Genomic DNA, 72,089 nt, shown 5'->3' on the forward strand with positions numbered 1-72,089 from the left:
AATACAACCCAAGTCAAAATGAACCTACTTTCAATCAAGATAAAGTTACATTCAAGATTTCGTTTTCTATTTTTGTATGGAAATTTTCGTTTCGCTTCAGTTGCGTACTAGACTTTACGTGCAAAAATGTATAGACTTATTTTATTTGTAATTCCCATGGCATAGATTTTATATGTAATTAAGTTTCAACTGCGACTTCCTTAAATTCCTAATAAAAAACAAAACCTTTTAGCCTTGTAGGTACGCAGATCGCACTAATTTTTCGCAAACATTTTTTTCCGTTTGAAACGAAAATATAATTTTTTAACTGGAGCTGTGCACAATTCGGCTAAGATACTAGATTCAATTTTAGATCGGTACAAATTTTGAGAGAACTTTGTATGGGATCTAAAAATTAAGCGCAATCTGCGTACTAGGCTTTCATTTTTATACTAATAACACTCCTGGCCAACAATTTTCAACTTTTTAAAATTTTCCAGAAAGATTTATAATATCTAATTTTTACCGACTTCCAAAATTCGTCTGTATTTTTTTTTTTTTTTTGGACTGAGTAAACCAATTTTGTATTGGAAAGCTGGTTGCAGTGTGGTCCCATTTCAACTTCGTTCAGTTCTGGTCATAGAAACTATTAGAAATAGCATAAAACTCAGTTTTGATCTATGAAAGTCGGTTTTGTTTTTTGATAAAAGTGATTATATATAGATTTGGGTTCAGTAAGCTCAAAAATCATATCGTCGGTGAAACCAGAAAAGTGTGTAACTCCATTTTAGCAAATTTTATAGGAGAGCAAAAAAACAAAATCGTTTTGAAGGCATTTCTATGAGTTTTCATTTTCTAATTTGCTAATAAAATAAAAACTATGAATTTTAAGGGGATTCTGAGTTTAAGGAACGGTAGATATTTGGTTTGTCTAACAGATGGCATTCAAATCTAATTTTCAGAAAATTTGGAGTTACACACTTTTCTGGTTTCACCGACGATATTGGTTTCTTTCTAGCAGCTCTAATTTTTCAAATATTTAATTTTTCATATTTGGAGAATTTTCTATTCATACTATTTTTTTCAGTTTTCCTTATTTTGAGCGTTTATTAGAATTTTCACATTCATTTATGTACTTCTAGGAGCTTTATTTTTAAATATTTAAGTTTTCCACATTTTTGGGGTAATTTCAAACTAATTTTAAAGTTATGCTTTTTTTAACTGTTTTAACATTTTCCAGAAAATTTTTTGTAGAACCTAATGCATTTGGGTTCTCTTAGCCAAAAAATCACACTTATTGCATTTTAGGAGCTCTAGTTTTCTAGATATTTTCATTTTTCACATTTTTGGGGTGATTTCATAAAATTTTTTTTTAGATTTTATTATTACAAGCGTTTTTAAAGTTTTGCTGGAAAAATTTATTTCGAACGTATTGAAATTCGGTTCAGTTAGTTACGAAAAAATACAAACAAACAAAATTTAATAAAAAAACATTTAACGAAAAAAAATTGTATGAATTTCTATGCCTTTTTTTTATGAATAATTTAATAACTAGAGCTGCTAGAAAAAAAACTAATGTTGTTTTTGGAATCAGCACCCTAAATTTAGTTAGAAATGATAAACAACTTTCTGGAAAATTTTTGTGTGTTGGGCAGTGTAATCAAATTTAAAGCTCACTTTAATGGCTGTGTTCCTTTGGACTCAAAGACATTTATCTATGGAATAAATGGAGTTGAACACAGCCAAAAGTACTTAGCAGTAGATACCAAACTAACAATTTTGCTTCTATAAAGCTTTATAGAAGCAAAATTGTTAGTCAGGTACTTAAGTCCAAAGGAACACACTGAATATTTATCTGAATTCTATGGGTAGTATTCATAGTTGTCTACTAAGCTCCTTCTAAGATATCTTACTATATATTAATTTGAAAATCCAGAGTTTAACCTATTCATAAAAAAATTGGGACAGTTCAAATTAAATTTGTTTTTCTATACCATTTTGATACTCTCGTGAAAACAGGGGTCGAATCATGGCACACGATTACGATCATATGTTAACGTTTTGACTATATTGCTTTCTCTATTTAATCAGTAGAAAAAGATAGGGACACATAGCAACCATACGTAGACGAACGTATGCCGTGATTCGGCCCAAGGCTATAAAACCTATAAACATACATTTCTTAAATTTAAACTAGTGAAAATGCAATACAAATGGATCCAATTGTGTTTGTTTTCATGTTCTTCTTAAATTTGACAGATATAAAATAAAAAGATAGCAAACAAACCCAATAAAAACAAATATTAGAGGAAGCTTTTATAGGGGGCTCTAGTTTCTTTAAGTTTTTCGATGAGTGCATATGTCTCCATTTTATTTTCATTTGATGGCTGTCATCAACAAGCGTGTCTATTTACAGCTGCGGAACCGGACTCGCACTGAAAAACGAAGGCAGTGACCCCTATCCATGCATATGGCGTTACAATGTATTAGGTATTGGAACAAGCACTCCATATATTATATCCTCTAAGAATATTATATAGCCCTGTTCCATTGGAGGTGGTAGTTTACAACTAGTAGATGTTTTTTTTTTGTAAAAAAAAATCATACCTTGTCTTCTTATACCATGAACTACTAGTAGTACTTTAGCACCTCCCAAAGGAACATTGCTACCCTTCAAGCAAGAAAACGGAGTTCAGAAAAGACACTCCGACTTCCGACCGAGAAAAGCGTGGTTGCACTCACACACTTGCAAGTTTTTGTGTATGAACACAAAGTCGAAGGAGAAATCGTGGTGAAAAAACCATACATATAAAATCGGCTCCGCGGTGATTAAAATGTCCATACATTCGGACCGAGGTCGGACTTGTTTGCTTGAAGGGTATTATGTAATTTCCGATCGAAAAATTTGGGATCAAAAACAAAAAAAAAACGTGCAAATCAAAACTCCACCTTACGAACACATCCCCAAAATTCTAATCCAATGCCCAAACCTATTACCAATCATTGTAACCCGTACCTACTTTTTCAACTGTGAATGAATCTTATTTTTGACAACTGCCAACACACACATAAATGAAGTGGAATTAATTTACAACAAAAAAAAATAAAAAAAACAGAAGATTGTCAAAATCAATTGAAATCGAAAACAAAAAATTTCTTTTTTTAATAATTTCTCAATAGATTAACAATCATAAATATCTTACACTTGCAATGAGTTTAATTCCAAAATTCTAACTCACTACAACTCTTGACAAATCAATTCCAATTAAACCCAACAATCGAATCAAAACATAAACATACGATAACAAATTAACAGGTACGTGTCATAAACAAGAAAACATTTCGAAATCAAAAAAGATTTTCATAATTTCCTCCAGTTCAAAGGCCACATTCCATCAAACTGGCTTCACACAAAACTACCAATATGCGTCGAACGAATTACTCCTACCAACCGCTTCCTCAAAATCCCGGTCCAAGTCGTCTAAATCAAGATTCCCTCGAAGAAGAAAACGAAAGAGCTGCCGCTGAATTACAACAAAAAATCGGCGCTCTCAAATCACTCACAATTGACATTGGCAATGAAGTTCGTTACCAAGACAAATTGGTGCGTGGAATTGACGATGACATGGACAGAACTGGTGGCTTTTTGGGCACAACAATGACACGAGTCATTCGCCTGGGGAAACACGGCGGAACCAAACATATGTGTTATATGTTTCTATTTGTTTTATTTGTCTTCTTTCTGCTTTACGTTGTGATAAAACTAAAGTGATGATCAAGTTGCTCTCAGAGCGACGAGAAGGGGTTAAATCAATTTATTTACAAGGTTTTCTGTTTTTATAAAATAAAAATAAAACTCAAAGTTTCCGAAAAAAGAATGTTACTTTATTAAATCCTTAGCGGGCTTTAGGTCTTTATTAAATCTCAAATCTTCGTCGACGTCTGGAACGTGTCTATTAGAGTGACCGCAACTCTCATAGAAATGTTGTTTCGTCAAATTCTTTTTGGGGGAACACCATAAAATGTTCAGCTTTGCATATTTTTAGATAGCCTAAATTTCAGCTCGATTGCATAAATGCTGACGACACTCGCTAAAAGTTCCAAAGTTTTTTCACTGTTTTACATTTTTTTTTTATTTTTACTTTTTATTATTAAATTAAAGGTAGTGTTATTACACATAATTCAGATGCTAAATTTGTTTAGTCTTACTTAAAAAAAAACTATATTATGTTCAATTTAAATTTTTAGTACTGACCTAAAAAAGGAGCTGAGGTGCAAACTCTGTTAACAATGAAACTTTGTATGTTATAGATTAATGTAAGGTATCTGATCAAAATGCTTCTCGTATAATTTTAACTAAAATAGAAGCATTAGGGCAGAGTAAAATTGGCTTTTAAATTTCAAAATCAGCCTTACATTCAAGAAAAAATAAATTAAAAAATACTTACGAATTGAGAACCTCCTTCTTTTTGAAAGTTACTAAAAGGCGTTTCAAACTTAACGGTCAAAAATATAAAACGAAGATATCAAAAAAAATAAAATGCACGACTGGGGTCGCACGTACTTGCTCTTGCAGTTTAAAACACTTTTATGTTAGTTTAGTTGTATATTGGCTCTATATAAATTTTAAAGAAATTTTGTTGATGTTGGGAAAGAACCAACATTTACATAGGGCAAAATTTTCTTCAATGAAAATTTTTTTTTGTTATTTGATTCTTTTTTGGAAAACCTTAAAATGCAGTTTAATTGCAATTGCTTTAAATATTACGTCTGCAAAGATTAATCAAAATCGTTAGAGTCGTTTTCGCGTTCTTTGGTATGATTTGAAAAATTTGTATGGGAGGTACACTTTTTTGAGAAAAACGAAAAATGCAGTTTTATTGCAATTGCTTTAAATATTTCGTCTGAAAAGTTTAATCAAAATCGTTAGAGGCGTTTTCGAGATATTTGGTATAAATTGAAAAAATTGTAAGGGAGGTACCCTTTCTAAGCGAGTACAAATTTGAAGGAAAACCATCCACCCGTTTAGGCTGTGGAAACGTGTACAGATGGACGGAATTGCGAGGCCCGCTTATTCGGAGTTCTCCATCATCGTCAAGTTGGTTTTGATTAAAACCTCAATTTTTTTTTTCGACACGAAACCAATACTTGCCCTATAGAGCAAAACGTTCCCATTTGGACTCCAACAAAAAACAAAGCCAACTGAAGCAGTTCTAAACAGTCATCACTAGGCTGACATTCATTGAGTTTTGCCTTTAATTCACCTGTAAGGTGTTAAATAAACATTGTTTATTAATATTATTTTCACGGATATCCTCGTGTCTTTTATAAAATCTGTTTTTGGCCATTCATTTTAAAACGTTAAAAAATATCTACTTTAGGTAAAGTGGTTAAATCCAAGTTACAGTCAACATTATATGTACCTGTCAACAAAAAAAGGGCAAGGCAAATCTTTATAGAACATTTGCTGCACAATTTTGAAAGCTCCTTTCAGCCTTCCAGTCTAAAGTTATAACATAGGTTAGAACTTAGAAGCAGCTTCTTTCTATAGAAAATTGGTTTTAGTTGGTTTTAGCTAATTAGATGACAAGAATTTCAATGACTGTAGACACAATTTTCAAATTTTTAATCGCGGGAAGCATGTGTGTGTTCACAGGCATTGAAATCCATGTGATCCATTTTTGCGACTGAATAATCGCATGTGTGCGCCTAGCCTTAAACTTCGTTAATTTAAATAAACTCAACTTTTTTTCAACATGGGATCACAGAATTTAGATATTTAGTGTATTTTGGCTTTAAATTTTTTAAGTTCCATCCTATAATTTAATTTATAAATACAGATATGTAAAAGTATTTACTATATTTTTTATTATAATTGTAAACAAAAAGGTTTTTAATTAGTAACTAAGCATTAAGATGCTTTACTTTATGCTTTCATAACATTAAATATAATTTCTTTTAAAATTGGCTGCCAAAAATGATATTCGTTTTAGAGCTTCTTTTTTTAAAATTTGAATCGTAGACCTTAAAAATAGTTTTTAAAAACGGTTTTTTGCATTTTCTAACGGTAGATAGCCTAAATTTCAGCTCGATTGCATAAGGCTAAATGGTGACGACACTCGCTAAAAGTTCCAAAGTTTTTTCACTGTTTTACATTTTTTTTTTATTTTTACTTTTTATTATTAAATTAAAGGTAGTGTTATTACACATAATTCAGATGCTAAATTTGTTTAGTCTTACTTAAAAAAAACACTATATTATGTTCAATTTAAATTTTCAGTACTGACCTAAAAAAGGAGCTGAGGTGCAAACTCTGTTAACAATGAAACTTTGTATGTTATAGATTGATGTAAGGTATCTGATCGAAATGCTTCTCGTATAATTTTAACTAAAATAGAAGCATTAGGGCAGAGTAAAATTGGCTTTGAAATTTCAAAATCAGCCTTACATTCAAGAAAAAATAAATTAAAAAATACTTACGAATTGAGAACCTCCTTCTTTTTGAAAGTTACTAAAAGGCGTTTCAAACTTAACGGTCAAAAATATAAAACAAAGATATCAAAAAAAATAAAATGCACGACTGGGGTCGCACGTATTTGCTCTTGCAGTTTAAAACACTTTTATGTTAGTTTAGTTGTATATTGGCTCTATATAAATTTTAAAGAAATTTTGTTGATGTTGGGAAAGAACCAACATTTACATAGGGCAAAATTTTCTTCAATGAAAAATTTTTTTTGTTATTTGATTCTTTTTTGGAAAACCTTAAAATGCAGTTTAATTGCAATTGCTTTAAATATTACGTCTGCAAAGATTAATCAAAATCGTTAGAGTCGTTTTCGCGTTCTTTGGTATGATTTGAAAAATTTGTATGGGAGGTACACTTTTTTGAGAAAAACGAAAAATGCAGTTTTATTGCAATTGCTTTAAATATTTCGTCTGAAAAGTTTAATCAAAATCGTTAGAGGCGTTTTCGAGATATTTGGTATAAATTGAAAAAATTGTAAGGGAGGTACCCTTTCTAAGCGAGTACAAATTTGAAGGAAAACCATCCACCCGTTTAGGCTGTGGAAACGTGTACAGATGGACGGAATTGCGAGGCCCGCTTATTCGGAGTTCTCCGTCATCGTCAAGTTGGTTTTGATTAAAACCTCAATTTTTTTTTTTCGACACGAAACCAATACTTGCCCTATAGAGCAAAACGTTCCCATTTGGACTCCAACAAAAAACAAAGCCAACTGAAGCAGTTCTAAACAGTCATCACTAGGCTGACATTCATTGAGTTTTGCCTTTAATTCACCTGTAATTACATAATAATAACATCAAGTGTAAGGTGTTAAATAAACATTGTTTATTAATATTATTTTCACAGATATCCTCGTGTCTTTTATAAAATCTGTTTTTGGCCATTCATTTTAAAACGTTAAAAAATATCTACTTTAGGTAAAGTGGTTAAATCCAAGTTACAGTCAACATTATACCTGTCAACAAAAAAAGGGCAAGGCTAATCTTTATAGAACATTTGCTGCACAATTTTGAAAGCCCCTTTCAGCCTTCCAGTCTAAAGTTATAACATAGGTTAGAACTTAGAAGCAGCTTCTTTCTATAGAAAATTGGTTTTAGTGGTGGGTCCCGTTGTGTTTGTTTGACATAGCTATCCGCTATATATATTGAAAATCATAACTAATTAAAACAAAGCTAGAAGTTCTTAAGATTAGAGGACAGAATAATACTCTGTAAGTATGTATAGTTATTAGATTTTTAGCATTTATTTTAATAATTTTTTTTTTTTAATAATTAGCCCTGAAGAAGACTGTAAACACAGACTGTCGAAGTAAATTGTCGCACAGTGTGGTTTTTCATACCAAAAGGTGGTCATAACTAAATTTTGTTTTAAACGGCAACATCTTATAATAAATGCGATAGCTTATATGTACATCAAGCTATTAAGTGGAGGCTCAAAAATGGGTGTTTTTTTTCAGTGACATTTAGGCTAGGCGCACACATGCGATTTTGATCGCGTGATTATTCAGTCGCTAATTAGATGACAAGAATTTCAATGACTGTAGACACAATTTTCAAATTTTCAATCGCGGGAAGCATGTGTGTTCACAGGCATTGAAATCCATGTGATCCATTTTTGCGACTGAATAATCGCGCGACTAAAATCGATGTGTGCGCCTAGTCTTAAACTTCGTTAATTTAAATAAACTCAACTTTTTTTCAACATGGGATCACAGAATTCAGATATTTAGTGTATTTTGGCTTTAAATTTTTTAAGTTCCATCCTATAATTTAATTTATAAATACAGATATGTAAAAGTATTTACTATATTTTTTATTATAATTGTAAACAAAAAGGTTTTTAATTAGTAACTAAGCATTAAGATGCTTTACTTTATGCTTTCATAACATTAAATATAATTTCTTTTAAAATTGGCTGCCAAAAATGATATTCGTTTTAGAGCTTCTTTTTTTAAAATTTGAATCGTAGACCTTAAAAATAGTTTTTAAAAACGGTTTTTTGCATTTTCTAACGGTAGATAGCCTAAATTTCAGCTCGATTGCATAAGGCTAAATGGTGACGACACTCGCTAAAAGTTCCAAAGTTTTTTCACTGTTTTACATTTTTTTTTTATTTTTACTTTTTATTATTAAATTAAAGGTAGTGTTATTACACATAATTCAGATGCTAAATTTGTTTAGTCTTACTTAAAAAAAACACTATATTATGTTCAATTTAAATTTTCAGTACTGACCTAAAAAAGGAGCTGAGGTGCAAACTCTGTTAACAATGAAACTTTGTATGTTATAGATTGATGTAAGGTATCTGATCGAAATGCTTCTCGTATAATTTTAACTAAAATAGAAGCATTAGGGCAGAGTAAAATTGGCTTTGAAATTTCAAAATCAGCCTTACATTCAAGAAAAAATAAATTAAAAAATACTTACGAATTGAGAACCTCCTTCTTTTTGAAAGTTACTAAAAGGCGTTTCAAACTTAACGGTCAAAAATATAAAACAAAGATATCAAAAAAAATAAAATGCACGACTGGGGTCGCACGTATTTGCTCTTGCAGTTTAAAACACTTTTATGTTAGTTTAGTTGTATATTGGCTCTATATAAATTTTAAAGAAATTTTGTTGATGTTGGGAAAGAACCAACATTTACATAGGGCAAAATTTTCTTCAATGAAAAATTTTTTTTGTTATTTGATTCTTTTTTGGAAAACCTTAAAATGCAGTTTAATTGCAATTGCTTTAAATATTACGTCTGCAAAGATTAATCAAAATCGTTAGAGTCGTTTTCGCGTTCTTTGGTATGATTTGAAAAATTTGTATGGGAGGTACACTTTTTTGAGAAAAACGAAAAATGCAGTTTTATTGCAATTGCTTTAAATATTTCGTCTGAAAAGTTTAATCAAAATCGTTAGAGGCGTTTTCGAGATATTTGGTATAAATTGAAAAAATTGTAAGGGAGGTACCCTTTCTAAGCGAGTACAAATTTGAAGGAAAACCATCCACCCGTTTAGGCTGTGGAAACGTGTACAGATGGACGGAATTGCGAGGCCCGCTTATTCGGAGTTCTCCATCATCGTCAAGTTGGTTTTGATTAAAACCTCAATTTTTTTTTTTCGACACGAAACCAATACTTGCCCTATAGAGCAAAACGTTCCCATTTGGACTCCAACAAAAAACAAAGCCAACTGAAGCAGTTCTAAACAGTCATCACTAGGCTGACATTCATTGAGTTTTGCCTTTAATTCACCTGTAATTACATAATAATAACATCAAGTGTAAGGTGTTAAATAAACATTGTTTATTAATATTATTTTCACAGATATCCTCGTGTCTTTTATAAAATCTGTTTTTGGCCATTCATTTTAAAACGTTAAAAAATATCTACTTTAGGTAAAGTGGTTAAATCCAAGTTACAGTCAACATTATACCTGTCAACAAAAAAAGGGCAAGGCTAATCTTTATAGAACATTTGCTGCACAATTTTGAAAGCCCCTTTCAGCCTTCCAGTCTAAAGTTATAACATAGGTTAGAACTTAGAAGCAGCTTCTTTCTATAGAAAATTGGTTTTAGTGGTGGGTCCCGTTGTGTTTGTTTGACATAGCTATCCGCTATATATATTGAAAATCATAACTAATTAAAACAAAGCTAGAAGTTCTTAAGATTAGAGGACAGAATAATACTCTGTAAGTATGTATAGTTATTAGATTTTTAGCATTTATTTTAATAATTTTTTTTTTTTAATAATTAGCCCTGAAGAAGACTGTAAACACAGACTGTCGAAGTAAATTGTCGCACAGTGTGGTTTTTCATACCAAAAGGTGGTCATAACTAAATTTTGTTTTAAACGGCAACATCTTATAATAAATGCGATAGCTTATATGTACATCAAGCTATTAAGTGGAGGCTCAAAAATGGGTGTTTTTTTTCAGTGACATTTAGGCTAGGCGCACACATGCGATTTTGATCGCGTGATTATTCAGTCGCTAATTAGATGACAAGAATTTCAATGACTGTAGACACAATTTTCAAATTTTCAATCGCGGGAAGCATGTGTGTTCACAGGCATTGAAATCCATGTGATCCATTTTTGCGACTGAATAATCGCGCGACTAAAATCGATGTGTGCGCCTAGTCTTAAACTTCGTTAATTTAAATAAACTCAACTTTTTTTCAACATGGGATCACAGAATTCAGATATTTAGTGTATTTTGGCTTTAAATTTTTTAAGTTCCATCCTATAATTTAATTTATAAATACAGATATGTAAAAGTATTTACTATATTTTTTATTATAATTGTAAACAAAAAGGTTTTTAATTAGTAACTAAGCATTAAGATGCTTTACTTTATGTTTTCATAACATTAAATATAATTTCTTTTAAAATTGGCTGCCAAAAATGATATTCGTTTTAGAGCTTCTTTTTTTAAATTTGAATCGTAGACCTTAAAAATAGTTTTTAAAAACGGTTTTTTGCATTTTCTAACGGTAGTATTTCGAAAACAAAGGCTGAAAGAACATTTCTGTTATCGGATTCAAGTTCAGTCTACCAAAAAACATTGGAAAAGTATAGTTTGGTTTATTCATCTACAACCTTGCTATGCAGTGCATAGATTTGTTTCGTTTTTTTTTTGTTTTTGTAATAATTGTATTAATTATTATTTGTTCCGTTGTATTGGAAACATAGCTTCATAGCTGTGTTATGAATGAAAGACAAAAATAAAGGCAGTCGCAAGAAATTTTTATCGTAGTCACAAAAACGCTTGGTCAAGTTTTAGCATCAAAAATCACAGTTCGTCGAAGTAAAAGATAAGCAAAATATATAATCAAGACTGATGTCTTATCATTGACTTTGAATAAAAAACTCAAAATTTCAGAAAAAAAAAGAATCTTATTTTATTTATTGTTTAAGAAACAGAAACTACAAACTAAGGAATCCCTCTCGAAAAAAGGGTCTCTAATAATCCCCACAATCCATCGGCTGAGCATTGCCAGTAGTCGCAACCGGCTCCGTTTTCGGCTCCTCAGCAATCTCATTAAACATATACTCATCCTGATATTCCTTTAATATCTGACTCGATCGATGTTCATCCAAAAACAATGAATAAACTTTCTTAACATCCATTGTAGTAACTTCTGTTGCCTTGCGACGTCTACAAACCAAATTAGCCGTTGTAATAAGTTGTATAGCATATCTCAAACTTGTATCAATTGCAATTCGAGTGAGTATTGTCAATGCATCCGGGTGCATTAAACAATCTTCTTCCTCACATCGAATTCGTAAAATCTCTTTGATTTCTTTTTCGGAATATTGAACAGTGCGGATAATTATCATTCTATCGAGTAAGTCGATTGGAATTCCATGGGGACTTCGGTAATTGGTTCCCCGGATGCGGGTGATTCCCCGATTAGTGGCCATTATAACCACCGGAGCCATATCACTCTCCAAAGCTCGATTCAAATAAGAAAAGCATTCAATATCCAACATGTGGACTTCGTCGATAAAAAGAACCCCCGGATTAATCTCAGCTTTACCCTCTTCACGCCATTCCATGACTTTATTATTAATCTGGTCACGAATTTCTTGCTTAATCTCTCCAGTGTCTCCTGAGAAAAGAGCAAGAAATCCATGTGTCCTCGAATTAATGACATCAATTTCATGCAAAGTCACCGTATGGACAACTTCTTTACGCTTCTGAAGCTCGCCCTCGGGACACTGAACAAATCGAGTTTGTGCGCCAGTGGCGTCATAGTCCCGAGCCCGAGTAAAGCTTCTTCCCAGTTTGGAAACCTTTCCAGAAGCTTTGTCAATGGTTATAACATCGCCAGCTTGTATTTTCTCTTTCATAAAACATTCAATGATTTTATTACCCAAATCATAATTAGTTTCCATCTCTGTTGTTTTCAGAGTGACCTTGCCTATCTTTTGACCAGTTCCCGTAGCGGGACGATCAATTTGTATCTCAACAACTTCCCCTTCAATTATTTCAGTTTCTTCTTTAATTCGTACGCCAATACTTTTTCTTAAAGCTTGTGACAATGCTTCTGTTTTACTCATTTCTAAAGAATATATCTCAGAGCCTGACATGCTAGTAAATGGAGTTTCTGTACCCAAAGCTTGTGCCATTCCAACGGCAATGGCAGTTTTGCCGGTACTTGGTTCTCCGGCAAGTAAAATACAACGGCCGGCAATTTTACCTTCACGAACCATTTGAACGACAACGCCGGCCGCTCGGCGGGCGTCTTTTTGACCAACCATACCTTGTGAGACGGCACGGGCTTCGAGGACGTCATCCAGACCGAGTCCACGGATGTGAGAGTGGGCGCCAATTCGTTCGATGCGAGTTACATCGCGAACTTCGATTTTTTCTTCGGTCATTATGGATTTTATTTTTATAATTGAAATTGTTTTGTAATTGATGGAATTGTAGGTTTTTTCTTAGAATTAATGAAAGAAAAGTTCTAGAATGTTTCCTTGGAGACGTAAATAAAATAATTACTTTGATCGGAAAATATGGGAAATAAACGTTGGGCCGGCAGAAAGCGTGATGGGTTTTTGTGTGACAGTTTGTAGTTTGACAGATGGTACAGTTGGAAATGAAATTATTTGAAGTGATGCCAATAGCCATTTATATTTCTTTTAATACAGAGTCTAGATGTGTTTAAAAATGGAGTGTTTATATTTTTTAAAGAAAATAGGTATATTATTTTTCGTCAAGCTAGTTGAACAGCCGCGGATCAGGAATTTAACTCACCGATTTCGATTGATAAGCTCGCGTACTATTACACGATGCCTCTTGAGTCAAAGACTCAAATTTGACATTTCTCTTTTGATTTAAGTATTGTTGTTGTTGTATTCCACCATGAAGCAAAAAGAAAAGAAAGGGAATGTTGAAAAAAGAAAGAGTGGAAAAAGAAACGTCAAAAAAGAGTCTCAGAATTTTGGCCCACGACTCTCCGGTCGGATAATTTTTTGTTTTATCTTCTTTCTCTTTTGCACTCATTAGTTTTGAAAAGAGGCGCGCCTCTTGTAATAGCTGACTTATCGATAATTTGTATGGGATCCATTTTAGCTCAGATAAAATTTTTCGATAATTTGTATGGGAGCTATAATTTAGCGCGAGCAGCGTACCAGGCTTTAAGGTCATTGAAATTTAAAGGCTTGGCCACACCGTAGGGTATGCGGTATAGCGGTAACGATATTTGTACTAAAAAAATTCCACACCTGAACGTTGATGTGTCAGTTTGGAATTTTTTTCATACAAGTACCCTCACCGCTACCCGTACAGCTACCGCATACCCTCCGGTGTGGCCACGCCTTAAGGTATAACTACAACAGCCACTTTTTGCAAAAAGTCAAAAAGTGAAAATTTTCAAACTTATTTTGTGTTAGTTTTTCCGACCACAAAATTAAAAATAAAGCTCAAATTATAAATTGGCTCAAAAAGTGAAAAAGTACAAAAGTGAAAATTTTCAAACGCAGTTTTTCGGCCTGAAAAATTAAAACAAATGTTAAATGTTGGTCTAATAAACAATTTGTATACTCTTTTTCACAAAACAATTGCGCTAGCCAGAAAAAAAATATTTTCACTTTTGTACTTTTTCAAAAAGTGGTGTATGTAGTTAAGCCTTAATGATGCAGAAAGCTTAGTTTTTGGTTGAATAAACAATTATTTTTGTAGTTTTTTCCAAAAACAAATAGCGCTAGAAAGAAATAAAAAATGTTTACTTTTGTAAATTTCCCACTTTTTCACTTTTTTGGTCATTGTAGTTCTGCCTTTTTAGGCTTAAGCCTTTTAACTACATTGACCACCGAAACGTACATAAGTGAAAATTTTCAAACTGGATTTTTAATGATTTCTCGAAATTGAAAAATTACAAAAATGATGCAGAAAGCTTACATTTTTGTACTTTTGCAAAAAGTGACCAATGTAGTTAAGGCTTTATCCAAAATCATACCCCTGTGAATCATTTTTTTAAGTTTTCAATTCCGTGAATATTAAAAAAATTAATTATATCAACGAAATTCAAATAAAATTGTTGGGATCCCAATGGAAAACACTAAATATTTAATTTTAAGATTAAACTAGTGCGAACATTCCCTTAAACTGAACAATTTTTTTTATTCAATCTCAAAACCGGTTTTTATTCTCTATTGTGAATTGACCTTTCTATTTTTGTTTATTTTGGTTTGTTAAATTTTGACAGCCAAAAGAAAAAATCAAATAAAAAACAAAAAAAAAAAGCAAAAACAAAAATATGAAAGAAAAAAGTGAAAATATTTCAAGAGCCACCTTCAAGAAAAGAACACAAAATTACGTGCAACCAACAAAAAAAAAAAAAGAAAGTTTATTTTGCATTTTTTTATCAGCTCAAATTTTGTATGCAGGGTCAAAAATTATCATTTCAATACGTCGAAAAAAAAAACTTGTGCAATTTATAAATAAAACTGATTTTCTTTCATTTTAAACCATGAATCCAAGGGATTTATATCCCGTGTTATTTTGTGGTCTATCAATTCCACTTTCCATGTTCATGTGGATTGGAAATGTAGCATTTTCAAGGTTGTCTCAATCAATCGATGACGATGGTATGGAAATATTTTTTGAAATCATTTCATTTTGAATATAAACAAAAAACTTAATTTTTTCCTCAGAACAAAAAGTAATTCCACCCACACGATGGTTATTCTCCACATTGGCGCCGCTCCTCTTCGCTGTCGTGGCGCTAAAGAGAAAATCTGTCAACAAATCGGGAGCAGCGTTGGGAATTGTTGTTGCTTTTGTTTTGTCCATTTCCAGTCACATGTTCTTTGCTTGTTTGGTTACTTTCTTCTTTTCCTCATCGAGAGCTACGAAATTTAGAGCTCATATCAAAAAGAAGATAGAAAAAGACTTTAAAGATGGTTTGGGAAGATCTTAGTTGGGAAGTATTATCATTTAATCTTCTTTTTCATTTAGGTGAAGGTCAGAGGAATTGGGTTCAAGTCCTTTGTAATGGAGGAATGGCAACCCAATTGGCGATTCTCTACATCATCGACTGTGGAAGCAGTGAGCGGCCGATTGATTTCCAGCAGCATTATCGTTCCAGTTGGCTTGGAATCGCAATTTTAAGTGAGTCCCAATAACTTTTACTAGAGTAACTAAAGCTCAAAAAATAGCAACGGCCGAACAGCTCCAATTTTGATGATCTTTTTCTCAAAGGTCAGTACATAATTAAAAATACTTTGATCTTCTTCGTAGGCTATAGGTCTGATTTGAATAATGTATCTATTTCTCTGTCGATTGTCGTTACAATCTTCCTCAAGATTAAAAACGTCTTTTTCAAGACATTTTGTTATTGAATTTTACAATATTTCAGCAAAAGCGAAAACCTATACCAAGAAATCAACTCAGAGTTAAAATAAAAGCCATTAGTATAAAAATAAATAAATATAATAGCAATTTTTAGATTAGAAGATTGTAATCACAATCGAAACGTCGACAAAGAAATAGAATAGAATAGAAACAGCCTACGAAGAAGATCAAATTATTTTAATAAAGAAAGGACACGAAATAAGGAAGAATTTAATTAAAAATACTTTAAAAATTGCCACTGTTGACTTTAAACTAGAGCTGGGCACTTTAGTTCATTTGAGTGATCGATCAAAATAGTTCAAATCACGCTGCTGAACTAGTTCATTTTAATTCAATTTAGTTTAAGGGGTTATATCTAGTTGTAAGTGCAAAAAAAACCTTCTTTTTTGTGGATTTTTTGTGAAGAGGCATTTAATTATATCAACCTAAAGAATACATACCCATATAGCAAATTTAATGTATTAAAAGAATTCACTGTGTATTTAAAAAAATATTGGGTTCCGTTATTTTTGTAGTAGATCTCCTAGACGACCTCCAAAAAAAAGGTGTCTGGCGGTGAGCAAGATATCTCCGAAACGGCTGGAGTAATCGGCTTGAAATTTTTACACAATTTTTTTAGATACTTTTGTCAGGTAATGAACGAAGGAAAAAGGTTTTTAACAATAATTCGCTTTAAAGTGTAAATTTTCGTGAAAAAAACCATTTTATTCTTTGACTATTCCTTCGTTCATTACCTGACAAAAGTATCTAAAAAAATTGTGTAAAAATTTCAAGCCGATTACTCCAGCCGTTTCGGAGATATCTTGCTCACCGCCAGACACCTTTTTTTTTTTTAGGTCGTCTAGGAGATCTAATACAAAAATAACGGAACCCAATATTTTTTTTAAATACACAGCGAATTCTTTTAATACAATAAATTTGCTATATGGATATGTATTCTTTAGGTTTATATAATTAAATGCCTCTTCACAAAAAATCCACAAAAAAGAAGGTTTTTTTTTTGCACTTACAACCAGATATAACCCCTTAATAAGTCCATTCTACTAAAATAAAAAAAAAAAAAAAAAAAAAAATAGCTCATTGAAACTGTACCCAAATTTAAACAAAACTGAAGCATTCTACATATAAAACAAATATTATGTTAATAATCAGTGGCGTATCCAGAAAAAAATTTGGGGGGGGGGCTGGAAAATTTTTCAAAATTTTTTGATAAGGTAAATGTACTACAAATGTGTCTCTTTTTTTATTCATCTTTGATCGAGAGAAAAGCGCTGTGCTGCGGTACTGAAAGTCGTATAGTAGCATTTTACTGCTCCCGACAACTTCGTACTACTGTCTCCTCCTTTCACATTCGAAGTAGCTTTTTTTCCAAGTTCTTGTATCCCAAACATTTTACACAAACAGCAATGTGTTCAGTAGTCTAAACATTTTTTCGTTCGAACTTTTTCATGTGCTGAATTCAAAACTGTTTACAGATTTATTTCTACCACGTCTAGTTTTTGAGCTATACTCATCACTTTTTTCGGTATAAATGCCTATATTTCCGCAATTCGACCTAAAGTAAACTGGCATCACTTTTCAATTTCACGTGAAATTGATCTTCGATCGATTTCGAAAACTTCGAAAATGCTTCGAACTGTCAAAACTAAAGGATTATCCATTTTTATTTTGTTTCTAAAGTTAAATCACTGCTACTTTGAACATGGATGGAATTTTATTGGCAACTTTATTGGAATAAAGCAGAATTTAAAAGAAAAAATAAGAAGTCACATTTTGCGAGACATATGAAATATGTAAGTGATATGCAGAACATGGGCGATATTATTGCAAATTTTCAAAGAAAAATGAATTAGATAAAGTGTAAAGCAAAAGAGGTTGCAAACACAGAGGCAGTGATGAATTATGATATTTCATGCCTCATGTGTTTTATGTATTTTGTATTAAATTAACAACAAATAAACATTACAAAACAATAAAAATATAAGTTTTGATAATATTTTGTCCAAAAATTGGAGATTCATTGAAAAAGATACCAAGTTCACGAGCAGAAACAAAGCGAATTGAATTCGATCAGAAAATCTAAATGAGCGAAAAAATTTAGAACACCTAATTTCACTATCGGCAACGCAAGTGAATGCTCAAAAAGTGAAATGCAGAACCTAAAAGTCTCAAAAACTAATTTTCAATGTCATTCTCTTAATGTTTAATCCGAAATATATATTTTTTAATAATATGTTCCTTTTTTAATACAAATCAGAAGCACAAACTGGAATTTGCTTAAATAAACCATTAGTTATGTTGACCACTAAGATATTGAGCTATAAAAAATTTGTATTTCCAATATCTTCCAGAAAAATATTATTTTTGAAAAAAAGTAATATACTCAAGACAATAAAATACGACGTGATTGCATAAGAAGCTTTGCAAAAATTAACGGTGATGTAATTCGACGTCAAAATACCAAACAAACTATTTGAAGAATTCTGAATTGGACTATAATCCTGAAAATCCCAAACCTCAACGTCAACTAAGGCACTTACTCAAACAAACACAAACAACCATTTTAGAATTTGGAGGGGGCTCATTCATTTGAGCTGCATCTAAATCTCTACGATTTACGAAGAAGTTTCAGTTAATCATGTAGATTATGATAAAATCAGCTAAATAGTAACATGATTTTGGAGGCTTGGGGGGGGGGGGGGGGGGGGCTTGAGCCCCCTGAGCCCCCCCCCCTCAATATGCCACTGTTAATAATGGGCCATATTCATAGTTCTTTCATAAGCTGTAACTTTCTTGCTTCTAAGATAGACTGGGGTTTATCTTATTCATAGACAATTTAGACCTACTTCTAAATCATTTTTCTATTCAAAAGAGCTGCTTTTAACCTGGGTAACAACTTAAGACTCCAGTATAAGTTAGAATCGCTTTTAAAATATGACTATGAATATAGCCCAATAAAAATAAATATTTTAATTTACTTTCTAATCGAGTTCCAAAAAGGGAGAGGTTATCAATTTTTTTATGTTTGTTACCTCATAACTTTGGACTGGGTGAACCAATTTTGTTAATTCTTTTTGTATTTGAAAGGCCTTCAGTACGGTCCCATTTTATAGAATCTGTGAGAAAACCATAAATCCAAGTTTCGGTCAATAGAGGTCGGTTTTGTTTTTTTGATAAAAAGGATTATTATTTGGAGTTCACAGTTCAGTTTCAGTTAGTAATATTGCTTTACATATTTTAGGAAAAGACAGATTCAGAAACTTGTTTGTGCTCAGAAACCAGAGTAGAAAAAGAAACGCTGGTACTGGATCAAGCAATATTGGCACTTTTACATCTAAATCTTCAGGTAGAGCGGAAAAACTATTTTGCTCCGTAAAATCTTAAATGAAATTTCATTTGCACTTTAGTTCTTAACCCTTTATTCTTAAAATTTGGCGTATAGGAAATTCTTCTCCAAATCTAGATGTGCATGAAAATCGAACTTTATGAGAAAGCTTTTTACCAAGTACCTAGCAATTGATGAAATTGCAATGTTTCGTTGTTTAGTGGATCTCAATGAAAACAACAATTCGTTTTTGTTGATAAAATTACATAAGAGAGAAATTCCCAATACAATAATGGATAGAAAAAAAAATTCTTTGCTCATCGTAAACTAAATTGAATTAAGTATGTGAAGACCTACAATATTAAAATATACATGTTTAAAAAGCTAGAAAATTATTCCTATTTGTATAAGTGTTTTTGAAAAACTAATCCAAAAACTCGGAATTTTCAAAAAAAAAAAAATAATATAATAATATGTATATACATTTATTTTTTAAAAGTTTTTGGCCATATAAATTGTTATTTGCATTCGTTCTTGAAATATAACCGTTATAAAAAAAAACCTTTTTTTGCATTTCATAACGGTAATATTTCAAGAATGAAGTCTAATAGAATTTTTCTGATTGCGCATTCGAGTTCAGCAACCCAAAAACCTTCAGAAAAGTATATGTTGGTTCTTGTGGGAAAAAAAGTTTAATTTGGTTGTCCAGTTCTTATAGACACTGTTACAAATTTATTCATAATGAAATACCCCACATAAAAACATAACCTCGAAAACAGCCAAAATGACGTTTTTTTTTTTTGAAAAAAAGCCATTTAAAATTTTTTTAATAACCTTTTTTTATCAAAATTCTGATTTTTTAGACTATTTAGTCAAAAACTCTTCATTAAATTTTAGTAGATTTAAACAGTTAGGAATGAGCTTCTCCCTACTAACAATTTTGCTTCTATAATGCTTTACAGAAGCAACAATTGCTTTTATTGCTTAAACGATGGAAGACTGTCCCTTACTTTTAAATATTTTTTCTTAAATTACCTAGACAATCTTTTGGTATCATTTAATTTATAAAATTTAAGCAAAAATTTAATTTTAATTTTAATTTTAAAACAGTACGGTAACATCGGACATTTTTAACCTAAAGAGGTAAAAGTATATTTAATAACCGACGTATAAAGAGAAAGATCATAAAAATCGGAGCTGTTCGGCCGGGTTCCCTAATAATTTGTTTCAGTTACTCCATTATTTATAGTAAATCATTTTCTAACTCATCTTATTTAGGTGCCTTAGCTTGTTGCAATGGAGACACATGGGCTAGTGAACTAGGCTGTGTGCTTAGTAAATGTGACCCATTTCTAATCACGAGCCGAAAGCGTGTTCCCCGCGGAACCAATGGCGGTGTTTCAATGGTCGGCCTTTTAGTCAGTTTTCTTGGAGGAATCCTCATTGGACTTACATACTATCTGACCCTAATCTACACAGTCGAAGCGAAATCCCTCCAGCACAGTCCAGCCCAATGGCCAGTCATTTTTTACGGTGGATTGGCTGGTTTCATTGGATCACTTATTGATTCTTGGTTAGGTGCCACTTTACAGTTTTCTGGCATTGACGAGGAATTAAAAATTGTACATGCACCTGGCGAAAATGTCCGACACATAAGTGGATTTAGAATTCTTGATAATCATAGTGTTAACTTAATATCGAGTATCATCACAGGAGTGACTATTCCATTGGTTGCTTTAAAATTATGGCCTGAAATATAGACTGTAGAGAGTCAGTTTTGAATAAGAAGGAAAAAAGTGATGACTAGCGTAGCTATTTTTTAAAATAAAATTTGTTTTTGTAACTAATTCACGTGTTCAGAGAAATCTCGAATTTTTTTCAGATTGTTAATTTTTAAGCAAAATCACACTACAAAAATATCACAGAGGCATTATCACAATTTTTTTTTTTTTTTCTAAAATAATCTTTTTTATGTATTTTGTAATGCGAATATATATTTATGTAATTTCATAAGTCATTTATATCTAATAATAAATTTTAATGTTGTTTAAGCAATCGAAATGTTTTTAGTAATTCTAATTATTTTGTAAGGTTATTTATATTTAAAGACATATTCTGCTGGATTCCATATAAACTAGAGCCTTTGAAACCCGTGTATCTGAAGATCCACCCTAAGACCCGTCATTTCTTAGAATGCATTAAATATTATAGATGGCATTTTTTTTAAATTGAAATTTAAAGGAAGCAATACAATATCAAAATATAAGTTCTAATGCTTTGGAATTTCGTAACAAAAATTTAAATCGAAATCCTAACTTTTGAAATTTTCAAAACGACATTCCCAATGTAATTTAAATTATTTCTATCTTCGTGACGGTTTTTCAACAAAATCGGATATGAAGAAATTATTAAATCGAATTTCAAGTATATGACTATAGTGCAAACATAAATTCTTTTGTATCTTTTACTCAGCTACAAATTTGAGAACACTAGATACCACAAAATAAGCAATCCCTTCAGAGCTGAAATTTTAGAGACATATTAAGGGTTCAGCAAGGACCCTATAATTGTTTGCTCCAAAGCCATGCAGAATCTTAACTTATCCCAGTTAGTGAGAAAAGTTTGAATTGCAATGTTTTTGCGGACGAATTTTTATATCAAATGTAACGATTTCGGCTGAGCAAGTAAAATAAAAAAAATTAACTAAAAAAAAATTTTTTATGAATTTGTATCTATTTTTAAGTATGAATACTGTAAAAATTAGAGCTGGTATAAAAAGAATTATGTTGTTTTCAAAATCAGCACCCTCAATGCCCTGATTTAGTACAAAATTATGTGGTGGGCAGTGTATTCAAAATAAGCTTGTGTTAGACCAGAGATTTTAGCACTATTTTTCAGGTAAATTACCTTTTTGCGGCATTTGTTAAAACAACATTATATTTTTTTTGCTCCCGATTATTGTATTCACACACATTCAATTATGTCGTTTTAACAACCCAGATTCAAGTTCAGTTTTAACATTTTTTGGAAATCTTACAACTTATTTTCTATATTAGTGGCTCCAGTGGTTTAGGTTGTAGCTCGAGATAGAAACAAGCGTTAAATGGTTAGACACACTTTCTACGAGGGCTACGTGAAGAACCCACAAACACTTCAAAACTGTCAATTATTGCTTTGAAAACCAGAAATGAACATTTTTAAGCAATTATTGTCAGGGAAGTACGAAAACCACAGCGATGAGCTTAAAAATTGTGTGAAGGGTAATATGATTTTTACTCTCGACTTCTCAATGAATGAAATAACTTTGAAAAAACAATTCAAACTACCAACATTAGAAACTGCGGAACTGAATCTATAGTTCAATGTACAAAAAATCGTTTGTATGCAAATGCACCTCATTTCTAGTATACGTTTAAAATAATCCTCATTAAAAATGTTAAACCAATTATGACAATTTGAATTCTTTAATTAGATAATTGATTTGTTGATGGGTCAAAAAAAAAAAATTAAATGCCATTGCCACGACATTTAGATTGAATAAATGAATGCTTATATAAAAAACACAACCTTTTTTGATACAAATAGTTAGTTCTCCAAAAATAATTGTCGTATTTAGAACAATAAGAATGAAATTAAAGAAGTCCTATTGTTTATACGAATTTCTAGAGTTTCCTAATCGAGCTCTTCGTATGGGATTTTTCAAAATTTTTGATAAGGAAAACACAAAGTTTTCGTTGATATCACGGATACTAATGACAATGGGTCCAATAGCCGCTGTTGTGTATCACATTGGAATGCTCATGTCATTCCTTGAAATCAAAATTGATACGATTCCAATAATTCTTCAAATATCAGACAGAGGAGCTGCAATTGGTCTATCAACAATATCTTTGTGCAAAATGTTTATAATGTTTATGTATCGCAACAACATGGCAATACTCATTGCCGAATTGGATGAATACTTCCCTGGAAATTTAAAACTTAATCCATGCTTTCACAATTGTGAATACAAACTTGAAGAATTATATGTGTTTTCTAGGACACTCATGAGGACATCATTCTTTTCTTTAACATCGATAGCAGTGCTTTTGAATTTTATGCCATTGTTTCAATCATCCTTTGAATATTTTGTTATGGGACAAAGTTTTATATTTCGACTTCCAACGCCTTCTTGGTTTCAATGGGACAAAGATTCTCTATGGATTTTTATTTCTAATTATATTTTGCAGTCTTACACTTCCCTTCATATGGTAGCATTTCATATGGCTGGAGATTTTATGTTATGTTTCTTTTTAACACAAATGCGCTTGCATTATGAGTTTATAGTGACAATTTTGGAAACAATCGATGCTGTTGAAGCTGAAAAGGATAAAGATTGTCTGAAGTTTTTAATCAACTATCATTTAAAACTAAACAGGTATGTATGTTATATTAGAATAGTCGATTGCACTTAAGTTAAGTGGGAAAAAAAAATTAAAATTTGTGTTTTTTTCTTCGCCAAGCTTATGTAAGTTAAATTAAATCAATTGACATTAAAAAAACCTATACGAAAAATTAGACCGTGCTTAAAATTTAGGATGCATCAAGACCTAATCATCCCACTGAGTTGGTATTATTATTTTAAGAGAAGAAAACGTTCCAACAAACACTTCAGTTTCTATATTACAGAAGCTACATTTTAACTTCGGAAATAAATCGAAAACGAATGTTAAAAAACACGTATTCAGTGCCGGTTATCCGGTTGCCAGCTGTGTGTGAAATGGGCCTAAGTTGGTGAATGGTGATGTGAATAGGATTATGTGCCTAGGTATTACCGGATTCCTCTATAAAGCTGCTAGGTGTGATAGGTATATAGCAAAAGGCTTACCGAAGTTCGCTAAGACTTTCTAAAACACTTCTAAAAAAATTGAAAGAAACTTTTAAAAAAGTTATAACTTTTATGAGAAAATTAAAAACTTTATAAAAGCTAGGTATAATCTGTATGATTAAAATTTCTATTCTAAAGAAGCTGCTGTGTAATCTTACAATTTTAGAATAAGATCAAGAAGCAAACAAAAATATCTAAATGCAAAAAACCAGTATTGAGTTGGACTCAAAACAATCAAAACTGGGAGACTTGCCGCCGCACATGGGAGTATTCTGGTCGAAAAGCTGGACAAAATTCGATTTTCTAAAAATGAAAATTTTGAATTAAATTTTTTACAAAGTGGATGGTAAATATACAGGGGCTCATATGATGCACTTCCTTTTTTTGTGGTAAATTGTGTGGAGTGACAAAACAATTTCAAAGTCAATTTTTTATTTTCTGGATTTTTTTTTTAAATTGTGGTGATTTGGTGAGCATTTGTTAGGAGATTGATTGTGAGCGAGTGTGCTTTTAAACATAAAATTTTCAAATGAAAAATACAATTGCAGGTATTGAATAATAAATTAAAGAGTAGTTATGGAAATATTAAATGTTTTTTGTTCAATTAAATGACAGTGTGAAAAGAGTCTGCCACATATAAATATTTTGATTGCTTTTTTTTAAAGTCTAAGTGCTTTGTTATAGTATACCCTACTATTCTGCTTCGATACATAGATTTATGATAACTTTGACTATTCTTTTAATTTAATATCAAAAATTTGGGTGCGTATTTTTGCGGTTCACAAAATAATTTGCGAATGAAATTTTCACTTTGAGTAAAAAACACTCATACGCCCTATGTTTTTTTTTTTGACTGGTTTTTAAAATCTTCCAGAAATTTTTGTTATTGAAATTGATGCATTTGGATTTACAAAGCCTAAAAAATCACAATGGTTCCTTTCAAGAAGCTCTAATATTTTAGATATTTTAATTTTTCAAATTTTGGTAGTATGAAATTTCATACTATTTTTTTTTTAGTTTTTCTTATCACGAGCGTTTTTAAAGTTTTTCAACTTATTTGCATAAAACCGCCTTTCATTGTATAAATAATAATTTCTAGCAAAAATAAATTGTCTTACCTACTTCAAAAAATAATTTTGTCCAGTTTTTGATCAAAATACTCCTATGTGCGCCGCTATCTTAGATCCACTTGGTGAACTCGATAAGCGAATTACTAGCGGGGAGCGGCTTCTGACATAGGAGAGTTTTAATTCCTTTATAACAGCGCTGAATAAAAAAAATAGCATTCAAAAAAATTCTAGGTTTGCCGACCAACTTTTTTTAAAATATTCTCCTGTTTTCGAGAAGTGATGTTGAAAAATCTCAAACACACAGAATTTTTTTTAAAATAAACAAATACATACATACATACTTTAATTGAATTTAATAGAATATTTTAGTATTTTTTTTGCATTTTTGTCAAGTTGCGTTTGACACTAGAGTGCGAAAACTTAGAGTATTTATTGGACTATGTGCCCCTGCCCTGAAGCGATTTTTTTTAAGCATGTATGTATGTAAATTAAAAATTTGTGGAGATTGGCTAAAATGAAAATTGAAATTGTCTTAAGACCAAGCCTAACACTAACTTTCATATATGTATTCAAAACGAGGAAGCTAATTTTTCTTCAAAACGGTTTTATGGGACTTTGAATTTTTCAGTACAAAATTTGTTTTTTTGAATATATCTTCTAGACGTAGGGTGAACAAACGAAATTTGACAGAAATTTGATTAAAAAAAAAGTAATTTTTTGGGAATTTTAGGAGACTTTGAATATTTCGCTATAACATTTTTTTTTAGAATATCTTATAAACGTAGAGTGGACAAACGACGAATTTTGGCATATGTAAAGAACTCGAAGTGGACAAACGACACAAGTTTGAATTTAAAAAAAAAAGTAGTTTTTGGGGATTGTGAAATTTTCTGTACATATGTACACTGTGGTGTATGCGTAACTTTTGTTTCAGTGCAAAATTTGTTTTTTTTTTTTTGAGTATCTTCTAAACGAAGGGTGGACAAACGACGAATTTTGGTATACGTAAAGAACTCGAGGTGGACAAACGACAGCAGTTTGAATTTTTGATTTTTGGTAATTTTGAATTTTTCAGTAGATAGTAGATTTTGTTTTTTTAATATCTCCTCAACGTAGGGTGGGCCGACGATGATTTTTGGTTAGTATCCATTTCTTGACAACAAACGATGGCTGTTTGAATTTTTGAAAAAAAAAATTATTTTTGGTGGTTTTCAGTACATACACTGTGATGTATGCGAAATTTTTGTTGGGAATTTTGAACAAGTTTTTTTTTTTTTTTTTTGAATATCTCCTAATAAACCAGTGCCGATGCCTTCAAAAACATTAAAAAGTACAAAAAAATCATAGTAGGATGAAACCCATTGGAAAAGGAGGGGAATATGATAAGAATGAAAGGAAAAATAAATTACGGGCGAGCCGAGTTCGGGAAGTGGGTGGGTTGAGTTTTTATCTAATGGTAAAAAATGGTATATCTCGATTTCCGGCAAAACTACAAATCCTATAGAAAAAAGTTGTATGGCAAAGTTGTAGGTAATAAAAAGATCTACAACTTATGCATTAACAATTTTTTCACATAACCTCAAAATTTATGTGAAAAATTAAAAAAACCGTGTTGTTGGTTTTTTATTTTTATCTTTTTCAAAAAAATGTTTTTTTTTTCTACGAAATTTGGTGAACTCACCTTATTATATCCCGAAAACACCGTAATTTATTTGATTTAAAATATTAGTTTTTTAACCTTTTTTTTTACTTTATACCAAAAAAACACCCTAATTTTCAATCGAAAATTCAAGTGTCAAAATATGAACTTTTTTCAAAAAATCGGTGGGCATTTTGTTCGTTAAAATGTCTATTTTCTGATGGTGTAAAAAAAATTTTACATTAGTATACTATAGAACATGTTCTAGTAAAATTCAAGAAATGAAAAAAGCTTGAATTCAAAAAAAAAAATTTTTATCATTGTTTACAATTTTGGCCTATTTATTCAAATTTACACTTTAATTACTCAAAAAACGTAAGATTTCATGTAACATTGATTATTCTTACGTTTTAAAGTGTAAATTTGAATAAATAGGCCAAAACTGTAAACAATGATAAAAATTTTTTTTTGAATTCAAGCTTTTTTTTTATACCATTTTTTACCATTAAAAACTCAACCCACCTACTTCCCGAACTCGGCTCGCCCGTAATTTATTTTTCCTTTCATTCTTATCATATTCTCCTCCTTTTCCAATGGGTTTCATCCTACTATGATTTTTTTTGATTTCAAAAATTATCGACCCTGGTCTATAAGCGGAGGGTGGACAAACGATAATATTTGGTATGTACACATATAAAACTCGAGTTGGACAAACAATTGCAATTTGTTGCGATTTATACGTCTTTCTAAAATTTTTAGGGTTTTAGACGATTTTTCAGACGTCCTATAAAAAAATAGTTTTGAAGAGTTTATAAAAGAAAATTTGGGTGAACAAACATGGACAAAAGGTGGACAAACGAGTTAGAGAAGTTTGGTTAAAAAATTTTGAGGTCCCAGTTCTGCTTCACGGAGCTCATCATCTTAGGTCAAGATAAGTCAACATCAATAGAGTGCATGTTTTTGCTACCTAACGCAAATTTTTTGTAGAGAATAAATTGCCTTACCTATTTTTCATAACATTAATCGTTTTTTATTTAAAAAAAATAAACATAATATTTTTTCATTTCTTACAGAGTCGAGTGTTCCTAAACTCTTAATAACTCCTTATTGGATAACTATTATATCTTATGACGACATAACGTTAAGAAAACTCAAATTAAAAATTTCAAATTAATTACGACAATTAGAGTGTCCAATTAATAAATAATAAAATGTAGATACACTGATTACTAAACTAAATGAAACACCACACCTATCAATTAAGTCTTTTATAAACACTAACCATTCTTAGAGCAATAGTTAGTTCTCCAAAAGTAATTGTTCTATTAAAACCAAAAAGAAAAATGAACCGAAAACAAAAAAAATCTTACAGTCTAAATGATTTTTTAGAGTTTCCCAATCGAGCTCTTCGGCTAGCTTCTTTCAAACCATTTAATGAGGAACATAAAAAGTTTTCAGTGCTATCCCGGTTGCTTATGATACTCGGTCCAATAGTTTCAACTGCCTACTTTATAGGAATGATAATTCCACTTTTTAAACTTGAAGACGATTCAATTCCTATAATTCTTCAAATATCCGACAAAGCAGCTCCTGCTGGTCTAGTTTCTTTATCTATCTGCAAAATAGTTATGCTGTTCCTGTATCGCAAAGACATGACAATACTTATTGCTGAATTGGATAAATTCTTCCCTGGAAATTTAAAACTTAATCAAATCTTTCAAAAATGTGAATATAAACTTGAACAATTTTATGAATTTTCCAGATCTCTTATGAGGACATTATTCATTTTATTATCATCAATTGGAGGACTTTTGAATGTTTTGAGATTTTTACAATCATCAGTTGAATATTTGGTTATGGGACACAATTTCATATATCGTCTTCCAACGGAATCATGGTTTCAATGGGACGAAAACTCTTTATTGAATTATATTTCGGTTTACATTTTCCAACTTTATTGTTCTATTCATTTGGTTGCATATCATATGGCTGGAGATTTTTTATTATGTTTCCTTTTAACACAAATGCGAATGCATTATGAGTTTATTGTTACATTTTTGGAAACAATTGATGCTGTTGAGGCCGAAAAGGATAAAAATTGTCTAAGGTTTTTAATCGACTATCATTTAAAACTAAACAGGTAATAATATGAACTTTAATCCTTCTTTAAGAAGAATGTCAGAAGCCCCGAGTAAAAATAGAAATTGAATTAAAATAATGCACCACCGCCGTTTGGCGGAACATTTCGGCGCACCACCACCGCACTACAACAGCACCACGACTGCACCACGTCCGCAGCATTTAATTTTGTATGAAAATTTCGCCGCAACATGATACATAAACCTTAAGCATTTGTATAAGTAGGGGAATAGATTTTTTTTTTCATTCAAAATGAAATGTTGCGGACGTGGTGCAGTCGTGGTGCAGTCATGGTGCAGTCGTGTTGCGGTGGTGCTGCGCCGAATTTTTCATTCAAAATGAAATAGTGCGGACGTGGTGCAGCGGTGATCATGGTGCGGAGGTGGTGCGGCGGAGTTCTATTTTCACTCGAGGCGCTATAAAATTTTGAATACCTTTTTTAAGCAATTCTTTTCCAGTTCTATATCTTATCTAAGCAAATTTAGTCTTGATATTTTTAGACTTAAAATAGCATAACCATCAATCCTATGGGTCTTGAGATGAATCCATTTAATGAACAGTGTTCTAATACATTCTAACTTTTTTAATAGGTATTAGAGCCAATTATTGATTTAATTATATAATTTCGTGATACACTTTCAAAGAAGAATTAATGGTTCAATTATTACAAAATTGCCTTTCATCAATAATTAAAAAGAATTAATAACTTCCCATATATTTTATTAATAAACATCCTGTTGAATATAGAACCTTTTGAACCTATAAATGAATCTTTAGAAAATGTAATTTTGTTCGATGTGTTTGAATTGTATGAAGAGGGCGTTGTTATTTAATTACTTTTAAACCACTTGTTTGATTGTGATGAAATTTAAAGATTTTTGAAAATACTTTGAGGAATAAAAATGTCTACTTTAAAAAATATATATTTTCAGCATGGTAAAAAAAATCAACGAAATCTTTGATGTGTCATTTTTGATAAATTTTGCAATGTCTTCAATTGCCATGTGTCTAATGGGTTATTCGATGATAATGGGATTGAGTTTTGGTGATATTGCAGCATATTCGATGGGACTTTTTACATTTTTTTTATTTACACTTTTTATCTGTTATAATGGAAGTAAATTAACTGAATCTGTAAGTTTTTAAAGATTTCTTTTATAAATAAAAATAATTATGTATTATTGTTTCCATTTATAGAGTGATAAATTACTTTTAGCTGCATTTTATCACAATTGGTATGATGCTGGACCATTTTATAGGAAAACAATTTTAATATTTATGATTGGATCGGCAAAACCTCGTATATTACAAGCATATAAATTTGCACCAGTATCAATGCAAACATTTATGAATGTGAGTAAGGTGTTTTAATTTATTTTTATTATTAATTAATACCTAATAATCGTAATAAATTGGTTAACTTTTTTTTTTTATTTTCAGATTCTAAAATTTTCTTATCAATTGTTTACATGTTTTAGAGCTATTTAAATATCTATTAAACAAATAAATTTCTTAGTAAAACTTATACTACCAATTTTTAAAAATCATTTTTAGTGAAAGCACAATTTTATACACAACTGGAGTGAACTGTAGTTATCGCTTAACACGACTGCACAATATATCTGCAAAAAGTATTTTTTTTTTTGGAAAAACTCTAAAATACGTTTTTTTTTTTAATGAAAAATCTGAAAAAAAAAAACATAATGCATTTGTGCTTCGTTTCGTTAAAATCAATTTCTACATCAATTGATAATAAGGTGAGAGTTTATTGTTATTCGATGGAGACTCATGATCAGGACTGTCGAAGTACTGCAATTGCAGTATTTGTACAGCGTTTTGAAACTCCGTACTGCTGTACTGCTCAAAACAGGCAAAGTATGCTTTTTTTCCCAATTATTTCAAAGAACCTCTCTTTTTCTATAAATTCAAGAGATCTTCAGGAAAATAATTTTTAAAGAGGTATTAATAATGATTGATACTCAAATTTTCGGGTTATATATGTATATAAAAAATTTTCTGCAATCACACAAATTTTTTTCAATCTTTTCTTCAGTGCAGATTAACCGATAAGAAAGAAGAGAAAAGCCCAATTAAATTGAATAGAAATTTGTCAACGCAGACTTTTTATGAAGTTCTAGAGTTCTAATAGTGGCAAATTTGGTGAATCGGGGTGATTTACAAAAAAGCATGAATAGCTTAAAAATTAACTAGTCAGAAAAATAAAGTTTTTTCCTTGTTCAATACAATACAAAAACTTGTGGAAATTTAAATGGAACTTTGTTTCGAAATTTGAAAGCGATCGTGTAGGAACTTTTCGAGATTTGCTATTAAATGCAAATGAACATGGAGATATACTTAACACGTTTACTTAACTTAAACTTTAAATTAATAAAAGAAAAAAAGAAGATATTGAAGGGGTTTAAACGGATTTCCAAAGCCTTAAAAACTATTAAAAGGGGCATTTTCGATTTTCTAACGAGAATAACATGAAAAACTTTATAAAAAGTATAAGTTAGTTTGTTTAACAACAACATTGTTGACCAGTATTATTAGATGCTGTGACCTTTTACGTAGTACCTACTATACTAAATTGTTTATTAAAAAAAATATATTAAAAATTTTTTTTTTTGCGTACTATGGCGTACTGCTTTTTTAAATGCTAAAGTACTGCAAACTCCAAAGGTGAAACGACAGCCCTGTTCATGATCCTGGAAAAGTATTATTTTTCGTACAAGCTATTTAAATATTTAAGATAGTATTTCAGACTCTATCGAATTCCACTGTGAAGGCAGCGCGCAATACACCGTTTATAACTAATAAAGCTTATTAAGAATATCTGAAATCCGCAAATATAAGAGTCTTCTCGAAGTTGACGAACAACAGATAAAGTGGTGATCCGACACCTTTGGAGCTCCTTGGTTATCCTATTCTGCTGTTGCACCTGTCTGCGCCATCTTCTGCCAAAGCTTTGATTTGGTTTCGCTTGTCCTATTGTACACTGCGGTCAAGCGGTCCGGTCCTTTCTTCTCCTATAGAAACTGCTACCCGAGTCTTTAATTCCTTTTTGGCTCATTTTTGAAGCCAAATCTGGTCGTTTAGCACACGAAAATTAAGCTTATTCATGCTTAAAAGAATTCACAAATAATAGGCAGTGAACACCACAAGGTGTTAAGGCAAGGACTTCTTCCTTATTTAAAATTGAAAAGGTTGATTTTATCAAAAATGGCTTTTAACTTTTGAATAAAAAATATATGCTTTTGGACCATAAATTAACGATAACTTCTATATAGAACCGTTAAAATGATATCTGAGTTTCTCTTAATTGCAATAAAAAAATTTTTTTTTAAATTTTTATTAAAATTTTTTAATAACCTTGGCAACATTTAATACAAAAATTTAGACAAATCTTCAAGGAAATCATTTTTGGTAAAAAAATCACTTTTTTTTTTTTTGGAAAAATCAATAATTAATTATTAATTGCTGACAATTTGTTTTATATGTCGATTGATATATTTTTTATAACATTTTTTTTATTTTTTTTTAAAACGGATCTAACGATTTTCAAAAAAAAAATTCTAAAAATATTCTTTGCTAAACCATAAATTTTAAGATATACATAGGTACATACTTAGTTTGGAGTTCAAAACCATTTTGAAAAATATTTTTTTTTTTGTAATTTTAAAAACAAATTTTATACCTATTATTTTTTAATACTCCAGTCAAAGCGTCGGAAAAAAGGGCCTCACCTTGCGCAGAGAGGCACTGTCAGTTTTTATTTCATGGATCGATAGGGGTATATTTAAATGGCTTAAACCCAATTTCTCACCACCTGATCATTCTTTTTAGCGGAGTTATTCACAAAAATGCATTTTTTGGGATATTTTACTTCTAAGCTAATATCTTTGCTCCAGATTGTCGTAGACCAAAAAATAAACATACATTCTCTTCCTTATAATATTTTCTATCGTTGTATGTAATTTCATTGTATTTGAGTGAGTGAAGACAAAATGGCAGCCATTTAAAGTCAAATTCTTGTTGTTAAAAAACACATTTTTATCATTATTTCGAAAAAAGCTTATATCATGATTACATTTTTCTAATCTATTTTGTAGCCCTATTTATGTCCTGCATTTTACAGAAAAAATCAGTTCTTTATCACCAAAGATGAACGCATGCAAAACCGGTGCGAAAACACCTAAAAATATCGTTTTTTTGGGAATAACTCCACTTCAGAGTGTCCTACGACAAAAAATAAAGCTATTCATTGTTCTTTCGATTTGGTGCACATTATTTTTGTTGAAACAAATAAAAAATAAGTAATATTCAGTCAAAGACGTTTTTTTGTTTAGCAAACTCTTGCCTTATTATTTTGTAAACGGTGCAAGCATTGGCTAAAAAAATAAATTACTGTTGTAGTCCTTTAAATTATCTACAATTAAAAAAAAAATTAGCTCTCTACGACCCAACTCCGCTAAAAAGAATGATCAGGTGGTGAGAAATTGGGTTTAAGCCTTTTAAATATACCCCTATCGATCCATGAAATAAAAACTGACAGTGCCTCTCTGCGCAAGATCAAATGACGCTTTGACTGGAGTATAAGTTATTTATATACCTAATTACTTAATTTCTTCTAAAGTTAAATAAAAAGTATTTTATATGTGAATTTTTAAAAAGCTTTAGTACTTAGACCATATTTTATCATAAAAGCAAGTAGGTACGTGCGACACAGTCATGCATTTTATTTTAGTAAAATTTGAAGACTGTAAGATGTGACGAATGAAAATTGTACTAGATGTGCAACTTTATTTAATATATTTCGACTTATTATTAAAAAAAAATAATAACTTTCTTCAGGCACAAGATCATAATGTTGACATAATTCCTTTATTCCATGGCTTGAAAGAAAGTAAACAGCTTATACGAGAACTTTAAAATCTAAAAGAAAAACAAACGTATTTTCAAAAATCTAAAAAAATTTTTAAAAACCCGTACAACGTTACAACTTACATCCATAAAAGTTTCCATTGATACCATCGAAAACTTATAAGCCTGCAGTACAGATGGTTTTGCAGCCCTCATCATAATGATCAAAATTGTCTTTCTATATGTTGGACTAGCATCATACCAGTTATGATAAAAAGCTGCCGAGTGTAATTTTGCACTCTTGGAAAAAAATTTAAATTAATTAAGTCAGTAAATTTTTGGTTTGCTAGTTCTTACCGTCTGAGTAAATTTACTTCCATTATAACAAATAAACAAAGTAAACACCAAAAAAGATAACAAGCCAATTGAGTACCGTACAGCGCTTATCAAACTAATTCCCATTACCATTGAATATCCCATGAGACAAATTGCAACTGAAGAAGTTGCAAAATTAACACAAAATGAAATATTAAAGATGTGATTGATCTCCTTAGTTAATCTGAAAAGTAACAAATTTTTAGTAAAAAGTCCTGATACTCTTTATTTTGTAAACCTTATCAATGTTGTATGATATTGAATTAAAAATCTTAAACAACTAGGATCAGCTTCAGCTTCAATTGCATCCATAGTCTCTAAAGCTCTAGCCAAAAAATCAAAATGCATTCTCATTTGAGTTAGAAAAAAACACAACATAAACTCTCCAGCCATGATAAATGCTACTCCAGTAAATGATGAACAAACCTGACAACTGTAAGTCAATATAAATCGTAAAATAGTATTTCCATTCCAGGGATACCAGGTGTTTGATTGTAAACGAAATTGAAATTTTTGTCCTAAAATCAACAACTCAATCAAAGATTGTCCAATTGGTATCAAATTATAGACCAAAAATGCAAACATAAAAAAAATTGTCGTAGTCTTCATCATTTGCCGCGAGAATTCAGCAAAATATTTTACACGATATCGAGTTCGACGACAGCAACGATGTATTTTCAAAATTCCTGGAAAATAATCCTCAAATTCTTCCAAAACACTCAAAATATCTCCACGATAACAAAATAGTATTGTCATTTTACATAGAGCCACCATTGTCAAGCCTAGAATTGATCCAGTTTCAGAAATTATAAGAACAATATCAATGGAATCGTTGTTGGTGAAAATCATTGCGATAAGCATTCCAAAATTTTGATAAACTAAATTTCCAGCTCCAATGGAGAAAAATATCCAAGCTAGAATTGATGGTTTGGTATCGTGAGGCCTTCGAAAAGGTTTTATTAGAGCTAATCTAAAAGCCAAGTTTGGAAACTCCATAAAGTCGTTGAGGGTGTAATTGATCTGATTTTCCATATTGTTTTATGTAAACAAAACTCTGCAATCGTTTTAGGAATACTGAGAGTTTATTTGGAGAATTAAGACATTTTAAACTTTATTTTCCGGCTATAAAAGAACTATTCCTTTTGTTTAAAAATTCAAGCAATTATCTTGTTGTTTTCTTATATAAAAGAGACATTATAGTAACCAGAAGGTAATTCCAATGTTATTCTTTTTGAGGGAAAAAAAATGTATTAATTATGAATAAGAATTATTTTTGTTTAGCAATAAAGTTGAAAGACAAACTTTTTTATGAGTGTTTTTGAGTTTTTGTCTTTTATAATATTTACTTCCGCTATAAGGTTCTAAAATGTGAATGTTATGCATACTTTGGAGAAAATTAGAATTTAATAGGACAATCAGTTATGACCATGAGACATAACGAGGGTAAAGAATGCAAAAAAAAGTCTTATATATTTCAAATGTAGGTTAATGCCTAAAACATTTATCATCTGACATTGACTTAGAAATGACGTAGAAACATTTATGAGTACATATTGTCAGAAATTCAGAAATTTTACCCTTAAATTTGGCGAAGGAGAAGCACTTTTCGCAAATCGAATTGGGAGTTGTTTATTATTTTGTTTTTTTTTTTTTTTTTAACTGAGCGAAACAGTTTATGTGAACTTAGCGAATCCAAAATAAGTTAATATTTTGTTGCTATTTTCTTGCTGGATAGGTACGTCAATTTTTATTTTGTAGTTCCGATAGTTTTTTTTTTGTGTTTCGCTCAGTTTATATGAACTTAGCGAATCATTAATAAGTTCATATCTTATTGCTTTTTTGTTGCTGTATAGTTACGTCAATTTTGAATTTATTGCTCTGCTCTGATAGTTTTTTTGTTAGTATTTCGCTCAGTTTTTATGAACTTAGCGAATATAAAATAGGTTCATATTTTCTTTCTGAGTAGTTAAATCAAATTTGGATATTGTCGTTTCAATAGTTTTTTTTTGTTGTTAGTCTTTCGCTCAGTTTATATGAACTTAGCGAATCTAAAATAAGTTCATATTTTGTTGCTATTGTGTTACTGGATAGTTACGTCAATTTTGATTTTATCGCTCTGATAGTTTTTTATTTGGAGAATTAAGACATTTTAAACTTTATTTTCCGGCTATAAAAGAACTATTCCTTTTGTTTAAAAATTCAAGCAATTATCTTGTTGTTTTCTTATATAAAAGAGACATTATAGTAACCAGAAGGTAATTCCAATGTTATTCTTTTTGAGGGAAAAAAAATGTATTAATTATGAATAAGAATTATTTTTGTTTAGCAATAAAGTTGAAAGACAAACTTTTTTATGAGTGTTTTTGAGTTTTTGTCTTTTATAATATTTACTTCCGCTATAAGGTTCTAAAATGTGAATGTTATGCATACTTTGGAGAAAATTAGAATTTAATAGGACAATCAGTTATGACCATGAGACATAACGAGGGTAAAGAATGCAAAAAAAAGTCTTATATATTTCAAATGTAGGTTAATGCCTAAAACATTTATCATCTGACATTGACTTAGAAATGACGTAGAAACATTTATGAGTACATATTGTCAGAAATTCAGAAATTTTGACCCTTAAATTTGGCGAAGGAGAAGCACTTTTCGCAAATCGAATTGGGAGTTGTTTATTATTTAGTTTTTTTTTTTTAACTGAGCGAAACAGTTTATATGAACTTAGCGAATCCAAAATAAGTTAATATTTTGTTGCTATTTTCTTGCTGGATAGGTACGTCAATTTTTATTTTATTTATTCCGATAGTTTTTTTTTTGTTTGTGTTTCGCTCAGTTTATATGAACTTAGCGAATCTTTAATAAGTTCATATCTTATTGCTTTTTTGTTGCTGTATAGTTACGTCAATTTTGAATTTATTGCTCTGCTCTGATAGTTTTTTTGTTAGTATTTCGCTCAGTTTTTTTTAACTTAGCGAATATAAAATAGGTTCATATTTTGTTTCTGAATAGTTAAATCAAATTTGGATATTGTCGTTTCAATAGTTTTTTTGTTGTTGTTAGTCTTTCGCTCAGTTTATATGAACTTAGCGAATCTAAAATAAGTTCATATTTTGTTGCTATTGTGTTACTGGATAGTTACGTCAATTTTGATTTTATCGCTCTGATAGTTTTTTTGTTAGTATTTCGCTCAGTTTTTATGAACTTAGCGAATATAAAATTGGTTCATATTTTGTTTCTGAATATTTAAATCAAATTTGGATATTGTCGTTTCAATAGTTTTTTTTTGTTGTTAGTCCTTCACTCAGTTTATATGAACTTAGCGAATCTAAAATAAGTTCATATTTTGTTGCTATTGTGTTGCTGGATAGTTAGGTCAATTTTGATTTTGTTGTTCAAATAGTTTTTTTGTTGTTAGTCTTTCGCTCACTTTATATGAACTTAGCGAATCTAAAATAAGTTCATATATTGTTGCTACTGTGTTGCTGGATAGTTACGTCAATTTTGATTTTGTTGTTCAAATAGTTTTTTTTTTGTTAGTGTTTCGCTCAGTTTGTAGAAACTTAGCGACTCGAAAATAAGTTCATATTTTGTTGCTGTTGTGCTGCTGGATAGTTAAGTCAATTTTCATTTTGTTGTTCCCAATTTTGTTTGTTTGTTAGCGTTTCGCTCAGTTAATATGAACTTAGCGAATCTTTAATAGCAACAAAATATGAAACTATTTTGGATTCCACTCAGGGGGAGTGCTTCGCTAAGTTCATATGAACTGAGCGAAAAATCATAACTAATTAGCAATAAAATAATAAACTACTCCCAATTCGATTTGCGAAAAGTGCTTCGATAGGTTCATTCTCATCCTTTATAACAGTGAACAACGAACACCCTGTAACTCATGTCAAAGAAAGCATACAAAAGGTTATCGCCAAAATAAATAACTATATTGCAGTTTTTTATAGTTTACCTATACCTAAGTTATAATAGTTATATATAGATTTTTGATTCTCTACTTCTCCGCGGATAAACATATGCTAAATATCTATAATCATAATGTTAGAATTCTGACAGCGTCATCATGGTAATGCAAATTATCATGACGGATTAATTTATTCAACCTATCGACCCAATTAGATTCTTGAAATTTTATTAATCTTTGCAAAAAAAAAAAAAAATAAAGAAATCGCATTTGAGGTATACAACAGGTAGCTGCTGAAGATTTTCTCCTCAAAAAGAATAATGAATCTTAAATAGTATTATAGATTTAGAAATTTCTATTTTGTTATAAAAGAAAGATTATTTTCAGTTTGGGCCACAGTTTTAAACAGAATGCAGTCGTTTTTGTTCGTTGGATTAGGTTTGCTCGTTGTTTGTGGATTCGGCAATGCTGCACCAGTTGATGTCGATCAATTAAACAATAACAATGATTCGGAAACCCGGTTGATTGTACCACCAGAAATGACCTCAAATTATTTTGAGCTTTTGAAAAATAAATCCGAAAAAGACTCAACCAAAGCTGAAAAGGCCGATTATACACCAATGAATTTCTTGCGTTCTGGAGATGATACTGATTTGAAAAAGGTAAGTTGAACAAATTAAATGCTTAAATTTAATTTTTCAATTGAAGACATAAATTTGTTTATATAACATTAAAATTAAATTTTTAATTCTTGTAGAATCCCATGCCTTTAAAACCTCTTTTGGCTTTTGACGGTGGCAAACAAGCACCCATTTTTATTACAATTCCCATTTATATAACATCTGATGGACAAGGAATGCCAATTATTGCTACGAGCATTGAACAAATTGGACCCTCCAAAATGCCATCTGAGGACTCGAAAAAGACTGAAAACAAAAAACTAGAAGAATCAGCTTCAGTATCACCTGCTAAAGAAAATGAAACAACTGCTAAGGCTAACTGAATCAAGCATGTTTAATATAAATAAAGAAACCAACATCAACAAAAAAGTATTGTTTTTATTTTTTTTTTTATAATTTTGGTGACTTGTAAAGCATTCTGATTTCTGAGTGTTATTATATGTATGTGTTTACACAAAGTGAAAGTTTTTCTTAATTGAAATATGTAGATCCATTGGCTAAGGGTTACCGTCTACCCCGCAACAACTTATTCTAAAAATTGATAAGTTCTTATTGCATGACTAATTTTTTCTGGTTTTTTTTTTAATATGATAGAAAGAAAATAAAAAAATCGAAAAAGCATACCTAAGCGAAAACTATAGGGTTTCCAGAGTCTCAAAATCTGAAATCTTAATATAAAAAATAAAATGCAAGTTAAAGTTGTCAAAGGAAAAATAATAATTAATAAATAGAGTGTACAAAAATATTTAAAAAAAAATTGTTTTTTTGAAAATTTTAAATATCTTTTAAATTTTGAACAAAATTGGTTGTCCAATTTAAAAAGCAAAAGAAAATAACAAACAAAATATTTCGTTTTTCAATAATATCGTTCGTTATTCGATTATTTTTAGATATTTTTTTACAGCATTTTTACAGAATTTTGATATACAGTATTTTGCCGTACAGAATTTTACAAAACAGAATTTTGCATGTCAGTATTTTGTTGATACAGTATTTTGACGTACAGAATTTTGTATTTACAGTATAATGACGTACAGAATTATGGTATTACAGTATTTTGACCCCACAGAATTTTGTCGTACAGAATTTTGACAAGCAGAATTATGACCCGCTCCCATTTTATTCAACACTTAATTACGAAGGATTGAAAAAATTCATCAAATCGAAACCAAAAAATGTGTTTTTCAAAAAAAAATATTGAAATTTTGTTTTATCAAAAATTTGTTTTTTTGAAGATGTATTCTGTATTAACATTTTTTTTTAAATAACGAACTTTTAAATTGAATTTTCTTTAAAACGTGAAATCGTTTAATTTCAGAAACGAAAAAAAAAAACGTTTTATTGCAAGTAACGTTAATAGGTACCTAAAGATCTAAGAAATATTTCTTTTTTTTTTTTTCAAAAATTAAATATTATTTGCAGCACTATACACAAAAATGTCAATCAAAATTGTTAGTTTTTTTTATAAACAATACAAATTTTTTTAATTAAATTAATTTATATTTTTTTCTTAAACACCTTTCAACTCATCGATTTTCCATAAAAATTCTTTGTTATAGGTAAAAGAAATGAAACTTTGTACATATTTTATAATATTAAGAAAAAATGTTTAAAGTTTTTTAAATTTTTGTTTAATTTCTTATAAAATAATATTATATGTATATTTTTTTTAGATTTCGTTAAGGGTGTCAATATTTATCTTCGTACATCATCAGTTTTCTTTTTTATGATTAAATATTGGAGTCGCACGTACTTGCTCTTATGGTAAAAGTAACTCTTATGTTAAAGCTTTTTACCGAAATAAATTAGAAAATTGTTGTTTTTAAGGAATTTCATAAGTAGATAGTGTAAAAAAATAAAATCTGTTCTTATAACTAATTAAACACCGATTTAAATGAAATTTTACACAAAACCAAATATGCGATTTGATTTCTTGCATAAAAAGGAATTTTTAGAAAAAAAAAATTTCGAAAATATTTAGAGCCGTTTAAAAAAAAAAAAATAATTTTTTATATAAATACAAATTTTATAACATTTTTCAAAAAAAAGTTGGTATGCCATTTTTAAGAAAATATTATTCAACACATAAAAACGAAAATTCGATAAAATTCATCAACCCGTTTTCAAAAAGTGGTTTAAAAAAAAAAATTTAAGTATTTTTTAAAAATTCAAAAATGTGTTTTTGGATTTTTAAATAACGTTTGTTTTAACGTTTTTGCATCAAAATTTAGGTTGAAATCTGTTTTGTCGTTTACGAGAAATTCGTAAATCAAAAAAACCGTTCTATGACAGGTACCTACCGTTAATAACGGTACAGAAAAATTTTTTGTTCACCTAATATGTGTAATACTACACACACAGATTTTAATCAAAATTTTAGAGCTTTTTTTGAAAGAAATTAACTTTTTTATTTCCGTTATATGACAGGTACCGTTAGTTTTGGTCCTTAAAAAAAATTAAACTTGTCCTTTAGGGAATCAGACAAAACTGTTAACTAGTAAGTTGGAAGAAAATAGCTCCATGAGTTTAGACTGTAGCTCGAGGTTCTTACAGACGAACAGACAGAATTGCCGGACAAATTTTTTTGGCATTCTCCATAATCGTAATGTCATGTAAAATTGTTATCTCGAGTTCGATTTTTTTTTTCTGAATCCTAAACTTGCCGTATATCGCAAGTAAAAATAAAGTTTTAAAATATAACTCTTGTGCATAATCCTGAAAAATTTGATCGATTCTATCATGAACCTTTTTTTGTTTCAAGCCTTGAAGCAGGAAAATCAAACGCAAATATTTCAAATACATATTTTATAATTTTATTTTATTTAAACTTTAATTATAATTAAAAATACTTTCTTAAAAAATTCAGTCAAATATTAAGTTGATTCTTGATCTTTATCGTCATCATCTTCTTTATCATTTATCTCATGATTTTCACTAACTTCTGCATTAATCGAATGAGGAACAGCAACATCAATTAATTTATTACCTTCTTCACTACCCACTTTACTTGTAGTTGAATTTAATGAAGGTGTATTTTCTTCAATTCCATTATTTGACAAACGAATAGGAATATTAAAAAATGATGCAGTTCCATTTCCATTACCAATCGGTCTAGCCAAAGAAATTGATAGTCTCAATATCAAATCAGCTATTGGAGTTGCAACAAATTGATTTGGTGATTTAGTAATTGGCTTCAAATTCAGCTGTTGTTTGTAATTTTCATTGCGTCTCTGAGCAATGTTAACTTTTTGATAGTTGCTTTGATAATAATCTTCATCAGATATTTGAGATGGTCTTTTTCTTTTAACACTTTTTGTCTTTTTATTACTTCTTCTCAGATTTTCTTTACTTGGATAATTTCTTGTAGAATATCGAATTTTAGTTTGACTTCTTTTAGGATAAGCTGCATGGGCAGGAATATTTAGATAAACCTTGTTGCTTCTGTATCCCATTTCTTCCTCAAAATCATCTTCGTCATCTCCTCCCAATTTGTCTCCCACTGATTCAATGTTATCGGCGGTATTAGAAGCCATATGTTCATCTGCTTCGTCTTCGTTCTCTTCGTTTTCATCCTCTCCATCTTGGTTATATTGTTGTTTCCTTTTATTTTCATTATAAGCGATTTGAGAAATACCCGAAGATGGTTTTCGTTTCTGAGGATAGTTATAAGGATCCATTTCATCATTGTCTTCTGCTTCGTAACGATCAAATTGACTCTGAGATTCAGGAGGAAACATATCCTGATCTGGATCATCAGGATCAGTGTAATGACGTGCTTCAATACGTCTAGGTGAATTTGCAGGTACAACATTTCTATAGCCAATTGTTGGAATTAATCTTTCAAACATCTGACCAGGATATCCAAGGCCACGGGCATGGATAATCTGGGAGTTTCCAGAAACTCTTGATTTGACATCAACCACACACAACACCACAATTCCTTAAAAAAATTTCTAATTAAAAATAATAATTATATAAAAATTTGGAGTTTATTTTTTACCAAAACAAAGCCAACCTACAGATGATCGCATCCTGAATTTATCTGAATAACGTCACTCTTTCGACATGTCTATTTATATAATTTGTATTCCAAGTTCCAACATAGTTATTGGAAAAGTCAAAGTCAAGTCATTGAACTTGTGGTTCTTCTAGAAAAAGGTTTGCTTTTACATATAACATGGATCATAAATCTTTGATCATAAAATCCAGACGGCCACAAGCTGTTTTATTGTGATGCTTTTTTATTTAGGGAAAACAGGTTGATGTAGATTTCTTGGGAAGAAAACTTGTTGACATCCAACTTTTTTTTTTCTGGATTGCTTGTGTCGGGAAGACGAATTTTACTTAAAAAGCCTATCATAATCCCAAATAAACTATTAAGGCCTTTGTTAATAAATTTCCATATCGTAAATAGAAGATTTTGGAATATCAAAATGGACAATCTTGTGTAATGATATGAGATAAAAAGTTATCAAAGGCTGGGTTTGTATTACCCAATCACGTTCTATTATAATAAAGAGAATAAGTTCAATGAATTTACGTAAAATAATAATACAAAAAAAAAGGACTGAAAACTGAATTAGGTACCACCGACAACAAGTAGGTACAATGATTAAGGGATGGTGCGCGAATAGTGCTTCAAACCAACAGAAACGATATGTTGTATCGAAAAAATACCTTAAATAATTTTTGTTTGCAGATTTTGAATTCATGGGGACCTTTTGCCTTTTTTAATGACGAATGAAAGGTGTGTACCAATTTTTAGCATGGTGATAAATTGTAGCAGATAAAATATCTATTTCGTAAGACTGGGCTTATATCAGTTTTTTCTTTTAATTTAATAAATTGAATCGTAAGTTTTTAGAACGGAATAATTCCATTTTGGAAAACTGTTGTGAAAACGCAATAAAATGAATCGTTGTTTGAAAGGACTTATTCCGTTCTTAAAGCTGACGATTCAATTAAAGGTTCAGATTTTTTTCATCATCACTCATTAAAAAAAAACTGTATTCATTTTTACTTATTTTTAATTTATAAGAAGTCGAAAAATGTATGACGTCACGTTTTTTGAGATATAAGAACTTAGAGATGTGTTTTACCTTTGAAACATGGCGACGCACAGTGGGAAAAAAGTGGAAAAACTCATTCGTGTGAAAGCTGGATTTTTTTATATGTTGGAAGTTTTTCTTACAGTAATTATGTTGTAGAATCAGGATGTGAAAGCATTTCTTTCAAAAAAAATTTCTAGATTTATAAATTTGTATTCAAAGTTGAAAAATTATGAAAACTGATGTAAATACGAGTATTTTTCAAATGGTATAAATCAGTTAAATTTTGACTTTTCAAAAAAAATTTTTTTGTAAATATATTAAAAATAAACAGTTTCACAATATCAGTTACAAGTTTAGCGGAAAAATTTTTTTTTCGATTTTTCATTTTAAGAATACTTATAATTTTCCGGAATTTTGAGTTCAAAAATTGTTTTAACTACTTCCTCTGTTTGCCTCTGTGGGCGGACTCATATCATATAATTTTGTTGAGTCTCAGCAACATTTGGCACCAAAAATCTCATCCTAGTTCGTCCTAATAAACTTTTTAGAGCAATTTGAAGCTAAGCAAATGTGAAAAACGTATTTTCGAAAAAAGCAGATTATAATAAAAAGAAATGGAAAGATTTTTTTAAAAATCATATGTTTTAATATGTATTTTGATCCGATGAATTCAAATCTGACGTTAGTTTGAAAATACCTACATATTAAAAAAAATCGAAAAATACGGTTTTCAACGTTTTTTGTAATTTATTTAAAATTTTCTGGGGCTTACGAATATTAGATTCACAGCCGTTTGCTGAATCGAAACTTAAGCATTTATGTTCTAAATAAACTCTTATGTGGTAGTTTCCGCAGAGGAAAAAGTAGAGAATAGGAGCTTATGTTCAACTTAAATTATTTAAGTTTCGTTTCAGCAAATGGCCCTCAGAGCACAAAAAAACTAAAATAAAGATATAACTAAAATTAAATCTTTTCGTTATCTTTTTTATTTCCCGAGATATCTTAAAATGTAGTAAGTGGGTTCGGCTTCATATATCATAAAGGAGATAATGACGGTATAATTTATATGGTAGATATACCATGCCAAACAACTCAAGATATCTCAGGCATTAAAAAATATCGAAAAGATTTAAACAGGTCTTGAAAGAAGGAAATCAGTTATTATTTAAACCGTTACTAAATATGTTCAGACAATTTTACTTATATAAAAGAACAAGGTAAGAAATAGTCAAGAAAAAACTTTTTTTGCATTTTCTAACGGAAATATTTAAAAAACAGGAGCTGATTAATTTTTTATGACTTCGGATTCGAGTTCAAAACATCGAAAACCTTCAGAAAAGCATATTTTGGTTACTGCAAGTCACCTTGTCTTCGTTAAATTTCATACAAAAGTACTAGTTTTCGACTTTTTTCAACTTAAATAGCCATTTTTTCTTTAGTAGGCGGGGCAGTGGGCGGAAATTACTGGTGTTGATTTATCTTCTTATTTCCTATTATTCCTGAAAATTTCATTAAAAACGGTCCAGTAGTTTAGATTTTACGGAGTTTTTTCCACTCTCCCATACAAGGTTCCCCACTGTGCGACGTAGAATCTTTTGACTTTAGATTCAAATCTAGAATATTAAAATCTATTACAAAAAGTATATTTTGGTTCAGCGAAAAAATATATGTTCAGTTTTTTGAACATTGTAATTTTTTATTATTTCATTTCTACATATACTTTTAAACATAATTGGAAACAATTAAATTTCAAAATAGTGAATGTTAAAGACAAAATAAATAGAAAAGATGTCATATTAGTAAAAAAATGTTAGTAAAAAAAATCCAAGACAAAGCATAATAAAAGTTCAAAAAGTAGGTAGGTATGTTTTACTAATTTCCAACTTTTTGGACTTTGCTTTCAAATTTTTTGAAATTTTGTTTTCATTTTCATTGAAGTTGAAACGTCTTTATTTAAGATACGAAACCACCAAAAATTTACCTTTTTTCCACGTTGATTTTAAAATGTTCATCTTCAATGCACAATCATTCCGAATAATAGTTAAATTAAAGTGGTTTCCATTGATTTTAAATTGTTTTATGGTGGCTTTTCCCTCAGTGTACTCTTCAGTGTACAAAATTTCATGACTGTGAAAATTACTTTTGACGCCAAACCATTCACCGAAAAATCATGTGTGACCGAAAGTTAAATTTTGTGATGCCAATGGATTAAAACGGTGAATTTCACTATTATCTCGTTTTTATATTTTCAATATTCCAAATTATTTTTTTAAATCATTGTCAGCCTATAATCATAACTTTGTCAGTTTTCCTAATAAACCAAAGTGAAAAAGCTTAATTTCCTCAAAAATTTTAAGGCTCTTCATTACATTAATATGATCTGCTTTAAGTGCCAAAGTACACACCTCTTTAGCCTGCCTTTAACTAAAAAGGTTACTGAGCAACATTCCTTCAACTGGGGAAAGTAGAAAAGCCAGCAAGGCTGGGTGTCAGTCGAGTCAGAAAGGAAATGAAATTTTTTAGAAACTAACACAAAATAAAAAAAAAAATTAATATTCTTTGTATAAATTAATTTATTAAAAAACTATCAGTACTGTTATACATTTTAATTTAATTTAATGTCCATTTCTGTTTAAGATTTTTACACTTCTCTCTTCATAACTGTCATCATCATCATTATCTTCATCATCTTCATCATTTTTATCACTATCATCATTTTCATCTGTATCTTCTTCGACTTCTTCACTATCTTCATCATCGTCTTCATCACTATTTTCATTGTCATTAACTGTTGGTTTTTTCTTCTTTTTATTAATCTTCACCACACTTGCTTCAACTTTTTCATCATCTTTCAATTCAATAAATATATTTCCTTCTGCGTCCGGTTGTCCAATTGTTTCATAGTTTTCTCCAGAATTTTTCACAATCGGTTTTCTTTTTGTCTTTTTCTTCACACTATTATGGGTTTCTTCACTGTCTTCCTCTTCATTTTCATCATCATCGTCATCATCCTCTTCATATCCATCATCTTCATATCCATCGTCTGTTTCATCTTCTTCATCATCATCTTCATTCGAATCTTCATTACTCTCTTTCTTTTTTGTTCTTCTAATGAATGCAATGTTTTCAACATCAGAATCATCTTCATCATATCCGCCTTCTTCATATCCATAAACACTGTCTTCATCATCTTCATCATCAAAATTACTTTGGGACTTCTTTCTTCGTAATAATTTACTTAAGGGATCTTCAAAACCCGATAGTCTTCTATAGTTTCTGCGATTATAGTTTCTTCGGTTGTTTCCGTAAAAATCCTCATAATACTCATTTTCGTAATTGTAGTAATCGTCTAATTCATTCCATGGTATTGGATCTTCCCGCAATGTGTCCTTGGAACTGCCACCGATATTATCATCAGCAAGTGCGTCCAAAAATATCCCAGTAAAGAATCTCGGTTGGTTAAGACTAGCTGAGTTCACTATTGGTAAAATGCTTAGTAAAAATCCTATGAAAAATAAAATTAAAAACATTATTATTATATACAAGAAAATTTATTAAAATAGTTTTTATCAAAGTCATACCAATATATTCCCAAATTGAAAACATTTTGATATTCTCATGTATATCTAGTTTAACAGATTAAAGGTGAATAAAGTTTGTTTGTCCATGCCTATCAAAAGTTTAAACTTAGTCTGTGACTATTAAGTACTTTTTTCACTTCAATTCCCTCTCCAAAGTGTAACAATAAAATTTCCCCCAAAAAAGACAAATGATGGATTAATTAGTGCACACAGTAGCAGTACAAAAGTCAGTTACACTTCTTGAAACAACAAACAATTTTAAGAGAAAGTAAAAGTTGAAAAAAAAAACGTAAATAAATGACACCAAGTCACACATCTTAAACAAAAAAAAAAAAAAAAACATAAAATTCTCACTTTGACCGAAAAGACTGATTAGTTTGAGTTACGTCGAAGATGCTAAATGATGCGATTAAATAAAATGTGTCTGTGGTATTATCATTAGGCAAATCAAAGACACAGGGTGTATTGTACGAAAAGACAATGTTTTAGTTAAGTCTTGTGAAATGTTCGTGTGTTCAGTTGATTAAGACATTTCGTTTTTGGGCTTCTTTGATATAAAAAATAAGAACAAAAAAAGTACGTATACGCCCTACTTTTTTTGTTGGGACCCCTGATTTATCATTTGTTAGTCGCTCAGATTATTCAAGTTACATATATTTTTTGGGACCCTATGATAAAAATAGTTTACATTCATATAGATTCGAGCCCAGGAAACTCGAAAATCTTATCTAAAAAAATGTTTATGAATAGGTTTTCGAGATATGATTTTTCAAAGTTTTTTTTTTCCAGCATATCTACTAAGTATTCGGGCTATATCTTGAGTAATAAACGATCATAAGCAACAACTGGAATAACTTTTTTGGTTCACTCCAGATGATTAAGTGCAATTTAGCAAAACATTTAAAAAATCGATTTTTAAAGGAACTTTTTTCTGAAATAAAATATCTAAAACTTTCGAATCCCCATAGTTTTATATTTTTCATGTTTAGTGCATTTTCTGGCAAAAATAACAAAATAATTTTCTCCAAAATCTGCATCCATATAGCTATAAAGATATGATAATTTTTGCAACGACCAATATTTCCGACTATTTTTGTTATTTTTTGTATTTTTGTAAAGGAAGCCGAATTTGAAAATTTTTATCAAGAAGTTTTCTGTAGATAATTAAATTTTCTATCGATATATGTATATCCTTTTAAAATCAAAATATTGTAAAAAACTTAAGAAAAACTATTTAAACAAGAGAAAAAAAGACATTTTTAATGTTTTACTAAAAAGTCTATTTTTATTTAGGTATAGATATTGAACATGTAACGGAGAAAAGAAAATACCTTATCTTTTAACATAATGGTCACAAATTGAATACTAGCCGTATTGGATAAAATATGGACTTTTAAAATCTACTCGTTTTGGTCTTTTTGAGCCATTTTTCTTCAACAAATGTTTTAAAAAATGGTGATTAGCAGTGGTTTTATTGTATGCATTCGTTATGTAGAATTACTTCTTAATCATTTAAACCATAAAACCACTTTACGCAAGAAATATTTGCAAAACTTAGAAAATATTTAAACAAATATGAAATGTATTTTCATTTGAAACTTTATAAATTTTATAAAATTAGAAAATTATATTCTGATTTAGGATAAACGATATCATATGAGATTCTTTTTTAGAAAATAGAGATATAAATTGTTAAAAAAAAATGGCTTGAAAAGACTAAAAACAGTAGTTTTTGAAAGTCCATACACCGAAAAAAAAAAAATTGATAATAACAGCTATCAAATTAACATTTTTGAGTGACAAAAGTCGTCCAACAATTAAAATATCAATTTTGATATTTTATTATATCATTTTGACATTTTTTTAATTTTAGGTGGATAGTGAAAATTTAACTTTGACAATTAAAAATATCATTTTGACATTTTTTTTAATTTTAGGTGAATAGTGAAAATTTCATTTTGACAATTAAAATATCAATTTTGACTAGATTTTACGTTTTAGTTTATTATAATGAAACCTATTTGCTATTTCTTTCTTTTTCTTTTTTATTATTTTTATTATTTAATTAGGGTAGAGTTGCCTATTTACAGCCGTCTCCAGTTACCGGCCACCTTTCAGAAAATCGTTATAACTAGTGATTTCGTAGGGTTTTATTCAAAATTTTCACTCGAATGCTGTTCTAACATATAAGAGAACAGCATAAGGGCAAAATGTTGGAATAAACAATACGAAATCTCTAGTTATAACGATTTTTCGAAAGGTGGCCGGAAACTGGAGACGGCCGAAAATAGGCAACTCTACCCTATTTTCTTTCTTTTTCAAAACATTACTGAAAGTGAATATTCTTTACAAAATAGTGGTGGTATTATTTTTTCTATTATATAGGTGATATAATTGTTTTGTTATTTTCTCCCAAACTATGTGAAGTAAAATCTTAGTGCCGATCAAATTTTCTCACTAAATCATACATTTTACTTCGAAAAAACACAACTCCCCTTTAAATTAGTACACATTAAGAATTTTTTATTTAATATTTTTCAATAATTTGGAATGAGAAATTGATATGAAAAAATGATAATAAAATATCAAAAAAAAAAAAATTCCAAAATGTGACATTTAAATATCATCCTGATAATAAAAATATTGCTTTAACATTTTAAATATCATAAAACACATTTTATAGAGCATTTTTGCCTGATAATTAAAAAATGTTAATTTGAAATTAAAAAAATGTTAAATTGGTATTGTTTTATTTTTCGGTGTATTTTATTCAATTCTAGCCCTCATGTCAAACATCTTATCTTTTTGCTTCGTTACTTTTATAATAAGTTGCCTTCTCTGCATAGTTTCCAGTTGCGTGTCAGGGGCCCCGGGGCACCGCACCGCTCGTCCCAATGGTGTGTACGCCCCTGGCTAAAAGTAAAGAGAAATTAAAAAAAAAAAAAAAAAAAACAGAATTTATACATGTTAAAAATCGAAAAATCAAAAATAATTAAATTCGCAGGAACTTGCTTTTATTGAAATTAAAAAAAATATTTAAAAATTCAAAAAAATAAAAATTTGAATTTATTTTTAAAACAAATTTTATCAAAAAAACATTACATTACATATATGTTTTTTAACATATTTTCCATATTTTTTTTATGTTTGTTATTTTAGAAATTTCGACTGTGTGATCCGAATTTGGTAAGTCTTTAACTGTGGTCCTAATTTCAATCGCATCCATGAGAAAACCGTAATATAAATTTCGGTCCATAGAAGTCAGTTTTTTTTTTTTTTTATAAAAATTATTATAAAATTTAAAATTACAAAAACACTTTTTTAAATTATTTTGACTTCCAAAAGAAGTACAAGTTAGAACTTTTTGGGTGTTTTAAATATTTAAATATTTTTCAAAAAAGAAATTATTTAATAAAACTTGAAAACATTCATCGTTCCGTTTTCAAACAAAATTTTGATTTTTTTTTAGAATATAAAAAATGTGGGCTTTGAAAATATTGTATGCAATAAAAATTAGAAAAACATAGGTTCATCCTGGCCTTTTTATAGGGTTGCCAGGTCGGAATAGATGGGTGTGTGCAGAATATAAATATCATCTTTTATTTAATCGAGTGTTGTTTCATATTAAAGAGTATTCGATTTACTATCGAACAGTCTAGGGTGGCCTGTCTAAAAGTTGGTCATAGCCAGGGTTGCCTACATGTAATATTTTTAGTCTTCACTGCAGCAAGTCTGGAAAATATTCTCTCGGTGTTTTTGTGTCGTGAAAAAAACATTGAACCCAAAAAGATAGAAACGAGTATTTTTCAGTGGAGAGAAGAAATAGGGCGACATTTGCAACAGTTTAATAAAACATGAAAAAAAAACATTGAAACGCTATGGATAAGAAGAATTTTTCTTTCACTAATATGTATCAGAAACCTACAGGAGTTTTGAAACTTGTTAAAAAAAGACAACAATTATGTATCTTCACGGTTTTTTTTTTTTTAGAAAATGTGACAACTTAAAAAAATGCTTGACTGCATTCGAGTAGTAATTGCCGGGATTTCCTTATTTTAATGAAGATTTTATATGAATGATGTTGAATTGTCAAAAAAGGTTTTAGATTTTATTTAGTTGGTGTAAATTTCGAACTTTCACTCAGGTTTTGGTTTAAATGTATGCATTAAATACAAATATTAGATACAAGAAAATTGTTCAAAATTCTTAACCCATATTGTTTCATTGGATGTCATGAATCGATGATTACTCAATAATGCAATAAATCAAATAATCTTATTTTGTTATTTACTACCAGCTACTTCAAGTCAATAAAGAAACGAAAACTCGTTAATATCATTTTTTCACCACAACGATTCGGCCTGCTCACTCTTTTGGGTACCTAAATCTAAAAACACAGTATCAGTAAACTTTTTTGATCTTATAACTTATCTCCTTCCTCAAATCAAAACAAAAAAACACAATTTTTTGTATTTCTAAAATAAATAAATAATTTAATTTATTAACCTAACTAAACTCAAAAGCTATGAACTCGAAGGAAATGCAACACTCTGACTCTGACTAGAGTTAATTTCTGGTTGTTTTTCAACTTTCACTGGATGATGTTCAATGGGAAGTTGTGCTGTCAACTCTTCAGCTGGACTATAAACTGGAGCAACTGTTACTCCAATTTCAGTTACAGCTGCTTCTTCCGGGCCATCCTCACCGATCACCTTGTCAATAGCTTCACTGAAAACTTGACCGAGTAGCAAGAAAACACTAGCAGCATCACTGGCCATTTGTTGGGAAGGGAGTTTCGTCGTCGCCGCTATAGCTTTATCCAATGCAGTGCTAAGCATCAGGAGTACCGATGGCTTCTTGGTTGGTTTGTCGGTGCCAGGTGCGTCAGTACTCGGAATGACACTATCTTCATCGGGTTGTTGTTGTTCATCATTGACAAGGAGTGGTTTTTGTACAGCATCTCTCACATGACGTTTGTGGAGACTTCTTTCTTCTTCTTCTTCGTCGTCATCGTCACCAGCACCGCTGTCGCCTTCTCCATCGTCATCATCACCCCCTTCATTACTGCCATCATCATTTTCCTCGCCGGAATCTTCATCATATGGTTCTTGTCGGCCGGATCTTGAGGAATCCTTAGAAGCCAGTCTCAAATCCTGATCCACTGGTCCGGAATGTACCTCAATAGCACATAAAACGACACAAAGTGCTACAAAATGAGAAGAAAAAAAGTTGTTAATAATAATCCAAAAGTGAAAAGTGGTCCATATTGGTCAAGACCGATCCAACATACCCAAAGTAATCCAAACGATTGGGAAGCGCATTTTGTTGAATGTCATACTGATAGAGTTCAACTTCTGAGGCTTTTATATCAGTCGGTATTCGGCTGCAAAATACAACCAGAAGAAAGAAAAAAAGTGAAAACTCATCGATAACGAGAAATTGAATTCTTTTATCGGAGGAGAAATAAAAAAAAAATATGGTCAGTTTTTTTTTTTTTTATTTCTCCATGCTTTTTCAAGTGAATGTGGTAAAGTCTTGGATTTGGATTGTTTATTATTTATTTTTTTTTTGAATTTTTTGGGAGAGAAGGGAAAGTGGTGGGGATTTTGCAAGATTCATATGAAGCTATTAAATATTTTTTTTTTCTTGAGTTTCAGTAAATTTGCATTAGCGCCGTACGCCAACACCAAACCGTCAAGTTTATAAAGATATACTTTCAAACTAACCGGTCATAAAAAAAATTAAAAAAAAAATCTTCCTACAGCAAATATTGATTTATTAACCAAAATAAACTTTCTTCGAGTTCTTATGTTTATAAGAGTTGGAATTTGGCTTAAGGCTATTATGAACTCTATGCAGAGTATCGCAGTTAGTTGGTTATTGGGTGTTTTTTTTTTTGTCGTAACCTTTGTTATGATGGTCGACTTAATTTCATCTTAAATCAGCGAAAGTGAAACTGATTTTAAATGTTTTGGTTTTTTTCCATTTTTTTTACTTTGTAGTATTTGTGTTTTGTTATCTGTTATTTATGTTTTGGCAGAGGCGGAAGAGGATTATAGACTTAAGATGGTTATGTGAGATAAGTTAAATGAATTTTGAGAGAGAGAATTTGACGAAGAAATTTTTTATTGACCTGGACAATGGCAACACTGAAAAAAGAAAACGAGTGGTAGATGTGGAAGTTATTTTTTTTATTAAAACATTTTCTCATCGGCACTTATCGAGGTATAATATAAAATTTAAAGCTTGGTTGTTTGCTTTAAGTTATATCTGTTTAAGTATATTGGATGCATATTCAGCTCCTTAAAACAATGTTTGATGGATACATTTTTTTCGTTAAAAATTTTTAAAAACTTTTTTTTTTTGCTTAGAAAATGTTTTTATGTTTAAATAAAAATTCGTGGATTTAAACACTGAACCAAAAAGGTACATGGAATTAATGAATATATTCATTCTATTAATGTATCGTTCATTATTATTTGTCCAATGATCCTGTTCATTAAGATAATGAACGGCCGTTCATTAAAATCAATGAACGTTCATTAATTCTATGAACCATACATAATTTCATTCATAAAATTTCGAACTTGAAATTTCGAACATATTTTAATGAATCGTTCATTAAAACAATGAACAGTGTTCATTGATTTAATGAATACGTTCATAAAAAAAAATAAATGCGTTCATTACATTAATGAACGGATTCATAGAACTAATGAACCGTTCTTAAAAATAAAAATATCCGTTCATAGAATTAATGAACACGTTCATTAAAATAATGAACCGTTCATAAAAATAAAAAAAATCGTGCATAAAATTAATGAATGCGTTCATTAAATTAATGAACGCATTCATTGAATCAATGAACCGTTCATAAAAATAAAAAAAAAAACCTGCCTAAAATTAATGAACGCGTTCATAGAATTAATGAACGCATTCATAGAATTAATGAATGCCGTTCATAAAATTAATGAACGCCGTTCATAAAATTAATGAACGCCTTTCATAAAATTAATGAACGCCGTTCATAAAATTAATGAACGCCGTTCATAAAATTAATGAACGCCGTTCATAAAATTAATGAACGCCGTTCATAGAATTAATGAACGCCGTTCATAGAATTAATGAACGCCGTTCATTAAATTAATGAACGCGTTCATTAAAATAAAAAAACCCGTTCATAAAATTAATGAACGCGTTCCTAAAATCAATGAACACGTTCGTATTAATTTTACGAACGTGTTCATTAATTTAACGAACGCGTTCATTAATTTTATGAACACAGGCCTACGTTCCGTAACTCTTGCACCGTCATAAGTGCTCGAAAAACATTGTGAATTCGAATGAAATCAATTTTTTTGTACAAATTTCATTTTGATTCAAATTGTTTTTCTACAACTTATTTCCATGCAAGCGTTATAGAACGTAGGCACTGTTTTCAATAAATTTAAAAAGTTAAATTTCGTATAGTCTTATTTCTTTGTCAAAGAATTTTTAATCTCCTGTCAAGAAATTAAAAAAATCAACTGACAAATAAATTAGTCATGGAAGCTTAGCTTTCTAAATTCATTAGGTCGAGATCTGTGAAAAAGAAAGAAAAATTAATGTGAATCGCCGTTTTCAATTTTTACAAACCTGTACATTCGGTTTTTCATCTCTAATCTTCTCCTTTCTGAAATTTTCAAGGTTAAATTAAAAAAATGTTTACATTTACATTAACTCTTTTATTGTTCAAATAAACCAAGTGAATGGCAGGAAAAATTTTATTACCTAGGTACATTATTTTGTAGATTTATCTTCGGATAAAAAAGTGAAACTAATTATATGAAATTAAGGGAAATTTGAATCAAAATAATATAAGAATTGAAATTTTATGATCTCATTTACCAAAACTAGAGCATTTGTACATACATACATTTTTTATTTGGTGGGTGGGTATTCTCACCCATTTTGTTGAGGAAGGCAATATGGTCTTCTTTAGCTTGAATTGTGTTGCCTATCCAAACGAATGAATACTGCGAGTCCTTGATGGTATGTCGTATAACGTGTTTCCTACCATCTGTGTCTTTTTTTATAACTTTTTGGAAAGGTACAAAGTATCCATGCAGAGCCCAGAGTAATGCCGCATCTTTACAGTCTGAAAAAAAGCCAACCACAGAAATACCAAAATCAGTAAAGCTTTTAACAACAATTTGATACAATAATTATATATTTATACATAGCTATATTAAAATGTATGATAGTGTATTTTTGAGTATAAATTTATATTTACTAATCACTTGGAATAGTAAAAAATAATAATTACAAGTTCTACTTAAAAATATCTAAACTAAGCACGAACTTTTAGATGAATCTGCTGTTTTAATTTTGATTAGAACCTGTCGTATATTTTTTTTATTGACACGGTTATCAGTACAGAGAAATTTTCAAAAAAAAATTTTCATTGAAAAAAATTCTAAGTCCCAATAGTATGTTAAGTTTTTTTGGCATCGAAAATTTTCTAAGTCCCCAACTAAATTTTTTCATTGAAAAATATTCTAAGTCCCAAAAAAATTTTTTTCATTGAAAAATATTCTAAGTCCCAAAATAAGCTAAGGTTTTTTTGGCATCGAAAAGTTCCCTACAAGATTTTTTGTATTGAAAAATGTTCTAAGTCCCAAAACTAAGTTAAGTTTTTTTTGCATCGAAAATTTAAGTCCCCAACATTGAAAAATATTCTAAGTCCCAAAAAAAAAATTTTTCATTAAAAAATATTCTAAGTCCCAAAACAAGATAGGTTTTTTTGGCATCGAAAATTTTCTAAGTCCCCAACATTGAAAAATATTCGAAGTCCCAGAAAAAATATTTTCATTAAAAAATATTCTAAGTCCCAAAAATAGATAGGTTTTTTTGGCATCGAAAATTTTCTAAGTCCCCAACTAAATTTTTTCATTGAAAAATATTCTAAGTCCCAAAAAAAATTTTCATTGAAAAATATTCAAAGTCCCAAAATAAGTTAAGGTTTTTTTGGCATCGAAAAGTCCCCAACAAGATTTTTTGTATTGAAAAATGTTCTAAGTCCCAAAACTAAGTTAAGTTTTTTTGGCATCGAAAATTTTCTAAGTCCCCAACATTGAAAAATATTCTAAGTCCCAAAAAAAAATTTTTCATTAAAAAATATTCTAAGTCCCAAAATAAGATAGATTTTTTTGGCATCCCCAACAAATTTTTTTGTATTGAAAAATGTTCTAAGTCCCAAAGTGCCTAAAAGTCCTAAAAGTGCCTAAAAAAGTCATTCTATTCAAATTTTTAATACTCTACCGCATACGCTGCTTTCAGAAGAGAAAAATAAACTAAAACGAAGTTCAAATAATTTATTAGGATTTTTTTTTTAAATATTTTATGAAAAATCATATTGAAAAAGTTAATTTATTCAAGTTTAAAACATCTAAGTCAATTTTTGGCCTGTTTGCGGTAGAGTGTTAATGAAAATATGCAAGTTAATTTCAAAATACTAATGAAAATGATTGTAGATGGTAATCCTAGTTTCATTTTTTCTCAATTTAGTATATCAAACTCAATAAACGATCAAAACCAACGCTTAAAAGTGCATAAAAAGTCATTCTATTCAAATTTTATTAATACTCTACCGCATACGCTGCTTTGAGAAGAGAAAAATAAGCTAAAAACGAAGTTCAAATAATTTATTATGATTTTTTTTTAAATATTTTATGAAAAATCATATTGAAAAAGTTAATTTATTCAAGTTTAGAATATCTAAATCAATTTTTGGCCTGTTTGCGGTAGAGTGTTAATGATTATAATGCAATCAAATTTTTAAATATTAATAAAAATGATTCTAGGCAGTAATTGTAGTTCTATTTCTTTGAAATGAACAGCAAGTTTGTTTTAAGTTTATACAAATTTTGAGAATGTCGTTTAACCCTTTGCTTCCTAGTGGTTTCAGCATGAAACCACGTATTAATTACTTTGTTAGTTTTTTTTTAATAAAAAATGGACTTCTCCTTTTGTACTCTCAGCTCAAAACATTCCTTATACAATGTTATTACTAGTACAATCATTATTTTTTCATATTAGTGTGTAATTAGAAAATATCAAAACTTTTTTTCAAGATATTTGTATTTTTTTCCAAGAGCAAAGGGTTAAATACATTCTTCTGGGAAGGTATCGATATATATATAATATAAATCATAAAAAGTAGGTACATACCAGGAATTATTTTAGCAAGATTGGTGGCGGCTAGCGGGAGCAACGTGGTGGCTGGATAGAACGTGGTGTGGCAAATGACGACGACAGCGGAGGCAGACAATAATGTGGCGGATGTGGCGGCAGCGTGGTGGTGGCAACGTGATGGCACTACATATAAATATATTAATACATACGTATATATTTATAAGATAAAATGATCAATAAAAATTATAAAAAAGTAGATACATACCAGGAATTATTTTAGCGTGATGATGGTGGTGGCTGGCGGGAACAACGTGGTGGCTGGAAGGAACGTGGTGTGGCAAATGACGACAACGACACCGGAGGCAGACAATATGTGGCGGCAGCGTGGTGGTGGCAACGTGGTGTAAGAAGAGCACTACATATATATAAATATATTAATACAATTATAACACATTTTAGGGATGAAAACACTTACCTTAAATTTTTGATGCATGAAACGACGTGATGGCAGCAGGCGACGGGCGGGCGGCGGCAAATGGGAAATCGAACAAATCTCCTATATATATGATAAAAAACAAATTATTTAACAAAATAAATGTGTACTTTTAATAAATAAATGCTTTTAAATAATAAATACTACGTAATCTAATGAAATACTTACTTTTTATTTTTGCTTCAGCTCTCCGCTGAATAGCTCCTCTTATCGATCAGACATTCACACTGTAACTGAATGGCTTGGGTTGGCTTGGGGACGCCGGCTACATCATTTAACGAAAGAAATTCTTTCGTTCTACGTATCAACAAGTAGTGTTCCCACTTTATTTTACGCGTTCTTTAAAATTTAAGTGTGAACTATGTGCAAAGAGCACAGTTAATACACAAAAGGTAATATCTTGTAAATTATGTTTTCAAAAATCGAATATCATAGATATTGTAAGAATATTGACAATCACAGTAAAAAAAAATAACTTAAAATTTTCTTTCATGTTGAAAGCACAAACAGATGAAACGACACCAAAAAATAAGTACTAAAGGGGTTTTCACATTCAACAACATTTACATCTCCTTGTGTCGTTAACTACTGTTCACATTGATACGAACGGTTGTTCAACCGAGATAAATGTTTGTGTGAGCAAGAAAACTTTGAAAATGAGAACAAAACACAAAACTACTTAATATGTACAAACACAAAAAAATACACAAGGTAATAAGCCCCGTCTTATTTGATTCCCCAACTCGGTTAAAAAAAATGATATTTCGACACCTGTCAAATGTGGTCTCAAAACATTTTATTCTCATACTCATAAAAAGGGTTATTTTGAAACCTGCAAACTGAATAAAATTATTACTTTAGTAAAAAGTTAAATGATATGAAAATCTTGTTCATAATTTGATACACTTTTTAAAAGTGTGATCACTGCAACATGCAAGCTGCCCTTCGTTAAATTTTAATGAACGGTTCATTAAATCAATGAACACGTTCCTAAATCTATGAACACACTCATAAAATTCATGAACACGCTCACTTCCACAATAAATGTATTCGTTAAATGATATGAAAACCTTGTCCATAATTTGATACACTTTTTAAAAGTGTGATTACTGAAACATGCAAGTTGCCCTTCGTTAAGTTTTGATTAACTATACATTGAATTTATGAACGGTTCATTAAATCAATGAACACGTTCATTAAATCTATGAACACGTTCATTAAATTCATGAACACGCTCACTTCGACAGTAAATGTATTCGTTAAATATGAATCTTAACGAATAATTGAAATAATGAATGGTTCATTAAAATAATGAATGGTTTATTAAGTTTTGGCGCCTTTTTAAAAAGAAGAAAAAAAGATTTATTTTATTTTCGTCATAACTTTTTTATTTTTGCTTTTTTTGAAAAATTGTCATATATAAAAGTTCTAGATTTTTTAATTTCCGACAGAATTTATTAAATAAGTTTTTTTTTGATTTTCGCTTTCGTTTAGAAGTTGTAGCGACTTTTGTGAAATAAAACATCTCGCAAACAAAAAGACATGAATTTTTTTCTTTTTTCGTCATATCTTTTCTATTTTCTATCTCGCAAACAAAAAGACATGAAATTTTTACTTTTTTCGTCATAACTTTTTTATTTTTGCTTTTTTTGAAAAATTGTCAGATATAAAAGTTGTAGATTTTTTAATTTCCGACAGAATATATTAAATAAGTTTTTTTGATTTTCGCTTTCGTTTAGAAGTTATAGCGACTTTTGTGAAAAAAAACATCTCTCAAACAAAAAGACATGAAATTTTTACTTTTTTCGTCATAACTTTTTTATTTTTGCTTTTTTTGAAAAATTGTCATATATAAAAGTTCTAGATTTTTTAATTTCCGACAGAATTTATTATATTTTTTTTTGATTTTCGCTTTCGTTTAGAAGTTGTAGCGACTTTTGTGAAATAAAACATCTCGCAAACAAAAAGACATGAATTTTTTTTTCTTTTTTCGTCATATCTTTTCTATTTTCTATCTCGCAAACAAAAAGACATGAAATTTTTACTTTTTTCGTCATAACTTTTTTATTTTTGCTTTTTTTGAAAAATTGTCAGATATAAAAGTGTTAGATTTTTTAATTTCCGACAGAATTTATTAAATAAGTTTTTTTGATTTTCGCTTTCGTTTAGAAGTTATAGCGACTTTTGTTAAAAAAAAACATCTCTCAAACAAAGACATGAAATTTTTACTTTTTTCGTCATAACTTTTTTATTTTTGCTTTTTTTGAAAAATTGTCATATATAAAAGTTGTAGATTTTTTAATTTCCAACAGAATTTATTAAATAAGTTTTTTTGATTTTCGCTTTCGTTTAGAAGTTGTATCGACTTTTGTGAAATAAAACATCTCGCAAACAAAATGACATGAATTTTTTTCTTTTTTCGTCATATCTTTTTTATTTTCTATCTCGCAAACAAAAAGATATGAATTTTTTTTCTTTTTTCGTCATATCTTTTTTATTTTCTATCTCGCAAACAAAAAGACATGAAATTTTTACTTTTTTCGTCATAACTTTTTTATTTTTGCTTTTTTTGAAAAATTGTCATATATAAAAGTTGTAGATTTTTTAATTTCCAACAGAATTTATTAAATAAGTTTTTTTGATTTTCGCTTTCGTTTAGAAGTTGTAGCGACTTTTGTGAAATAAAACATCTCGCAAACAAAATGACATGAATTTTTTTCTTTTTTCGTCATATCTTTTTTATTTTCTATCTCGCAAACAAAAAGACATGAATTTTTTTTCTTTTTTCGTCATATCTTTTTTATTTTCTATCTCGCAAACAAAAAGACATGAAATTTTTACTTTTTTCGTCATAACTTTTTTATTTTTGCTTTTTTTGAAAAATTGTCAGATATTAAAGTTGTAGATTTTTTAATTTCCCACAGAATTTATTAAATAAGTTTTTTTGATTTTCGCTTTCGTTTAGAAGTTGTAGCGACTTTTGTGAAATAAAACATCTCGCAATCAAAAAGACATGAATTTTTTTTTCTTTTTTCGTCATATCTTTTCTATTTTCTATCTCGCAAACAAAAAGACATGAAATTTTTACTTTTTTCGTCATAACTTTTTTATTTTTGCTTTTTTTGAAAAATTGTCAGATATAAAAGTTGTAGATTTTTTAATTTCCGACAAAATTTATTAAATAAGTTTTTTTGATTTTCGCTTTCGTTTAGAAGTTATAGCGACTTTTGTGAAAAAAACATCTCTCAAACAAAGACATGAAATTTTTACTTTTTTCGTCATAACTTTTTTATTTTTGCTTTTTTTGAAAAATTGTCATATATAAAAGTTCTAGATTTTTTAATTTCCGACAAAATTTATTAAATAAGTTTTTTTGATTTTCGCTTTCGTTTAGAAGTTATAGCGACTTTTGTGAAAAAAAAAACATCTCTCAAACAAAAAGACATGAAATTTTTACTTTTTTCGTCATAACTTTTTTATTTTTGCTTTTTTTGAAAAATTGTCATATATAAAAGTTGTAGATTTTTTAATTTCCAACAGAATTTATTAAATAAGTTTTTTTGATTTTCGCTTTCGTTTAGAAGTTGTAGCGACTTTTGTGAAATAAAACATCTCGCAAACAAAAAGACATGAATTTTTTTCTTTTTTCGTCATATCTTTTTTATTTTCTATCTCGCAAACAAAAAGACATGAATTTTTTTTTCTTTTTTCGTCATATCTTTTTTATTTTCTATCTCGCAAACAAAAAGACATGAAATTTTTACTTTTTTCGTCATAACTTTTTTATTTTTGCTTTTTTTGAAAAATTGTCATATATAAAAGTGTTAGATTTTTTAATTTCCGACAGAATTTATTAAATAAGTTTTTTTGATTTTCGCTTTCGTTTAGAAGTTATAGCGACTTTTGTGAAAAAAAAACATCTCTCAAACAAAAAGACATGAAATTTTTACTTTTTTCGTCATAACTTTTTTATTTTTGCTTTTTTTGAAAAATTGTCATATATAAAAGTGTTAGATTTTTTAATTTCCGACAGAATATATTAAATAAGTTTTATTGATTTTCGCTTTCGTTTAGAAGTTATAGCGACTTTTGTGAAAAAAACATCTCAAACAAAAAGACATGAAATTTTTACTTTTTTCTTCATATCTTTTCTATTTTTGCTTTTTTTGAAAAATTGTCAGATATAAAAGGTGTAGATTTTTTAATTTCCGACAGAATATATTAAATAAGTTTTATTGATTTTCGCTTTCGTTTAGAAGTTATAGCGACTTTTGTGAAAAAAACATCTCAAACAAAAAGACATGAAATTTTTACTTTTTTCTTCATATCTTTTCTATTTTTGCTTTTTTTGAAAAATTGTCAGATATAAAAGGTGTAGATTTTTTAATTTCCGACAGAATATATTAAATAAGTTTTTTTGATTTTCGCTTTCGTTTAGAAGTAATAGCGACTTTTGCAAAATAAAACATCTCACAAACATTGAATTAGTGAATGTGTATTGATTCTAATGAATGGCGTTCATTGTTTTAACGAACAGGTTCATAGAATCTTTTATCAAAAATTTTCTCGGATATTTATGAACGGCTGTTCATTGAATTAATGAATGGTTCATAGATTTTAATGAATGGCGTTCATTGTTTTAACGAACAGGTTCATAAAATCTTTTATCAAAAATTTTCTCGGATATTTATGAACGGCTGTTCATTGAATTAATGAATGGTTCATAGATTTTAATGAATGGCGTTCATTGTTTTAACGAACAGGTTCATAAAATCTTTTATCAAAAATTTTCTCGGATATTTATGAACGGCTGTTCATTGAATTAATGAATGGTTCATAGATTTTAATGAATGGCGTTCATTGTTTTAACGAACAGGTTCATAGAATCTTTTATCAAAAAGTGTATCGGATAACAGGTTCGTGTATCGGATATTTATGAACGGCTGTTCATTGAATTAATGAATGGTTCATTGATTTTAATGAATGGCGTTCATTGTTTTAACGAACAGGTTCGTGTATCGGATATTTATCTTTTATCAAAAAGTGTCTCGGATATTTATGAACGGCTGTTCATTAAATTAATGAATGGTTCATAGATTTTAATGAATGGCGTTCATTGTTTTAACGAACAGGTTCATTGGGATAATGAACAGATTTTTTTATGAACGGCTATTCATTGAATTAATGAACGTTCATAGATTTTAATGAATGGTATTCATTGTCTTAATGTACAGGTTCATTAATTCAATGAATAGCCGTTCATAAAAAAAATTTCAGACAAAAACGGATTTTAATGAACGAGATTAATGAACGTTCATAGGTTCATAATTTTATTTTTAATGAATCGTTCATTGAATTAAGGGATGGTACATTAATTCCGTGAACCGTACATTAATTTCAAGTTAATGAACGCCGTTCATAAATTTTATGTACAATTTTTTTTTCAGTGAATAAATTAAAAACACTGTGCTGTAAAAAAAACGCCCCGTTTACTGAATCGAAACTTAAGTATTTAAGTTTTACATTAATCCTTATGTGACAGTTTACGCAAAGGAAAAAGTAGAGAATAAGAGTTTATGTTCAACATAAATTATTTAAGTTTCGATTCAGCAAATATCTCTTAATAATTTTGTTTAGTTTTATTGTTCCTCATTTGGTCCATAGTTACTCATTGAGAAGATAAGGACTGCAAAAAACTCAAAATTTGATTTCTAAAAATTTAAACAAAGCTTCAAAGTTTTACTCTCTCTTACACTTAACCTTTCCCACTAAGGGAAATTGAAATCATCTCACAATGACTTAAGAGGGGCTCAATGGGAAATGGTCTAGGATATAATTTATTATATTGATCTTTATAACATTGCATTTCATTTTAAATGTACGAGTATTAACTACACTATTAATGTTATAACTAAAATAATCTAATTTTTGGAACATTCTATCTTTTCAAACAGTAACTACAGAGCATCAAGCTTTAGACATAAAATATACAAAATGTTTTGGTGAATATTTTTTACTCTCAATCTTTTTAACTATTTCTATAGGAATTTAAATAAATAAAACCTTAGACTGATGTAAAATGACTGTTGGGCAGCGGGTTGAAATTTCAAAATTATGGTTTTAAAATTCGACTTTTGAAACAAAAATTCTATTTTCAAAAATTGGATTTTTTGTCTATTCTATCATTCAAAATTCTACATTATTAAAACTCTGCTTTTCAATTATTTTTCAAAATTACACGCAGTTTTCAGCATTTTTTAAACCTTTTTTTTTTTTATTTTGTGGAGAATTTTGTAAAATAGAATTATGAAAAGTAGAGTTTTGAAAATCAGAATGTTTTAAATCAATATATTGAAAGCAGATTTTGGAAAAAAGAATTTTGACCCCAACCCGATCGTTTCCATTTATGTGATTTTGAAGTTATTACAAAAAAAAATAATGTTCCGTTTTGAAAAAAAAAAGATATTAGAAAAAATGGGAGCGGGTCATAATTCTGCTTGTCAAAATTCTGTACGACAAAATTCTGTGGGGTCAAAATACTGTAATACCATAATTCTGTACGTCATTATACTGTAAATACAAAATTCTGTACGTCAAAATACTGTATCAACAAAATACTGACATGCAAAATTCTGTTTTGTAAAATTCTGTACGGCAAAATACTGTATATCAAAATTCTGTAAAATGCTGTAAAAAAATATCGTTTTGATAATGTAAAAAAGTGCGCGCGCACTTTTTTACATTATCAAAACGATATTTTTTTACAGCATTTTTACAGAATTTTCATTTACAGAATTTTGATGTACAGAATTTTGAAATACAGTATTTTGACCAACCAGAATTTTGCTATACAGAATTTTGACTTTCAGAATTTTGTTCCTACAGCATTTTGCACATACAGAATTTTGACATACAGTATTTTGGCATACAGTATTTTTAATGCAGAATTTTGCAACATACAGAATTTCGACCCCAACCCAGAAAAAATACCTTTTGCACCGAAAGATAAATTCTGATGTAGAAAGTAATACTTGCACTTTTTACATCACAATGGTAGGAGCTTTTTTCACAAAATTAAACTTTTACAAAATTGTTATCTGGCATTTTTTGTATATGGCATAATTTTTAAACTAAGTTTAATACATAAAATAAAATTATAAGTCTCAATCGATTTTTTTTTTCAATTTGAGTTTTTTTTAAATTTCAGATAAAAGCTTAATTTTCTCAAAAACGAATTTACGAATTTTTTTTAAAAGGGAATGTAAATTGTTAAATAATCCGCGCCTACTCGCAGGAGAAGCCTCTCAACACATACAACATCTCAAAGGAACAGGCGATCAGCGAACAAGCTGTGTGTACCTTCTTTTTACTTAGCAACCAACAACATCATCCAACGATTGTGTGTGTGTTGCATCCTTCTTTTTCCTCCTCTCATTTTCCTCAGTCAAAAATGTCAGTCATAAAAAGACCTTTAAATTAAAAGGACGTGCTGCGCGCAGTCACAAACAAGACAATTCGTGTTTTATTTATTTATTTATTTCATATAGATACATTTTAATATTACAGTCCACTCTCTAGTTTATCGTTCACGGTCCTTCGACACCCAATTTGTTCTAAGCGACCTGTCCTTTAATAAAATTAATAAAACAAAAAAAAACTATTTACTCGTATAAACGTAAATTATGTAACAGATACAAGCTAGAAACAGTAGATCCTTCTGTGAGTGTGTGACATTTAAAGACAAAAAAATCCGCGTGTGCATACAGAAAAAACACCCTTGTGCTTGTGCAGCGTGTGAAAAAGAAAAAGAAATACCTACAAATACAAAAGCAAATACATTCCGTTATTAAAAAATTAATAATAATAGGTATACAAAATACATTACAAACCAAAAAGAGTTGAAAGAATAGAAAAAAAAAAAGAAAACAAAAAATAGAAGTTGAGCGAAGATGTCGCACGAAATAAAAGTATTACGATATACATATTTTGTATCGATATGTGATGATGTGCAGTGATAAATAAAAAATATAACCGTAATCAAGAGGCAATCAATGAATTCCTCTTTGAAGATTTCTTTGACTGTGTTTCACATCCATTTGCTTGTTAATTGAAATACTTAGTTCAGCGTTATAAAAACTAACAAAATAGGTTTTCATATTTATGTACCTATAATGTACGTAAGTATGTAATAGGTTTCTAAGTTTTTAAAAAATCAAACGAAATAGGTATTTACAAATTATATTGCAGTATATATATAAAATGAATCATGAAAATTTAATAGTTATCCTTGATTGTGTTCCCATCAAGACTTTTCAAAAATATGGCTCATACGTCATACCTCCTTAATATATATATGTACCTACAATCATGCAAATCATTATTTACATACCTACCTAATTATTTTGTTTCAAATGAGATTACTACCTGGGTATACCAACTCTTGCGGGGATATATGTACATTTGTACGTGGACGTGCACACAAATAATGCAATAAGATGATTGTGAATACAAATAAGGGACGAAGTAAAAACAAAAAGAAAACTAAAGAAAATTGTTTGATATCATATTGGCTGTCCGTTTGCGTGGTTTCTTAATGGCGGTATTTATTACACAATATATGTACATGTGTATGTATCTTGGATGTATCTGGGATGATGTATACATGTGATGTATCTATTTTGAGAGTCTAACTTCTTCAAAATCCTTTATAATTTTTGCGCAGCAAATGTGTTTGTTTTGTTTGATTTTTTATTGTAGCTGTTGTGCTCTGTTTAAGTGTTGTTGTTTTGAATAAAAACCCCGTTAGGTTGCTTTTGTGTTATGCCGATCATGTAGGTTGCTTCTCTCTTAGTAAGGATATTGCTGTTTTGTTTTTTGGTTTAGGTTGGGGATGCATGTATGTACCTATGTAGGCACGTAGGTATGTATCTCGATCGGAAGTATAAATGATATGACATCTCATTCTCCCGTTGGGTCGAATTGGGAGGTAGGTATGTACATACCTTGATAGTATGGTGTAGCGTTAGCGTGTAGATATGTATCTTGGCCCATATATAGATTGGTAGGTGGGTGGGATAAGACTAATTGTTATTGTATGACAATTGATTGTAGTAATTATGGAAACATATGATTACTTTTGTGGTGAGGTTCATCGAGAAAGTCGATCGTTGGCTGTGTGATAAATTGTATCGTTAGAATTTTACAGGTTATAGGTATATAAAGATTTGACCACACAGTATCAAATGCATATTGTCTTCATTAAATTCAAGTCTACCTATTAGAATTGAATAAGATACGCTCAACGCAATTACTTACATACAATTAAAAAAAAAAAAAAAAATTATCTATTACGAATAATTAGCACCTAATCAAAACAAAAACAAAAAACAAATACAGCGTGCATTGTGTAACATGAAGGTATTTTACCTTTGCAATTGCATATGCCACATCAAGATTTAAAAACTCAGACAAATCTGTGGTGTGGAGGATATTTTTATTCATATGTTAAAAAAGAGAAACCAAAAATACTAAAGTATAGAAAGAACTTTAACCATTTAGCAACTTTTCACAGTTTTTAGAAAAAGTGGAATAAAATTACATCTGCAATAAATTATGTGTACAAAAAGAAATACAATCGTCATTGTATAGAGCTACACCTCCAGTGAAATAGATTTCATTGTACTGACTAAAAGAGCGGGTATACTTAGGCGGGTGTTTTATATAAAACAATTCAATTTTCAGCCAATTAAGCTAATCGCAAGGAATCATGAAGAGCAGAATAATAAATAAAAGGGTAAAACCAAACGATTATAAAATAATTACAAAATAATAATAATAAACAACAAAAAAAGGACAATGCAAAGTTCAAAGTTATTCACGAAAACTGAATTAAAATTCTTATGTTATAGCAGAAGACATAATGCTTTAAAGAATGCTATAAAAAACTAGTGCAAGTAGATTGAAGTAGCAACTGCTCAAAAATTATACGATCTTTCCTCTAAGGAGAGTAACAAAACATACAAGTGCATTGTCGCAAATGGATTGTCACAATAATTGTTTAATTGTTTGTTTTTATTTATACTAATACAGGCGCATATTTAAATTTTATTTCAGAAGTTTCTTTGTTCTATTGTTTCACTTGTTTCCTATTGGAATATATTTCTTATCTTAATTTGGCAAGTAGGATTTGTATTCCCATCTTGTACGATAGTACGATTAGTCGTGCTGCAAATGTATGTAAAAACAAAACTTTTAATTTTGAATGTGCGTTCTTACAAAACGCACATTCTTGTAGAAAAGTGTTGCCAATGCGGGGTGACCATTTAAAATTGTATAATCTGAATGTGCTTTCGCAGAAAAAGCACATTCTTGCAGAAAGGTTTACCTACAAGGGTGACTTTTAAACTTTTCATTTTGCGTGTGCGTTCTTACAAAACGCACATTCTTGCAGAAAAAGAGTTGCCAACGCAGGGTGACCTTTTTAAAAAATTTTAATCTGAGTGTGCTTTCGCAAAAAAAAAAAAAAAAAAAAAAAAACATTCTTGCAGAAAGGTTTACCTACAAGGGTGACCTTTCATTTTGAGTGTGCGTTCTTTCAAAACGCACATTCTTGCAGAAAAAGAGTTGCCAACTCAGGGTGACCTTTTTAATAAATTTTAATCTGAAAGTGCTTTCGCAAAAAACATTCTTGCAGAAAGGTTTACCTACAAGGGTGACTTTTAAACTTTTCATTTTGAATGTGCGTTCTTACAAAACGCACATTTTTCTCAAATCCATTTTGAGTGTGCGTTTGCAAGATGAATCATTTGTTCATGAGACAAAATTCATCCGAGCGTACATTCTTGCAGGAAAGCAGATCGCCTACATAGGGTGTCCTTTTCTCAAATCCATTTTGAGTGTGCGTTTGCAAGATGAATCATTTGTTCATGAGACAAAATTCATCCGAGCGTACATTCTTGCAGGAAAGCAGATCGCCTACATAGGGTGTCCTTTTCTCAAATCCATTTTGAGTGTGCGTTTGCAAGATGAATCATTTGTTCATGAGACAAAGTTCATCCGAGCGTACATTCTTGCAGGAAAGCAGATCGCCTACATAGGGTGTCCTTTTCTCAATTCCATTTTGAGTGCACGTTCTTACAAAACGTACATTCTTGCAGGAAAGCAGATCGCCTACATAGGGTGTCCTTTTCTCAATTCAAATTTGAGTGTACGTTTGCAAGATGAATCATTTGTTCATGAGACAAAGTTCATCCGAGCGTACATTCTTGCAGAAAAGCAGATCGCCTACATAGGGTGTCCTTTTCTCAAATCCATTTTGAGTGTGCGTTTGCAAGATGAATCATTTGTTCATGAGACAAAATTCATCCGAGCGTACATTCTTGCAGGAAAGCAGATCGCCTACATAGGGTGTCCTTTTCTCAAATCCATTTTGAGTGTGCGTTTGCAAGATGAATCATTTGTTCATGAGACAAAATTCATCCGAGCGTACATTCTTGCAGGAAAGCAGATCGCCTACATAGGGTGTCCTTTTCTCAAATCCATTTTGAGTGTGCGTTTGCAAGATGAATCATTTGTTCATGAGACAAAGTTCATCCGAGCGTACATTCTTGCAGGAAAGCAGATCGCCTACATAGGGTGTCCTTTTCTCAATTCCATTTTGAGTGCACGTTCTTACAAAACGTACATTCTTGCAGGAAAGCAGATCGCTTACATAGGGTGTCCTTTTCTCAATTCAAATTTGAGTGTACGTTTGCAAGATGGATCATTTGTTCATGAGACAAAATTCATCCCGGCGTACATTCTTCCAAAAAGAAAAGCAGACTGCCTTCGAAGGGCATCCTTTTCACAATTCAAACTTGAGTGTACGTTCGCAGGATGGATCATTTGTTCATGAGACAAAATTCATCCCGGCGTACATTCTTCCAAAAAAGAAAAGCAGACTGCCTTCGAAGGGCATCCTTTTCACAATTCAAATTTGAGTGTACGTTCGCAGGATGGATCATTTGTTCATGAGACAAAATTCATCCCGGCGTACATTCTTCCAAAAAAGAAAAGCAGACTGCCTTCGAATGGCATCCTTTTCACAATTCAAATTTGAGTGTACGTTCGCAGGATGGATCATTTGTTCATGAGACAAAATTCATCCCAGCGTACATTCTTCCAAAAAGAAAAGCAGATTGCCTTCGAAGGGCATCCTTTTCAGAATTCAATTCTGAGTGTACGTTCGCAGGGTGAATCATTTGTACATTCTTCCAAAAAGAAAAGCAGATTGCCTTCGTAGGGCATCCTTTTCACAATTCAATTCTGAGTGTACGTTCGCAGGGTGAATCATTTGTTCATGAGACAAAATTCATCCCGGCGCACAGTGGTCGATTTTGAGTCACTAGGTGGACTTAATTCTTTTGTATGTCTTACTGGCTTTGAATATTATTTTTAATGTGATAACGTCTTACAAATCGATGAACCCTGGTCTCCCGTTCTTCCCGTGCCTGTTAGCAGTTTTTTCACCTTAGCTGCTGTATTCATTTTTAATGTACAGCTTAAACTATTACACTGGTTTACAAGAGTTTTATTGCCGAAACAAAAATATACTTTTCTGAAGGTTTTCGGTGTCCTGAACTCGAATCCGAAGTTAAAAAAAATTAATCAGCTCCCGTTTTTGAAATATTACCGTTAGAAGATGCAAAATAACGTTTTTTTGGGTACTTCGGACCTTATTCTTTAATATAAGGAAAATTGTTTGAACATATTTAGTAACGGTTTCTATAAGAACTGTTTTCCATCTTTCAATGCCTGTTTAATCTTTCTGATGTCTTTTTTATTGCCCGAGATATCTTTAATGGGAAAAAATATTTCTTTTTCCCAAATTTTTGACCGTTTTCGAGCCCTTTTGACCGTTTTTTATTTATATCTTTTTCGTTTTGATAAATATATTAATCAAATTAACAGGAAATATTAATAAAAGCCAGGACTATATTTGTGCAAAATTTCAATCATTTTCATAATCACATTTTTGAGATAACGGTTAAAAGATGGTCTTTTTTTTGACACGTAATATCATTTTACATAGAGCATTCATAAATTTGATTTATTTTTATTTTGAAAAGAGATAACATAACCTTTCATTTCATATATCACACATAACAGTTCATTCTCTACAAGCTAGACAATCTTGAACAATGTCCTTCCGTAAAAAAATTGGTCACCTTAAAAAGAGCGGATTGGTACCTGAAAGAGACGAAAAAAATAGTTTGCGGCGGTTTTCGGCACTTAATTTTAGCATCGAATTAAAGGTAATGATTCAAACTACAAAATATAAAAAAATCACAATGGCACTCTTCGGCACTTTTTTTTAATCGTCCAAAAAGTAAAAAACAAACATCTGAAAACTATCAAAAAAATGCCTTACAACATTCAGTTAATAGAAATAGAATCCGACTTTTTTTTTACAAAAAAACAAATTGAATTTAAAAAAACATACCACTAGCATTTTCTGACATTTTTTTGTTCAACTCAATTACTCACTTTTATCATAAACTATCACTTTGTAAACCCTTGTTAACTCGCGGACGTTAAAATAGAGAGTGATCAAATCATGAATGATAACATTGAGATGCTTCCCATGAATAAAATAACGGAATCAAAAAATTATTTTTGTTGTTTTTTGTTGTTTAAGAATATTTACTTTCGGCCTAACGGTATTTATTGTGTTGACAACAACTTTTTTTTCGACTTTTGACCAGCTACGATGTACTGAATCGACCAGTGTGCGGCGTATATTCTTCCAAAAAAGAAAAGCATCAGACTGCCTTCGAAGGGCATCCTTTTCACAATTCAATTTTGAGTGTACGTTCGCAGGATGAATCATTGGTTCATGAGACAAAATTCATCCCAGCGTGCATTCTTCCAAAAAAAAAAAAAGAGAAGAAAAGAAAAGCAGATCGCCTTCGAAGGGCATCCTTTTCACAAAACGAATTTGATTGTGCGTTCGTAGGATGAATCATTTGTTCAAAAGACAAATTTCATTCCAGCGTACATTCTTCCAGAAAAGCAGACTACCCACATAGGGT

At 30.0% G+C, this 72,089-nt stretch overlaps 6 protein-coding genes and 1 long non-coding RNA gene across 8 annotated transcripts; 3 read left to right on the plus strand and 4 right to left on the minus strand.

Annotated features, from left to right (window-relative positions):
• Nucleotides 1-3,036: 3,036 nt before the first annotated feature.
• On the plus strand, nt 3,037-3,846 carry LOC129918557 (BET1 homolog). The gene is made up of 2 exons (XM_055999164.1): nt 3,037-3,295; nt 3,357-3,846. Exon 2 carries the CDS (start codon nt 3,404-3,406, stop codon nt 3,749-3,751), a length of 348 nt encoding a protein of 115 aa, XP_055855139.1. The 5' UTR covers nt 3,037-3,295; nt 3,357-3,403; the 3' UTR covers nt 3,752-3,846.
• Nucleotides 3,847-11,366: 7,520 nt separating this feature from the next.
• On the minus strand, nt 11,367-13,038 carry LOC129919592 (ruvB-like helicase 2). Its single transcript, XM_056000534.1, has 2 exons — nt 12,996-13,038; nt 11,367-12,933 (listed from the first exon to the last, which is right to left on the minus strand). The coding sequence occupies exon 2, from the start codon at nt 12,872-12,874 to the stop codon at nt 11,453-11,455; it is 1,422 nt and encodes a 473-aa protein (XP_055856509.1). The 5' UTR covers nt 12,875-12,933; nt 12,996-13,038; the 3' UTR covers nt 11,367-11,452.
• A 1,720-nt stretch (nt 13,039-14,758) lies between these two features.
• LOC129918605 (transmembrane protein 19) lies at nt 14,759-39,080 on the plus strand. 2 transcript variants are annotated; one of them, XM_055999228.1, is made up of 5 exons: nt 14,759-15,085; nt 15,152-15,400; nt 15,456-15,608; nt 38,430-38,704; nt 38,800-39,080. In XM_055999228.1, exons 1-5 carry the CDS (start codon nt 14,968-14,970, stop codon nt 39,043-39,045), a joined length of 1,041 nt encoding a protein of 346 aa, XP_055855203.1. In that variant the 5' UTR covers nt 14,759-14,967; the 3' UTR covers nt 39,046-39,080. The 2 variants fall into 2 exon arrangements, with proteins under 2 accessions (XP_055855203.1, XP_055855204.1); XM_055999229.1 differs by lacking the exons at nt 38,430-38,704; nt 38,800-39,080 and adding an exon at nt 20,455-21,231 and having other exon boundaries at nt 14,767-15,085.
• On the plus strand, nt 22,011-23,753 carry LOC129918607 (putative odorant receptor 69a). Its single transcript, XM_055999230.1, has one exon. It carries the CDS (start codon nt 22,803-22,805, stop codon nt 23,628-23,630), a length of 828 nt encoding a protein of 275 aa, XP_055855205.1. The 5' UTR covers nt 22,011-22,802; the 3' UTR covers nt 23,631-23,753.
• A 2,515-nt stretch (nt 39,081-41,595) lies between the features above and the next one.
• Nucleotides 41,596-47,379, minus strand: LOC129919285 (protein PFC0760c-like). Its single transcript, XM_056000139.1, has 3 exons — nt 47,355-47,379; nt 46,436-47,278; nt 41,596-42,662 (listed from the first exon to the last, which is right to left on the minus strand). The coding sequence occupies exons 1-3, from the start codon at nt 47,377-47,379 to the stop codon at nt 41,596-41,598; spliced, it is 1,935 nt and encodes a 644-aa protein (XP_055856114.1).
• A 4,498-nt stretch (nt 47,380-51,877) lies between these two features.
• Nucleotides 51,878-52,690, minus strand: LOC129919286 (uncharacterized). The gene is made up of 2 exons (XM_056000141.1): nt 52,645-52,690; nt 51,878-52,560 (listed from the first exon to the last, which is right to left on the minus strand). The coding sequence occupies exons 1-2, from the start codon at nt 52,688-52,690 to the stop codon at nt 51,878-51,880; spliced, it is 729 nt and encodes a 242-aa protein (XP_055856116.1).
• A 4,933-nt stretch (nt 52,691-57,623) lies between these two features.
• LOC129919988 (uncharacterized) lies at nt 57,624-58,298 on the minus strand. Its single transcript, XR_008773160.1, has 4 exons — nt 58,189-58,298; nt 58,003-58,083; nt 57,793-57,942; nt 57,624-57,710 (listed from the first exon to the last, which is right to left on the minus strand). It is a non-coding gene; the product is annotated as an uncharacterized LOC129919988 (long non-coding RNA).
• Between the last annotated feature and the right edge of the window lie 13,791 nt (nt 58,299-72,089).

The sequence above is a fragment of the Episyrphus balteatus genome, chromosome 4 (genome assembly GCF_945859705.1).
Source record: "Episyrphus balteatus chromosome 4, idEpiBalt1.1, whole genome shotgun sequence".
NCBI classification, from domain to species: Eukaryota; Metazoa; Arthropoda; class Insecta; order Diptera; family Syrphidae; genus Episyrphus; species Episyrphus balteatus.

Excerpts from the sequence above, each read along its gene's own strand:
- LOC129918557 (XM_055999164.1), top strand. The coding sequence starts at position 3,404 with ATGCGTCGAACGAATTACTCCTACCAACCGCTTCCTCAAAATCCCGGT.
- LOC129919592 (XM_056000534.1), bottom strand. The coding sequence starts at position 12,874 with ATGACCGAAGAAAAAATCGAAGTTCGCGATGTAACTCGCATCGAACGA.
- LOC129918605 (XM_055999228.1), top strand. The coding sequence starts at position 14,968 with ATGAATCCAAGGGATTTATATCCCGTGTTATTTTGTGGTCTATCAATT. Across the intron at positions 15,086-15,151 it reads TCAATCAATCGATGACGATG|AACAAAAAGTAATTCCACCC; the intron begins GTATGGAAATAT and ends TTTTTTCCTCAG. Across the intron at positions 38,705-38,799 it reads ATGATACTGATTTGAAAAAG|AATCCCATGCCTTTAAAACC; the intron begins GTAAGTTGAACA and ends TAATTCTTGTAG.
- LOC129918607 (XM_055999230.1), top strand. The coding sequence starts at position 22,803 with ATGAAATTAAAGAAGTCCTATTGTTTATACGAATTTCTAGAGTTTCCT.
- LOC129919285 (XM_056000139.1), bottom strand. The coding sequence starts at position 47,379 with ATGTTTTCAATTTGGGAATATATTG. Across the intron at positions 47,279-47,354 it reads TTCAATTTGGGAATATATTG|GATTTTTACTAAGCATTTTA; the intron begins GTATGACTTTGA and ends TATTTTTCATAG. Across the intron at positions 42,663-46,435 it reads AGATAATGATGATGATGACA|GAATTGTGGTGTTGTGTGTG; the intron begins GTTATGAAGAGA and ends AATTTTTTTAAG.
- LOC129919286 (XM_056000141.1), bottom strand. The coding sequence starts at position 52,690 with ATGACATTCAACAAAATGCGCTTCCCAATCGTTTGGATTACTTTGG. Across the intron at positions 52,561-52,644 it reads AATCGTTTGGATTACTTTGG|CACTTTGTGTCGTTTTATGT; the intron begins GTATGTTGGATC and ends CTCATTTTGTAG.